The 72,089-nt window shown below is 37.0% G+C and overlaps 2 protein-coding genes across 2 annotated transcripts; one reads left to right on the top strand and one right to left on the bottom strand.

Moving 5' to 3' along the window:
• On the bottom strand, positions 4,036-6,327 carry LOC109711645. Its single transcript, XM_020234790.1, has 5 exons — positions 6,248-6,327; positions 6,054-6,146; positions 4,682-4,783; positions 4,235-4,588; positions 4,036-4,134 (listed from the first exon to the last, which is right to left on the bottom strand). The coding sequence occupies exons 1-5, from the start codon at positions 6,323-6,325 to the stop codon at positions 4,036-4,038; spliced, it is 726 nt and encodes a 241-aa protein (XP_020090379.1). The 5' UTR covers positions 6,326-6,327.
• On the top strand, positions 32,075-70,640 carry LOC109711463 (DNA-directed RNA polymerase V subunit 1). The gene is made up of 19 exons (XM_020234509.1): positions 32,075-32,331; positions 32,454-32,564; positions 33,333-33,459; positions 33,566-33,681; positions 33,865-33,921; positions 39,787-39,951; positions 42,860-43,018; positions 43,101-43,256; positions 43,375-45,108; positions 45,221-45,396; positions 48,047-48,122; positions 48,223-48,350; positions 59,143-59,312; positions 66,297-66,571; positions 67,089-67,262; positions 67,358-67,498; positions 67,665-69,001; positions 69,936-70,044; positions 70,158-70,640. The coding sequence occupies exons 2-19, from the start codon at positions 32,472-32,474 to the stop codon at positions 70,365-70,367; spliced, it is 5,403 nt and encodes a 1,800-aa protein (XP_020090098.1). The 5' UTR covers positions 32,075-32,331; positions 32,454-32,471; the 3' UTR covers positions 70,368-70,640.

The following is a 72,089-nucleotide window of genomic DNA, read 5'->3' as shown; positions in this document are numbered from 1 at the left end:
GACTCCACCTAGTAAACTTCGGCACCCGTTCAATGAAGTCGTCGTTTGACTCCATTCGAGTAAGGCATAACCTAATATCAGGTTAATTAACGATATTTTACCTAATTCAATTCTCGATACAACGACTTTAAAGTCTAAACCCCGATAACTCGTCCTTTGGTCAATTCTCTTTCTTGAGAACTCGTAACCATGTCGATCACTCCATTTAACTACAAATAAGGACTTAGTTCATCACATAATCGATGTAACGCTGACTAACATTCATCGATTTCAACTCCAATCGTAAACTTAATTACGACTTTCGACACTTCAAGTTTACGACTTTAGTCGTAACTTCTGAACTATAATTCCGACTCCTTTGATTGAGTCATCATTTTGTTCTATTTTCCACTAATCAACGAGATCGTCTTAGACTAACGAGTTCTTCTCCACTTAACGACTTTTAAGTCGTACTCTGATCAAAGTCGAACTACGACTTTAGTCGTAACCCGACTAAACATAGGAATTTGTTATTACATATGTATATGTACCTATGAACCTTAACCTTTCCGATTGAACATTTCATACTCATAACTGAGACCAAATTAGGGAGGATCAGAATATACTTACTATTAATTAGCACAAGCTTTCAGATTTAACTGAAAAGCTGTCCAGCCGCTGCACGATTAATGCCATCTCTGGCAAGATCAAGCTAACCGTGACTCAGCGCTCATGATCAACAGCTGCGTGAGGCTCTGTAACTAGAGTCAACTAACTGTGGTGATGTCCACCCACCACGATAGGCTTCAGAAACTTAGTGGAAAGTACAGATACCAAAAGGTAACTCGTATAATGAACATAAGTACGTAGTATCCCATCACTATAATACGTTCACTATCAACTTATACACTTACAAATAGTTACAACTCTTTTACACTTGAATCTTACACCTGTATCTTGGGATACTTACATACCTGATATTGTTATCATTTGAACCACTGTAAGTTGATCTCTAAACCAATCGTAGCTCTTTACCTTAACACTTTGATCATATTTCTTGATCAATCTCATTTCACACTGTCACAAACAGTCAACTTAGGAGATTTCCCCCTAGTCTAGTATGAGTGTAAACAAACCAAGTTCACCCCAGCGAGGGGGAACCTGCTACTCGAGGCCTCATCAGTAGAAATGACCTGGTCCTCCAACGCAGAGGGGATCAACTGTCAGGGCAGCCCACGTCCAACGCAGAGGGGCTATAAACCCTATCATAGTCACTCACTAACAATTGGTTTTCCCAATTGGTTACTTAACCCATTTAAGTCATTTTTCGTACGTACGTATAAATGTCAAAAGGATATAACGAAAGAAAGTCGAACATGTCCGTAACATCATCAATGTACATGTCAACCAATGATAGACACAATGAAAAAAACGGATGTATACGGACTTATCTGGATCACCCACTCAGCCGCTCCAGCCGCCGGCTTGGGTGACCCTTGAAAGAACATCAAGAGTGTGGTGATAGGTATGTCCAAGGTCACGCTCACAACACCGGCTCCTAGCACCGTTCCCGGGACGTCGAATCGATCGACTGTGGTTTCAAAATCGTCAATGGTAAAACTCAAGTACATAGTAGATAAAACTACATGACTCTGTACAATTACTTACATAACATTTCGTACATATATTGATTTACAAAGTCAATATGTCAAGCCCATTTTCAAAATTTAATGACACTTAAAAAGACATATCGATCGAATGATAGTGAACACTAACAACGAACGGGAGCACGTTCGGTACATATAACTTTACAATAGGACCTTTAACAAATAAAGAAATATGTACATAAGCAACAACAACTCGGAACCCGCCTATCTCCTCCAAGACAGNATATGGATGACACTATGCAAATATCAACTTATTGGAGGTTCAATTTTGCCTGGATTACTAAAGGCTATCTACAACAAAAAAATAATGTAACAACCAGGTTCTATTGGTTAACTACTTTAGTCAAATTAAAGAAAAAAGGAAGTAAAACTCAAAAATGGGCATGCATGAATACTCAAAATAATGGCAAGTGCGAATGCCGACAACTTTGTCCTTAAACATAATTATTTATCAGTTATTTCAGAAGTGACAAGCAATTATTTATAAAATAAAATGATTCCATTTTTTTCATAACTACAAGATAAAATGAGGAAATAGATGCTGCACTTCCGAATACAAACAAGGTTAAGGGATGTAAATCTGAATTCTGATTTAACAAGCACTTTCGAATACAAACAAGGTTTTTATTGCAGTAATTGCCTGATTAAATTAATAAATAAAAGCCTCATCCAAACCCTGCAGGCATATATATATCTGCGTAATTAACTACACCTAGGCATCATCATCATCATCATCATCATCATTACAAAGTAAATGTATAATCACATTACATCAGGCTCCACCAATAAATTAATGAATCTTAATTGAATAACAAAGTAGAGAAACTATAGTGCAGCCTAGCTCCGTTCATATTATCCCCTGAATCTCAATTACATTAATTGAACCTAGGATTCTACTTCATAAAAAATTAAGCGGAGAACTAATTACAATGGTACAACCAAACATGCTTCAGTACAAACTCAAGAACTCAAGAACAGTGCATACATATTTGCAAAGTTTGAGCTTTGCTCGTTGATGTATAGATAGTATTTTTTTTTTAAAAAAAAAAAAAACCTGACACGGTCCATATTTATGAGGAAATTAGAAAAAAAAATAAAAATTATATGACTGAAAATTATAAATCTGTTTTTTAATTCTTAAAAATTTATTAATATATATAATTTTGTAGGATAACATATTTTACTTTTGAAGTAATTTATTTTATTTAAAAAAAAAACTTAAAAGGCCGAATATAATTTTCCTTTTAGATATTAGATCATACTCCTTTTCTTTTAAATATTATTTATTTTTAAAATAAATTTTAAAAATAAATTAAATAAGATATTTATACATCCAAATAAAACATAAATAAAAGCATGGAAAAATGTTTATCTACCTATTAAATCATATCTCAATCAAACCGGTGCCATCAAAGCCATGATTATTCCTTACGGGATGAGAAGAAATGGTTTTTAAATCATGCTTCTCAGCTGTTCCCTACCATCACAAAGACTCTTTTCTATATAGTAGCTCAGGAAATCCGAGGTTTGATTCTTTTTAAGCTTCTCATCTCATTTAATTCTCCCTAATTTAATTCAAGTTTAATCAGGTCTAAACGCAGAAATGAGGAGAAACACAATTCTTTTAATGCAAACTACACATCTAGAAGCAGATACATGCAGAAACTGATACAAGTTCTTCCAGAAAAATAAAAGAAGATCAATAGCTCACCTCTCCCACGCGATCGTGGAATCGTGTGTAGATCCGGGTGAGAAATCGCTCGGAGAAGGCGATTGAGCTCGAAATCTCCGAAAATCCCAGCCTCTTGAAGCGGCGGAGATCTCCGATTTGAAAAAAAAAGGAAAGCTCAGAGATGGAGAGCTCGTGGTGGAGATCGTGGAGATCTCCGAAAATCTCTGGGTAGAGCTCAGAGATAGAGATCGAGGGGAGAGAGAGATAGAGAGAGAGAGAGAGAGAGAGAGAGAGAGAGGGGTTATTTGAAATATAAGGAGAGCCCAAGGTTGGCCCATGGCCCAATTGATGGAAAAAATTAATAAAACATAGTCCATTGGTCCAATATTATTTATAAATTTGAGAATTATCAGCATATATACCAGCGGTTTAGTAACTGCTGCAATAAAAATAAAAAGCGCTGGTATAATATACTTTTAGTGGCAGTTAGCCTAATTATTGGTAAAAAAACTGTCGGAAGAAGCTCTATTTGTTGTAGTGATATATAGCAGCTAATCACTTGTGATGCACCAAAATGCATAATGTCAGTCTAAACTTCAACAAAAAATAAGAAAAAAGAAATTCACGAGTACTTTACTAAACAAAATGTGACTCGTCTTTTAATCCATTGAGTTCTTAAGTAAACAAAATATGATTCTTGTCTTTCACTGGTTGCATTTAAACGGTTCGCCCATGAAGATTGGTTTGTGGTTCATAACTTGAATTTGATGACCGATTGTTAGAAGAAGAACAATTTGCACTACCATGATCTACAACCTGAAAGTAAAAAATGCAATAAATTTATATTAGTTCAAACAATAGTAATGAGTTGATAGAAAATACGAAATACAAGAAAAAATATTCTAAAATTTCTTGCCTGCAGGTTAATCGATGGACCGGATGTAGGTGATGGGGATCCTAGATTCTCCTCAGGAAATTTTTTAGATATTAATGCTTGTAGACGTTCCACTTCTTTTTGTAAGCCTTTCATCTCCCCTTTTAGTTTGTCCACCTCTCTTAACCGTTCGTCGCTTGAAGAAGCTTGATTGTTTGAAGGCAATCCCCAACAATTCAGCCGATAGTAGCTAGTTAGCGTAGGTCCCAAGCCTAAGCCCTTCATACGGCCATTGCGCTCGGGCCCTATGTGTTTTGTAAATAGCTCTTCAATCAACTCACTAGTTGGCTCAATACCTTGGGAGACAACTCCATCCAATTCTTTACACGCAGCATTCTGATCAATTTTAAAATTGTTTTCTCATGAAACCATCAAATAACATTAAAAAAATTATTTAAAAATAACAAATAAATAAACTTTTATACTTACTACTTTTCTTTCTGTATCAGAATCAACAAATTCTCCAGTTTTTTTCTTATGCACAACCTCCCAAAACGTTAGTCTATCCGGTTCCTTTCCATATTCCTTTTCCTACAAAATTAACCACAAAAATATTAGATTATCATCCAGCAAAAACTACAAAATATAAATTTCAGTAAAAAGGACCATTAAATAATAGAGTACAACTTTCGTGGCTCATTCATACCAACATCCCATATATACATTTCAATTGAGAGTATGCTTCAAAGAAAGAGCATAGAAAACACAGCTTCTTCATAAAGCTGTGAAAACAGCAAAAGAATATCATCTTCCAAGTATGTTTGCCTGGAAAGCCTACTAACAGCCGCCTGATTTGCACTCCTCAAGGGGAAACGAAATAAAGTGCCCGAAAAAGGGGCTGTCATGTTACACCCAAAAGCACAATACGGTAAAAATTGATCTCTATATAGTGTAATAGCTGAAGAGTTAACAAAGTCGAGGCGTTTCCCCGGATTTGAAGCAGAAACATTGGGAAGGTATGCACCTTGGGGATCAAATAATACAATATATTTGCTGCTTGCAAAAGATGGCAAGTCTGTCAGGTGATACATCGAGTTAAAACCAACCCTATATAACAAATTCAGAAGAAAAGAGAAAACAGTCATGATAGACAGAACAATACTAAACAGTCAAAGACATATATTAGATGCAAGAAATCAAGTGTAGCATATGCAGATTCAACATTCTTACTAAGTCCTCCGAAACAGTACTTGATTATGAGCAAAATCAAACTATTTTTTCATGAATAAAGGAGTCTTTTTAACTGAAAAAAATATATATATCAAAAGAAGAGGAAACATAAGAAAACAACACAATATAGAATCCTTATGAAAGGAGAAGTAACAAAAGCAAAGAATTTCAGATTAGATCACGCTGAGCAAAACCAACAAAATAGTAACAACAGTTTCCGTATGTTGATCAGGTCCAAGCCACTCAAAACCTATAAAATAGCTAAAATAGCATCTGCTTGCTTCTGGAGTAACTAGGGGGGCAATATGTGAACACAATGACCTGAACAGGAACCAATTATTTGTTGTTAACAGGGGTTTAATTGATCAACAGGTTGGAATTTGAATTTCGATCTAGAACTAATAGAAAAATAGCAACCTTATTGTCTAAACTACTAAAATGTACATCTATGGATAAGTGCTTACAATTAATACCTTCACATTCAATTCTGATCCAAACTATGTTAAATGTTCTCTTGAAACATGAGAGTGGGTCAAATTTCTTCTATTTCAAACAGAACGACGAAAAAAATTTCTTCTCTGTCAAGTCACCAAATTATCAAAAGTCGAAAAAAATAATAACGGTAGACAATCATTTCCTTCCTTCGCCTTGCATGGCTTTTTCTACCGGATGTGTGAGCATTCTTTTGTTTCCTTGAATTTGCAGTATTTGCTTCACAAAGTTTCTATTCACCGAAAAAATAATAAGTTAGTTAAACATAACTATAAGTTAAAAATAGAAGTTCTAAAGTAAAGATATCAAGATTAGTAGAAAAAAAATTGCAACATTGCTCTTCTCTGTACACCATTCTGATACCATTCTACACCATTGATCTTCAATGACGTCTTGTGGTACATTAGCCATTATCTCATTTACGGACTTTTCTTTTGGAAGAAAATATTCTTATTTTAATTCACTCTTATAGTCTCTCCATTTCTTGTTCAATGATGCTAGAACCCAATCTCTTGTACCAATCGGATATGAAAATTTTGACTGCTTACCATGTATATAGATATTAGAATAAAAATAAAAAACATAAAAGCAATAATATTCAAGATAGAAGTACAAAGCAAATAGACAACAGTGAGTAAATGAATATATACCTCAATAAGCTTAAGCATTTTATCTTTATATGAATTAAGTGCTTTATTATCCCATCTAGAAATATCTAGAGGTGCATATCGTCCATTCTTTGCAATAACTCCCAAAAATGAGCTAAGCACAGCTCCTTCTTCAGTACATGGACATCCATACTTGTTTACTTCAACTTTTATCCTTTCCTCTTCAGCCAAATTCCATATATCTGCCATTGTAGTTCGTCCTCGCTTTCTACGATGCTGTCCATTGTCACCTAAAAAGCAAATAATATTTTTTAAAAGAAAAGAAAGAAAGAAGAGCATAAACTAAATTGCTATTGTTAAAAAAATTACCGACAATCCAAACGCCTCGCCCTTCTTGTGCATCACTTTGTTGCTCGTTGTTGCTTTGATCCTCATTACCGATATGAGGTTGTGAAGAAGAAGCTGATTGCTGTCCTTGTGATGATCGTTGCTCTTGTTCAAGTGATTGCTCTTGCGTGGTCTCATTTTAAGAGTTAATGCTCACTATTTTGCAATTGCGTAACCTTCTAGATCTTCTAGTCATTGTCTATGCTATACAAGGATAAGAAAACTAACAAAAATAATTAGAAATGAAAGTTCAGCTTACGTATGCATACCGTGTTCCAATTGATAAGTTTAACAAAAATATAAAACAAACTCAAAATATTACTTTCAATATAATATAAAAATATACATTAAAAATAATAAACAAAATCCAAAAAACAAATATAGCATATTACAAAAGTCAAATCAGTTCAGATTACATGAAACATCATATTACATGAAACGATCTAAATACCAATTGTATCATCTTCACTTGCATCAATCCGAATCTATTTCGGATGTTCGTCTTCATTTATATTTTGAGCATTTGGAGGTAGTAAAGAACTAGCCTCATTTATCCCCAACTCTTTACCTATGTCAAAGAAATCCCTTGGTTTAAACTTTACAACCAAAAACCAATTCTGGTGATGTGGATCTTGTACATAAAATACTTGCTCAACTTGAGATGAAAATACATATGGATCATGTTCCAACTTTTCACCTGTGTGTATTAAACGAGAAAAGTTTACAGAGGTGAACCCAAATTCATCTTGCTTGATTCCTGAACTGTGATGGACATCTACCTAATCGCATTTAAATAAGACAACCTTAAAACTACCATAGTAATTTAATTCAATAATATCGCAAAGCCATAGTAATTCACACCATCTATCTCTGATGTGTTAACCACACCACTATTTGTGTCAACATATTCTCCTCACGAGATATCGTATGATATCGAAATCCATTGATGATAAATCCTGAAAATCGCTTAGCTACTTTATTAGGACCCCTACCAAGCGTAGCAACTTTTTCGGAAATAGCTGAATCATCCGTTCTCGTAACCTATATCATTAACAACACAAGTAGGTTAGAAATAGTAAGTATAATATATCATATAGCTATACAATTCAAAATTACCTGCTTTTCAAACCATTCATGAAATTTTTCATTCACTAACTTTTCTATTTCTTGTGCTGTTAAGTGAGTATGTCGGCGACGTTTTCTTTTTTCCATATCAATGAATTGTCTACATGTATAAGAAAAAAAAATTAGGTAATTATTATTTATATACTACTATTATATATATGAATTAGTAATTAAAAATAGTGATAAATATATAATGATAAATACTCACTGACGAAAACTCTGTATTTCATCGCAATGACGTAATACATAACAATGTGCTTGGACCCATAATTTATCATCCAAGACAATATCTTCAACCTTTCCTATAACCCGACCCGCGCTTGAGAACAAGTACAATCGTTGTGCTTCATTTGTAAGTGGGTCAGGATTTCTCACAAGTCTATTGAACCTTGTTTCAACTTCATCTAAATATCTTGAAGAAAACGTTAAACACTCTTCGGCTATATACCCCTCAGCAATCGATCCTTCAGGATGAGCTCTATTGCGAACATATGATTTTAAGCGAACAAAGAATCTACAATAGATAGGAATAGTAAAGTTGACATCGTGGACGAAAAAAGAGAGATTGAAATAAGATAATGGAAAATTGAGTAGAATATACCTCTCTTGAGGATACATCCACCTATATTGTATGGGGCCTCCAAGTTTTATTTCAGCTACCAAATGAACACATAAATGTACCATGATAGTGAAGAATGAGGGAAGAAAAATTCTCTCCATATGACAAAGTATCAATACGATGAGATTTTGAATTTTGTCCAATTCATCAACATCTAACACTTTAAAGCATACTGCCTTAAAAAAGTTCGCCACCTCAGTTACTACAAAAGTAACTTGATTGGAAGGACTACATGCCCGTAATGCAAGTGGAAGAATATCTTCAACTAAAATATGACAATCATGACTTTTAAGTCCGGTAATTTTGCATTCTTTGAGATTTACACATCTAGAAATATTTGAAGCATAACTGTCGGGCATTTTCAAATCTTTGAGAACTTGACAAAGAGTTCTTTTCTCATCCATTGACATCGTAAAGCAAGCTGGAGGTAGTCTTCTCTTACCATTAGCAAGAATTTGAGGGTGGAGCTCAGGTCTAATACCCAAATCTATCAAGTCTAGACGGGCCTGAAGATTATCTTTTGATTTCTTATCAAGATTCAAGAAAGTTCCAATAAAATTATCAAACACATTTTTCTCTATATGCATCACATCCAGATTGTGACGTATCAAGTTATGCTCCCAATAAGGTAAAGTGAAAAATATACTTTTTTTCTTCCACCACTTCATAGCATCACAACGTGCTTCACTCATTGTGCCTAAATCTTGCTCATGTGACTCTCCAATCTCATCCAGTACTTGTCTTTTTCGTTTTCTTTTGCCTTTTTTATTTTTCTTTCGATTGCCTTCTTCATTTGGAAGCTTTCCTAAAGTGAATTTCATAGATTCTAATTGTCCCAGTACATTGCTTCCACTTACTATTTCGGGTGCCATTCTTAGCTCCTCACTATCATCAAAGTAATGTTTTTGATACCTAAAAGTATGACCCTCGGGTAACCATCGACGATGACCCATATAACAATATTTTCTACCATTGTTGTAAGGGAAGTGAATTCTCGAAATCTGAGGATTAGACTTCGTCTGGAATCGACTGATTGTCGAGTGTGCAAGCTTCGGAAAGTCCGAAGGTGATCACAATGCATAAAGTGCATTGAGGAGGTGTCCGCGAGAGCACCAGTGCAAAAGCTGCACTGGAGCAAAAATGCTCTCGGCGACCGGTCCCTGGCAGGGAGGGACCGGTCCCATCGGGCTGGGCTGCGGGGGTCTCTGATGAGACCGGTCCCTGGCAGGCAGGGACCGGTTCCCGAACGTTGGCCCAGCGAGAGAAGCCGAAGTTTGGCTCAGTCCCGAAAGTGTTGCTCTCGGGAACCGGTCTCTCGGACAAGGACCGGTCTCCCGGGGACCGGTCTCTCAGGCAAGGGCCGGTTCCCGAACGCGAAATCCCCTCTGCCCGAAGGTGCAGCTTTCGGGGATCGGTCTCCCCGACCTGGGACCGGTCCCTCACTGCGAAAATGCCCAGTGAGAGGCTGTGTAATAAGTGGAAAGTTGAGGGGTTTATTAGCAAAGTGGCTTATAAGAGAGGCTAGGGGACCCCTCTCCCTCTCAGTTGCTCTCTTCCTCTCTCACACTCCTTCCCTCTCTCTCTCTAGAAAGGAAAAGAAGGAGAAGGAGAAGAAGAAGAAGGAGAGGAAGGAAAAGAAGGAGAAAGAGGAGGAGACTAAGAAGAAGAAGAAGATCATCTTCTTCTCTCCCTCTTCAAGCTTGGAGCTTGGTATTGAGGTAAACCTCAAACCCTATAATGGTGGATTTTGGAAACTAGTGTTTTATAGCTTGAAATTGGTTCAAATGGAACCTATTGAAGCTAGGGAGAAGGTTCGAGCTCGAAATCGAAGCTCGCACCGCGGATTTCCCCAATATCGAGATCTAGGGCTTCGATTAGGGATTTTGGCAAATCTAGGGTTTTGATCTAATTTGAATGGTCGCAAACCTAATTGCTAGGTCCCTGAGCGTGTAGGCGGAGACGGTTCGTCGATCCGTCGAGTAGGTGCGACGTTATCGCCAAGAAGACCTTCGGAGCTTCGTTCTCGCCTAGAAGGCCAACGAGGCGTCGAGACGTCGGCGAATCGCAATCGCAGAGTCACGGCATCACCACGAGGTGGGGGAGTGCCATCCCGAAGCAGTCGGGCTGCTCTTTATGTCTGAGTACTAACCTCGATCATTTACATATTGCGATATAGCATTATAGGGTGTTAAATGTGATTGTGCATATCCCTGCATGCTAGTGATGTTTTAGGTTGTGGATACCATGAATGAAAACCTAGTATGCATGAGTTGAATACTATGAGATAGTTCGCCCTATATATGACGAACATGTTTATGTGATTATGAACCTAGTGTGTTGGAAACTAGTGTATCGAGAACTTGTCAAGAGAACGAGTGGCATCTAGTTAACCTTAAACATTGAACGAGTGGCATTAAGTAGTGCGAGAGTGGCATGAGAACACTAGTATAGTTGAGATACTATGTTGCTATCACCCCTGGTTGGGTAGGGTGTTCCCAGTTCATGAGATTGGATCGAGCTCACTTAGCCTGTCTGCACCTGTGGAGGTAGCTCCTCACAGGTAGTACACTCCGGAGTTTGGCACGCGAGGGGGCCAGTGTAGTGCCCTTGGACCAGTGTAGTGTCCACAGGCGGTCTCGGGGTAGGTGAATAGCTAGCCACCTCTCCTATGAGACTTAGAGACGTGAGACTGTGAGCGAACCTTGCGTTCGCCGAGAGATTGGGTAATCGGATGAGTGACATTGTTGTTGAGCATAATAGTGTAGCAGCCAGCCTTCTTACCATGAGTTCCATGCATGCATCATTCTGGATTGAGGCATTGATAGATCATAGCCGTTCATTACTGTTACTGCTTTCAGTTTTATATATCTATCTATCTGCATATCTATCTGTGCCTGCTTAAGACCTAGTGGGGAGATCGGCGGAGTCGGCGGCCGAACCCACTGGGAACTATTCGTAGTTCTCACTCCACCACATTGCAGGTCCGAGCTCGAGCGTCCCCGGTGAGGATCGCGGCAAGGGCGTAGCGCCCTAGCGACATTGGTAGAGGCTACTTCTTGTATGCATTAGTTACACCCTGTACCTATTTTGAGAGTAGACGATGTATAGGGTGAGGTTTTGAGTGGCTTTTCCTACATTTTGTATAAATGTAAAGAATGAATAATTGTATAAGTTAATGAGTTAATAGTTAAGTACATCTCTCTTTTATCACTTGTATGCTTTACATGTGTTGCTTGCTCTTGTTGACAAGCACTGTTTGTGCTCTCGTAATTGTTATGGTTGGTTGATTGTGTATGTATCCAAGTTGTTTCCTGGGAACTTGTTGTACACAATCTAGTAGTTCGAGCCTTGGGCGGACAGAGGAGGTGCTGTCCGTTCGGCGGTCCGCTCGCCGCGCCCGAATCGTGCCAAATTGGTAACGGGCTCGGGGCGGGGGCGTGACAGTTGTACAACTACTTAGAATGCGTATTTTCAGCACAACACGGACATGCATACTTTCCTTTAGTGCTCCATCCAGATAAATTTTCATAAGCAGAAAAATTATTTATAGTCCACATTAACATAGCCCGCAAATGAAATGTTTGTCTAGTGGAAGCATCATATGTATCTACTCCCCCCACAATTGTTTTAGCTCATCTATTAGGGGTTGTAAGAAAATGTCAATATCGTTTCCTGGATTTTTTTCACCTGGAATAATCATCGATAAGATAAAATTAGACTGCTTCATACAAATCCAAGGTGGTAAGTTATATGGAATAACAACAATAGGCCAAGTATATAAGTAGTATTCATTGTTCTAAATGGATTGAAACCATCGCTAGCGAGACCAAGCCTCACATTGCGAGAATAAGAGAAGAAATCTGGATAACGTTCGTCAAATACCCTCCATGCCTTACCATCTGCAGGGTGCCTTAACAATCCATCTTTTACACGACCCTCCTCATGCCATCTCATATCCTTTGTTGTTTTTTGTGGATACGAAAAGCCTTTGAAGTCGTGGTATCAATGGAAAGTATCGAAGCACTTTTGCTGGCTTTTTTTTTTAATAGGAACATTGTTTGTTTTTTTATCCTGAGTTTTTTTTTCTTTATCTACTTGTTTTTTGATAACCTATCGAGATGAACCACATACATAACACACTTCGTCATTTGCTTTCTCACCCAAAAATAGCATACAATCATTTGGACAACAATGAATCTTTTCATAGCTAAGTCCTAAAGCCTTGATGACCTTTTTTGCCTCATATGTGGACCGCGGCAATGAAGTTCCTTCTGGAAATGCATCAATCAATAGCTCAAGCAACATGCTAAATGATTCTCCTGTCCATCCATTTAAACATTTTAAGTGGAATAAATGAATTATGAATAATAATTTTAAAAATTTCTTGCAACCAGGATAAAGCTCTTCATTTGCATCTTTTAAAAACTTTAAAAACTCGCTTGTTTCCCTAGAAGAGCTTCCTCTATGATGTTCTGCATCATTCCTTTTTGTATGTTGCTGTGCATCAACCTCTTCACTAGCTTGCTCTATAGTAACAAATCCACTAGATTGTTCTCCATTCGTTTCATTTGCAACTAAATTTATCTCATTAGCTCCCTCACTAAATATACCTATAGCTGCATGCAAAAGACCATCAATGTCATCTAATCTACTTGTGTTTGCTTGTGAATAAGAGGTCTGATTAGAGGTGGAAGATGCAGTAGGGTTTGTAGAGGATAATGATGTTATAGGATCTTCTCCGTGACAAATCCAACGAGTATATCCTCTTAAAAATCCATCGCATATCAAGTGTACTTTAGCAACATCATATGTTTAGAAAGAGCAATTAACGCAACGAATACAAGGACACATAATTTTGCCACCATGTGATGCATTTGAAATGCAAAATTAAGAAATTTGTTGACTCCTCCTTTATATTCAGTACTGCTTCGAGGTTTCGTCTTCCAACTCTTGTCTATTTATGTGATTAAACAACTGAAAAAAAAAAGACAAATACCTATATGTTTCATCCATAAGGCAAGAAGTTGAGTTAATCAACTTTGTATTGAGGTCAACATCATGCATTTTTCCAACAAGGCTGATGAAAGAATTATGACAATTGCTTTACTAAAGAAAGTTAATAAATAGAACCTAGCTAGAGGGTCAAACATATATTTTAATAAGTTGGAACATGAGTGATTAATTGAGTTATATATTTCAAGTATCCTCTTAGAAGAAAATATATCAAATTATTTGTCAACTACTAACATCCAAAAAAAGAATCACACGTGTAAACTTCTTACTAAGGTTAAGAAAAGAGTGAGCAATGCTTTTAAGTACCCAAAAAATTTCATAATAGCATATGGAGTGTTATTTTAAGTAGGATATTGATATTGGCATAGTCATATTTATCAAAAACAGATCAAAATCATTAAATCTGGTCAAAAACAGTAACTGAATAGTGATAACTAAGAACAATTGAGTTTCATTAACTGTAAATATCAAATTATGTTTAATAATAAAATCAATCTTTGAAATATGATATTGAAAGTAGATATGAAGTCAAAAAAGTTGTGTTGTTTAATGTGACTTATAAGTTAAGAACTTAACTCTACTTTGCCTAGTTTTGGATTCGGTCTTGTAAGTAGAAGTTACGTAGTCGATAATTTAGTATAACAAGTTTTTTTTTTTCAACTCTTGAAAGTAGAATTAATTCCAAAAAAATAATTTGTTCTATTCCACAAGTAGAAATTAAGCATCAGGCAAAATTTTTTTAAAAAAATATAGAGCTTTTAATTAGTTAGCAAAAAAGTCAAGAAATGATTTTCGAACAACACTTACTGAAGCTACTAAGATCGAAGTTAAAAAGGAATTAACTTAACCAGCAAGGAGCATACAAAGTTCACAGTTTGTGATTAATTTGATGTCACATAACTTAAAGAAATTACTTAAACTAGAATAACACTTTAAGTTTCATGACTTACATAAGTTATCCATTATTATTTCTATTTCTATGTCCTAATTTGTTATTGTGATTTTAAATTTATATGAAAATAGTGGGCATTGCATGAGTTTCCCTTGTAACAAGAGTACAGCATACAAACATTTGGATCTATGTATTTATTTACTAGCTAGTAACAGATTAAAATTATTATATACTCCCGCAACACAACTTTCCCTTCTAATTAGTGACACCTCACTCAAAGCTTGTTCCATCCATGCATGAAAGATTATTTTATTTCAAGAACTGATAGTGCATAATATACTAATATTTCAAGGGATAATAACACACCAATGATTGGCAAAAGTATATGAGAATAATGATCATGGTCATTAATTACATGAAAAATAATATGTATAGCTAGAAGTGGAAGCCCTTAATATATATAGAGTAGAGCTCCTGTGCTTTTAAAAGCACAGGAGCTCTTGTGCTTGGCATTTTTTTACCATCGGATTGGCTTCGTTTCGAGATTCGTGCGTAGTTAGTGGGTGGAACTAAACGGCAAGGCAAAGAACGACGTGAACCCCCCTCTCTTTACACGTGAACCCCCCCTCTCTCTCTTCTCTCTGGCAACCCACTACCTCTCTCTCTCTCTCTCTCTCTCTCTCTCTGGCAACCCACCAGATCCATTCTTTTTCTTTTTTTTTTTTCTTTTTCTCCCTCCATCTCTCTTCCTCTTTTTTCTTCTCTACGGTGGTGGTCCGACGCTCCGACGACGCCACCACGATAGTAAGTCGTGCGCACCTCCGCACAGACGCCTTCCTGGCCGCGCGCTACAGTTTCGATCCCGGACGCGCCCCTCCGCGTCGACGCCTTCCAAGCCGCGCGCTACAGGATCGATCCCGGACGCGGCGGGCTACAAGATCGATCGGAAGGCCGCGCGCTACAGGATCGATCCCTGACGCCGTTCTCGGGAAGATCTCAAAGGTAAGCGTCTCGGATCTGTTTCTTGTTGTTGTCGTTTTGATGTTTTGATCATTTTCTTTGGTGGTGACGGGGTGGAAAATACATGGATAATGGCCCCAAATGTAAAAACTGTAAGATAATACATGGATTGAGCTCCTGTTGTCGTTTTGATGTTTTGATCGTTTTGATGTTTTGATGTTTATGATGGCATTATATGCATTTATTCAGCCATTACTTTGTCATTTTGTTATGTTCCAAATATAAAAACTGTAAAAGCCAAATGAAAATTAAAGGTATCATCATCTCTTGCTTCTCTTTTATGCAGCAGAAAGTGTTCATCTAATAAATGTGAATCTAACTAAAATGTTAGTGCATTAAGAGCTTTTTGTTTTGGTCCTTAATCCTTTTCTCACTATTTTGCTCTACCTATCTGTTAATGGATTGTTAACTTGTTTTCATAAATTATTATCTTTTGAGCCTAACTTAATGGAGGTGATAAAACCTCCATTGTGGTAAAATTTATTATCATCTGATCATCTCCTTTAGATAATATATAATGTGTATTTGCTTCTTGGTACATATCATTTTGCTTTCCAGGACTAGAAGTTGTTCTAGCTAATGGAACTGTCCTTGATATGCTTGGAACTTTACACAAAGACAATGCAGGATATAACTTGAAACACTTATTTATAGCTATGAATTGAACATTACTTATTTGGTTGTGCTTTAATGATGTAGTGCTATTGTCTGATAACAAGGCATTTGTGAATATATAATTGAAAAGTAATTGCATAGAATGATTACTTTAATGGACTTTATAAGGTCACTTTAGTCATTAGAGCTTGTTGCTATCTAATGGTCTAGTGTGATAGTTATCGTTTAGCGTCTCTTGTGTTTGAACTTCACCGTCTCCTGTGTTTGAACTTCACTGCAGCATTATCATTTATTTACATGTTAATTTTAATATTTTGCGCAGAGTGATTGATGGCATCTACTACAACTTTTATTGAAGATAGAACAGTTTGGTGCAAATGTAATAAGATAGCTATAATAAGAACTTCACAGCAAGCTAGAAGTAAAGGAAGACAATTTTATGGATGTCGAAATTATGAAAAGAATAACGATAACTATTGTGATTTTTTCATGTGGTGCGATAAAGTGAAATCCAAAGAGCTTTTAGAACAAGAAAGCTCCACTCTTTTAAATTTGAAGGAAAGTGTAGACCGTGAACTAGCAGCATCTTCTCCAAAAGCTTCAAATGAAGAGATGCTTCAATGCATAAACTATAAGTTATCTAGTTTGGTTGAGCAAATGGAGAATCTGAAAAATAGAGTTGAAGAAGCTTCTACAAGGACAACAGCAATGGTGGAAAGAATTGAAGCCGAAAGAAAAATTTTTATTGTATTCATTTTAGCAATTATATGTATTAAACTTCTATTCGCCTAAATGTAATATGAATCCACTGTGTTCATTTGAGGTGTATGTAGGATAGAGTTCCTCACTTTTATTTCTGAACCAACCTTGATGTTTATGTATGAATCCACTGTGTTAATTTGAGATGTATGAATCCACTGTGTTAATCTATGTTTATAATGTGTCATCTATAAAATAATTAAGGAACATCCGTTGTGATAGATTGAGGTAAGAGGGTTTGACATTGCATACTTATCATCATGCAACTGTTCTCCACAATGTCATCATAGTCAACAACAAGACACCAGCATTAACATTTAAGGCAACTAAATATGGTCTTCAAATAAATTTCAGTACAACACAAATAATACCATCATCTAGTACAACACAAATAATACCATCTCCAAGGATAATGGATTTCATTAGCAAAAGAAACATGACAAGCAAGAAGAATCCTTTTGGGTAACATCTAAGCCTGTAGAATGATAAAACAAGGTTGTTTGTTCGTAAACACAAGCAGCACAACTATAGTCCAAACTATTACAATTCAACTAATACAACAATACTCTACCACAAAAAAAAAGTAAGATACAATACAACCACAGTCCAAACTATCACAATTCAACTAATACAACAATGCTCTAATATAACTATAGTATAATTAATGCAACACTGATTTGTTCTTACTTTCAAGTCTCTTCGTCATCGGTTTCTTCAAGTCTCTCGCTAAAACTTAGATCGTTAGATGGTACTTCATCAACAATCTGCAAATAATATTAATATTAGCATATTGTGAATAATAAGGAATGTAAAAATATTTGAAGAAAATAAAGGAAAAGAAATTTATTATACCTCCTTATAAGTCCTAATATTGTGTCCTTTTTTACCACATTGCTTGCAAGTTCTTGGCACCGTAACCTTTTTTTCAATGGGTGTAAGGACTGAGATTTTTTTACAGTGCTACTAAACTCTCTGTTGATGATGTTTATGTGTGTAATTTAATTACATAAGCACTCGTCAAGTTTCAGGAGAAAATGAAGCTTAAACGGAGAAGTTACGCGATTATTAGTTTTCACTTAAGTGAATAGTAACTCCGATTTTCCGGAGAAGCCACGGAGTAGAGTTGGCTTTCGGTGCGTATCGGACTCCGTTCATAGCGATCCAATAGATCGTTTTGAACGGTTCAGCTATTTTGGAACCAATGGCACTGACGGATTTCAGATCCGATGCACGGTTTTAGAGAAAAAGGAGTTTTAAGAAAAGAGGGTTTCCGCTCTTTGCTATTCGTGCATTTTAAAACTCCTCGTGCTTTGTATAAGTGATCTAGAGATGGGTGAGAGATGTTTCAAGTACCTACTGGTGGTAGGGAATTCAAATACGAGTTTGAATTAATGGATTTCGGGTTTCCACCAAGGCCTATGTGTGATATATGGATTAGTTGGAGAGAGGTCGGATTTTGTCGCAAATCGGCAAGCAAATCGGATGAAACGAAATGGTGGTTTCGATGCCTTCGCCGTGCTGAACGCGATGGTGCAATCCGTTCGGAAATCCGATGAACGGATTGCCGGATATCGCATGATATCCGGAAAGGGGTAGATTATGGCAAATCGGGAATTTCGCAATAGTCCCAATATTTTATGCACCGTTTTGCACAAACTTGAACGTAGAGGAACTTATGCACATAATATACGTGCTGGTGGGGGACCTAACTGAAAATATGTGGCTTTGAGGGGGTTTCTTGCAATTGGCATCTAGTATATATAGGTGGCAACTAGGGTTTCTAAGATCCTTTTGCTGCCCATATCTTCTCATCTAACCCTAGCCGCCCCACCTGCAATCCTGCCCTCCCCGTGCGCATGCTCCGGCCGCCGGCGAGCACCCCCGGCCGCCGGAATTCCCTGCATCACCTCTCTCTCTCTCCCTCTCGGCCAAACTCTTCACCGCATTGGGGTTGCGGACCCAAGAAGCCACCCTAGCTCGAGCACCAGTGTCCCCCGGCCGAGACATATCTCCCCCGTCTCTTTCGCCGGCCCCGGCCATCCCCGTGCGCCGTCGGAGCCACCTTGCTCCCTGCGGCCAACCCGCAATCACCCAGGCCGAGCCCGGGTGATTCCCGCCTCCGCGCGCCGCCGCTGCTCCTCGTTGGCCGCGCCGCCCTCCTGGTACATCCCGGTCGCCGCCCTGTCGTCTCCGCACGCCGCCGGCCGCTGCTACGACTCTCTGCGGCCGCCCAGGGCTTGTGCGGGCCGAGATCTGGTCATCTCGACCACTGCGCGTCGCCACCGCCCGCAGCATGGTGCGCCACCCTTCCTCGGCCTCCGGCGACGTGACGCCGTCGCCCCGACCCTCCTCCGGTCGCCTCAGTGGCCGCCGCCGCCGCTCCCTCTCCCTGCGGCCGCGCAAGGTTTGTGCAGGCCGAGCCGCACCCAGCACCGCCGCCGCCGCCCTCCGCCGCCGGCCGGCGTGAGCATAGGCTCCGCCTGGCCGGCAGCACTCGTCCGCCGCCGGCCTCCCTGTCGCCGGAGTTCCCTGTTGGCCGGATCTGGGCCGTCCTCTCCTCGGGTTAGGTGGCTAGGGCATCAATGCCCGCCGTCGTCGCCGCCTCCCGTCGCCTGATGACGCGAGCCCCGGCCTCCTCTGACCTGGAGCACCTTCCCCTGGCCAGCCTTCCCGCCGGCCGGCGGCGGCCGGCCACCCCGAACCCTGCCTAGCTCTGGTAAGCTTGTATTGCAATTATTGTGCACTGTTTGGAGTTGTGTATACTGTTCCGGCGACCCGAGGCTGTTCCGATGCCTCCGAAAGTGAGCACGGTGATCGTCAGTCAGTGCTAATCACAGTGATCACCTCAATTAGGGTCAGCGAGCCCCTGGTTATCGAGATAAGCATGATTTTCATACTATGCGCGCAGTTTACTGAATTTCGCGTCGCTCGTGCGCTCCCCACAGTGGCCGGAATTGCTCCGAAAGTTGAGCACGGCCTCCGGCACGCCGAGACCTGTTAGTAGGTGTCTCGGTTTGGCTGAATGACTCTTGGTTCGCATGGACAGACCATAAAAGCGCCGAAATCGCATGAAATAATGCGATTTCGGGTAATCGGGAGAGCTTTTATGTATTTTAGGTTGTTGCGGCTGCTGTTGGCAGCATGGATGAATTGTGGGTAACCTCTGGACTGATTGTCCAAGGCCCCGGACCTTTGCGAGGATCGAAAATGTATTTTCGGTGCGTTTGTCGGCAAAATCCGCCGACGGAACGCGATTTTGGTTTGGAATTATTCCGACGGTGCTTTGTGAGCTTTTGTGTAGTCGCTGAGCCTTGTTGGCTGGTCACTCGCGTCATTTCAAGAGTTCAGAAATGACGGGTGAGCGACGGTGGGTTCCGGTGTCGAAATAGACACTTCCAGGAACTCGGATCGGAACGATTATCCGACGATAATCGTTTTGGAGTGAGTTAAGGTCTCTACTGCCAAGTCACACGTAAATTATATTTAGGGGCAGCGGGTGACTCGTGGTACGAGTCGGTGACTTCCGGGATAGTTAGTGGGTCCCGGCGGAGTCCCGGTGCGATTTTCGGGACTTCCGGCGAGTTACGGTAATCGGTATTGGAAAACCGATCTCCGTGGGTTTGTTTGTGGGGTTATACTTTTAGGGTTTCTTAGTTGTGGGTTAGACACTAACCCAGTGGACCCTCCTTAGGTCCGGTTGACGTTCTTTTGTAGTCAGAAGACAGGCGCGACAGTTGTACAGGTGGGTACTTCGATCCGACGTTGGTACAGTGGTGCACGCTTGGTGATGGTTTCTTACCCTTGCTCTTTTGTATTATCCATGCTTATATTATATGTTGAGCTTTGCACCTCTATTGTTTACATTACACCCACGTTGTTTGATTATACTCTACTCAAATGTTTCCATGCTTAGTATCATGTGTAGGAGTATAGTCTATCTGTATGTGATACCATGTTTCCTTGTTGCTCTACTTAGCTATTCTGCATACCCTGTTTCATATTTATAGTAGAGCGATTCTGTATTATCTTGAGAAGTTAGCGATCTAGTCGGTCGATTTAGTATTTCAGTATTTGTGACCTTATTCGGTGAGTTCATCGACCTTTGATTGTCTGCATGACCGTGTGAGCGTCGGTATACCCTGAGGGGGGTTGCGGTTAGCTTGCCGTCCGGATGATTAATACTTTACTTCATAATCCGTATACTTGTGACATGATTGGGTCGAGTTTCATATCCTAGACTGTGTGACGGGTTTTGATTTTCGAAGTTTCATTTATCACTATACTTGTGACATGATGGTCGAGTTTCATATCCTGTACTTGTGACGTGCAATTGGTCGAGGTTTCATATCATGTACGATGTGACGTGATTGTCGAGTTTCATATCTACCTAGTTGGATCTGATTGGTCAGTCCTTATGGTTCATTGAGCAGTATTTGCATATTTGAGAGGGATGTGCGATGATTGTCCCTCCTAGTTGGACCTGACTGGTCGGTTCTTGTGCTTCTTATAAGTTGACGACCTATGCGCGTCGATGGGCCTCGGCGTGCGAGGATTGTCGGATGGTTGCCGACGTGATCAATCGTTGAGCATATTGTATTTGATCGCCCCGATACTCGTCCGCATTCACGAACACTGGCGTCTGATCCACCGCAAGGAGTGTTCTTATTCTGGAAAAGTGCGTTGAGATGCGTGAAACCTGGTGAGCCCTAGAGGGGTTATATGACTGGAGATAGTAGTCGCGCAGTGGCTTTGAGGTCTGCGGTTGCGACCAAGAGAGCATTGGTTTCAGATTTTGGTACTTTTGGATTCTTGGGACCGTGTTGAACCGTATTATGTCTTTCGTAGCAGTCGTTGCATGCATATTTACAGTTCTTTACTTTATATTGTCTTATGCTACTATACAGTAGAATTCATGTATTGCTTTCGTTCCAGTCTACAGTAGCGGTAGCCGTTATTCAGTCTAGTTCTTGCTTCTTCAGTTTTTGTTACTGTATGTCGATTATATCTGACTCATTACCTTACAGATCTCTATCGTTATTAAATGTTGCTACTATATTTCCACTTCACCCGTGTTGTTGTTATAGCTCCTCCTGATCCGGGAAGTAGCTCCTCGCCTTCTTCGGCTTATGCATGACCCACTGGTAGAGGAGAACCATGTTTATAATTTTCTTCACCTCCGTCCACCATTTTTTAGGGGTATTCGCGAGGCATGAGTAGTGGGACGAGACGTGAGGTACGTGTTGTACAGCGGTCGATAGAGCTTCGACCCACGGTATTTCGTTTAGTTATTACCCTTATATCATTTCAGTTGTTATAGTTTAGATAGTTATATGGGGCAGTATTTTATTACACATTTGAAAATAGGCATTTATTCGTGAATGTATAAACGGACATTCCTGATTTTGTTAAAATAAAAAGGTTTTTACCCTCGTAGGATAGCTTTTTTTTAAAGAATAAATTCTTGTGTAGGAACAGTTTTCAAAAGGTTTTCTATGGATTTTGCATCTTAGTATTTCAAAACTTGTTTCTGTGGTTGGAAACATTTTAACTGATAGATGTGGATTTATATTTTAAATATTGAATGTAAAAATGTGAACCTGTGGTGAATGGTGTATGAATATATAACTGTGGTTATTTGTATGTTCATCTGGTTGTGGTTGTATCATGTTTGAACTCTTGTACTTGTGCGACGCCGTGCAAATACAGGGGAGACTCTGTCCGTGTGAACAGTGGATCTTCTGTATTTGTGGCGGATCTGGCATACCCTGGGGTCAGGTTTTCAAAAAAAAAAAAATTTCAGACGCTTTTCCGCTATGCTTTAAACTAAAAAGGGACCCCGGGGCGTGACAATGGGAGGCTTAAACCTTTGTGGTTTTCTCTTTCCATTGTGATTGAGGAGGATCTTTAATCGTGCATTCTAATACAAGCATATTTACTTGGCTTGATTGTGAAATTACGATTCTGTGAAGACCACTTGAAGGCTCCTTGATTGTCGCTTCCTCACTTTCAAACATTTGATTAATTGATGTTAGTGTATCAATTTCTTCTCTAATTATCTGACATGCAGTTTCATATGCCTTAAGACTTTTTGAACCTTCAAAGATAAATTTTTGCATTTCTAATGTAAGGGAATCAAACCTTCGAGATCTTCAAAATGAGGAACCACCACTCATTTCTGCACTATTGCTTGGTATTCTCTTTTTTGCATTCTTAGTCCACCTATTTAATATATAATGAGGTGGGATGTTATAAATCTCAATGTAATGCATTACTTTAAGCGCATGAGCACATAAGAGGCCATAAAATTCAAACAATTTACATGTGCAGGATACTATATTTTTGGACCTTACAACAGTCACTATATATGTGCACATCCATTGTCTTGAACTGGACGAGTGTGATATAGGGCTGATCTTGTATAGTGAATCTTTTTCCAACTCAATCAACTTATAACCCGTCGTCGCCCTCAATTGAGTCTTGAATTCTGAAAAAATATTTCTTGTGTATATGCGGCGTGCATCTTTCTCAATTGGATCATCTGACCATAAACTGGGCTCTCCATCCTTTGTCATAAAATCCTCTAAATCCTCTCTCTCATATTGATTATGTGTCATTTTCTCAAATTGCATGACAAACTTGAATATTGATGTATGCGCATCTAACCATATTTTTGCCACGGCATTTATACTTTCACTACGTTGTGACGTAGACATATTGGCAAAGAAAGTATCTCGAAAATATGCAGGAATCCATTGATGTCGAATATTCCATAGCAACCGAAGATGATTATTTTCATGCAATTCATATTTATCAAGCATTGANAAGGAGCAAATGGCATACTATATTTATTCATCATATAAGTTGTATCGAAAGTGACAACATCGCCAAAATGCTCATATGCCAATCTTGATCTTCCATCTACCCAAAATATGTTCTGAGCCCTCTGTTGGTCATCAACATCAATAACATAGAAGAATAACGAATCTTTAGATTGAAACTCATGAAAATAATTAAGCGCACTTGCTACATCTATTCCAATAAGATTTCTATTTTTCTCAGCAACTTTATTACTTAAATCTTTGCGAGTGAAGTGAATATTTTGTCTTTCTCCCTCTCTTGCTTGCATAAAGGCCATAATTTGTGAAGTGGAAATATTCTGTTCATTCAACATATGAATTAATTCTTTTTGCTCCTTTGTAATAGCACGATGCGATCGAAAAAATCGACTTTTAGAAGGACTAACGATTAATTCATGATTATGTTCGTTCGCCACCACCGTAATCACCCATTTTCCTCGATCATCTATCCTCAATACAATATGAGCTTTACAACCACTTCGTCGATTAGAAAATTGCTTTTTAGGTGTATTGCTACCTTCTGAATTTTGGCAATGACTTTTCTCGTGAGTTTGGGATTTAGAAAGACCTGCTTTGGAGCAACAATAGGTTACAGATGTGATGGCATCATCATATTTCTTTGCCTTATAATGGTATGTTTTTCTTATACTAAACCCTATTTTAAAAGCATGGTCATTGTAGAACTTTTTAGCATCTTCTATAGAGTTGAATTCCAAACCAACACGTTGCTCTTCAATAGGTTGTGTGCTCATACATATTTGTTCAGCAGTAGCAATTTGTTCCAATTCCTCATTCACCTCATTTTCAACATCAATATTGCACAAAGAAACAGAAGAACCAATTGTAGAGCCATATTCCCTCATTTAATTAACCCCTATAAATATAAAAATTAACATTATAAAAATAGCTCAAATAATAGAAAAAAATCGATAACTTACTATATGAAATATGACAAATGAGTAGTAAATAAAATTCATAAGACTTTGGAATATCAATTATGAAGCACTTAAACTGTCATAATAAGCTTTAACTATTTCTGGTTTGAAAATTGAGAGACCTCGATAAAGGTAACAATTAATCTCCAAACGACCACCAAAACAAAGGCATTATGGATACAATCAGAAGAGAAACAAATTTGAATTCAACAATCATAGCAACAGTATAGAATACCAACACTCAGATGATAGTCCTATAGTCATTTATAAGCAAAAGCATTAGGCCTAGCAGAGAGAGTTAACTCAATATAGATAAGCAAAGATAAAATCATCTAAATATGATAGCACTAATTTGGTGTTAGTAGGAGTTTCCAACCTAGTGCTACTTCAAGATAAACAACACAAACATAACTAACAAAATAAAATAATACACCATAACCCATTTTCTACATGACCCTATTATAAGAGTGTTGTATGTATAGATTGTCAGATTGAAACCCATATGTAGCATCTCATCTCTCATGTTAAAAGCATCCACCATATCACCTTTCCTACAATAACCACTGATTAGCGTACCCATTGACATTCCAAGCAACTGGGGCCATTATCCATGTATTTTCCACTCCGTCACCACCAAAGAAAATGATCAAAACATCAAAACGACAACAACAAGAAACAGATCCAAGACGCTTACCTTTGAGATCTTCCCGAGAATGGCGTCAGGGATCGATCCTGTAGCACGCCGCGTCCGGGATCGATCCTTTAGCGCGCGGCCTTCCGATTGATCTTGTAGCCCGCCGCGTCCGGGATCGATCCTGTAGCGCGTGGCTTGGAAGGCGTCGACGCGGAGGGGCGCGTCCGGGATCGAAATTGTAGCGCGCAGCCCGGAAGGCGTTGGCGCGGAGGTGCGCACGACTTACTATCGTGGCGTCGTCGGAGCGTCGGACCACCACCGTAGAGAAGGAAAAAGAGGAAGAGAGATGGAAGGAGAAAAAGAAAAAAAAAAGAAAAAAGAAAAAGAATGGATCTGGTGGGTTGCCAGGGAGAGAGAGAGAGAGAGAGAGAAAGAGGTAGTGGGTTGCCAGAGAGAAGAGAGAGAGGGGGGTTCACGTGTAGAGAGAGGGGGGTTCACGCCATTCTTTGCCTTGCCGTTTAGTTCCACCCACTAACTGCACACGAATCTCGAAGCGAAGCCGATCCGATGGTAAAAAAATGCCAAGCACAAGAGCTCCTGTGCTTTTAAAAGCACAGGAGCTCTACTCTATATATATTAAGGGCTTCCACTTCTAGCTATACATATTATTTTTCATGTAATTAATGACCATGATCATTATTCTCATATACTTTTGCCAATCATTGGTGTGTTATTATCCCTTGAAATATTAGTATATTATGCACTATCAGTTCTTGAAATAAAATAATCTTTCATGCATGGATGGAACAAGCTTTGAGTGAGGTGTCACTAATTAGAANATCATTTTTAATTCAAAAGTGATCAGTTTGTTATAATATGATAGTTTAAACATAAGAGAAATTAGAGAAGTTAAACTTGAAAACATTGCAAGATATATATATATATATATATATATATATATATATATATATATATCCTTTTTAATTCAAAAGTGAAAACATAATATTTGCTTAATTACAACTAAGTATATGTAGTGCTTACCTTTCCAAAAGGTGACACAATTTGCTGTAATGCAGTGATCTTATCTGTTAGCTTTACTTTGGGCACCTGCAACTGTTTCCTCAAGAGAGAGAGGGAGAGAGAATTCCATCAAAGTTGAACACATGTACATAATTTGATTAAAAAATGCACTTAAACTTGGGTTACTAAAATTTTCCAACCTATTTGAAAATAAAAATCTAACTAGCTAGTACTTTTCGAATAACTGGTGAATTAAGCAAGTTAGAAACAAAAGTTAATAGAAGCTATATATAGATATGTATATAGATATGTTCCTATATAGGTTAAACCAATTACCTTGAGAGATGTTGCGGTCAGGCTCTCGCTTTTAATTTTCTTGGCAAGTGTTTCTGAACTATCTTCTGATCGTTTCTTCTTCCCGTCACTCGTTGTCCTGCTGCCCCTATTATTCACCCTTGTCTACGTTCACGAACACAACAATGCTTTATTCATTTAGCCATTACATTATCCTTACTACGAAGAATATAGCGAATGCGGTGTACGAGATAGTATATATGCAAGAGGCACAATTTTCCTTAATTTGGTAAAGTTATATCTGCTCACCGATGAAGTTTCTAATCCTTGTTTCTTCTTCTCAGATGGATCTAATATTTTCCCATAGGGATTACTCGGGACTCTTAGTTCGACCTTCGATTTGCTTAAACACCCACCAAAAGATATAAGATCCGACAAAAAACCAACATTAGAGGAGGAATTACAAAAAACTAAATTTTCATGGCTAGTACTGAGATCCCAAAACCCACATTAGAGGAGAAATTATAAAAAAATAATTTGATGCCCAGAAAAAAATAAACAAAGATCGGAAAAAAAAAATAGAATGAAATACTATTTAATATCCATTTGAACAAAAGTAAAGGGAAAGAATTGGAGAAGAATACCTTAAAGCTTGGATGCTCGGGTTTCAACAAATCTACAGATCTGAAAAAGGGGTTTCAATTAATCACTTCACTTTTAGAGAAAAAGGGATTTTGGAGGGAAAGGGGTTTTGGAGTAGAGGCCCTCACTGTTATCCTCTTAGGAGTTTCAATGTAATTTAAGAAGAGTTCTCTAGCAATTCGCATAAACTTAGTAGGGATATTGAACACTAGAGCAATATATATATATATATATATATATGTACACATTAAACTACCCTCGGTAACTTATTTCTACAGCAAAAATAAAAGCACCAAAGCAAGGCTTTGATTTTTGAGGCTTAAAATCTTATTTTTGCTCTAGAAATTCCTCTTATTTTTATAAAAACCAAAACAAGTTCGAAAAGATTCGGCAATTTTGCATTAAAGGTTTCAAAATTGCTTATTTATACTCCCCTAAATCGTACAAAAAATCCAATTATTTTTTTCTTACTCAACAACATTCCTATCGCGAGACCGAGAGAGAGAGAGAGAGAGAGAGAGAGAGAGAGGGTGAAGGAGCAACAATGCCTTTATTGAGGGAATCGACGATGCTCTCTTTGGAGAAGGTGAGAGCCTTGGCCACGGAGTAGAACGCGGAAGTGGCGAAGAGGGCGACGAGGGAGAGCGCCGCGAGGGAGGTTTCCGTGCGAAGAGGGAAAGAGTGCTGCGAAGGGCTCCAGTACCCTCGAGACCTCGTCGTGTGTGAGAGAGAAAAAGAGTTGCGAAGGACCGCCGACCAACCTCATCGGAGGGAAAGAGAGTGCGGCTGATGCGAAAAGGAGTGGGGTGGCCATGCCAGATCGAAGAGGGCTAGGGTTTTTTTTTGGGTTTGGGAAGGAGATAAAAGGATTAGGATTTTTTTTGGGGAGGGGGGGCTGTGGAGGGAAAATGAAAAAAAAAAAAAAACATATTAGGGGCGGTTTTTAAAACCGCCCCTAATAGTATCTCTGAATTATATGTACCAATTTTGTAGAGGCGGTTGATACAACCGCCTCTAAAATTCTGCCGGGAAATACATGATTTTTTGTAGTGCGCCTACCTGTTGGCGATTCTACGCAGTAGGAAACCCAATCTCATGATCACCCGTCGCCGCTTCGACCTCTCGAGCGTAAACGAAGCTGAAACGCTCTTCGCTTGGCGATACCTACACACAAACTCGACGAATAGTCGAACCGTCACCGCCAACGCGTTTAGATACCTAGCAATTAGGTTTACAACCGACCAACTTAGATCAAAACTCTAAATTTACCAAAACCCCATTTTGGAGCCCTGGGTTTCAACAATAACAAAATCCCTTGGTTCAAGCTCTAGAGTCTAGTATCGAACCTCTAATTAACACCATTAGGTCCCATCTAAATCAATTCTAGGGTATAAAAGATGAATCCAAGAGATATGCCATTAAAGAGTTTGAACCTTCCAAGCCTCCAAGCCTAAGAGGAAGAAGAAGAAGAAGATGATCCTTCTCTTGATCTTAGTCTTCACCAAAGCCCTCTCCTCCTTCACCTTCTAGAGAGAGGGGAAGAGCACTTAGAGAGAGAGAGAGAGCTATTAGGGTTAGGTGTAAGGGAAAATGAGAAAGGAGTAGCCCCCAAGCAACACTTATAATGCACAATTGCTGAAAACCCCCTCAACTTTCCAACTTTGTGACAGCCCATACTTAGGCATTTCGGGCTACGGGGACCGATCCCTCTAAGGGAGGATCGGTCCCCGAGAGCAATTCCGCCAGGTTGAGCTTTAGCTCAACCCTTACACGCGTACAGGGACCGGTCCCTCTTAAGGAGGACCGGTCCCCGAAAGCAACTTGGGCAGGTTGAGCATCAACTCAACCCCCACATGCTTACGAGAACCGGTCCCCTCCCAGAGGGAGGAGGGGACCGGTCCCCGATAGCACAAAACCTGCAACTTGTGCAGATTTTGCACAGCTTGCTCTCGCGGGTCCTCCTCAATGCACTTTATGCATTTTTTGATGTCTTCGCACTTTTCGAAGCATACCCACTCGACAAGTAGCAAATTCTAAATGAAGTATAACTCTCAGATTTCGAGAATTCACTTCCTTACAGGGTCTTTGCTCTTGTTTCACTTGGAGGGTTGCTTTGGAGGTTCGCCCCCAACGTCGACGATTCCCGCATCAGATGACGACATGGTTCCTCGCTCGAACCGGCTCTGATATAAAATGTCACGGACTTAGTGTTTTCATTCGCAAAGCCCGTGCGGCGCCTACCTTTCCTGCTCGACGATGGACAAGCCTTTGTCCCTATTGCTAGCCCGGACTTTCGCGTCCTACAACTAAGTATGCAAAGGAAAAATAACAAGAGAAAGAGACAGATGTTTTCTAAAAAAAAACTAAGTACTACACTATTTAGAAAAAGAGATTACAGCATACAACACAATCTCTCTTGTGTATCTTGGCCTTAGCCAACCCCACTATTTATAGGCCTAATGAGCCCTCATAACTCACCTACTAGCCACATAACTCACATACTATTGCATACATAATGTGCCCTCATAATAGCCAAAAGTTCAAGAGTCACCCATAACTCCCATGAGTTTCATAACCCTTGAGTTTTCCACAGCGGGTTGGGTTTGGGTCTCCTTGACAACCCGATTCAACCCGTTTCCAACCCGAACTCACTAAGCAGATTTGGGCCAGGGACCGGGCTACATAGAAATTTTTCTAAGTCCTCGACAAGTGGCTAGGCCTAAGATGTTAAAAGAGTTAAGCATGCTAGAACGGAAATAGTCCTAAGATGAGTGGCCCCCTAAGAAGTTGGGGCGTCATAGTTGGTATCAGAACCAATTACTAGCCGGAAGTGTGAGATGAGTTTCGGCTGAGTTAGGATTATACAGCGGAGAGCGAGGCTCTTATACTATTGACTGTTGTGGATGGAGCACAACTTACCACAAGGTCGATTTAGGCTAGGACGAGTTTCACATCGCCTAGTACTTGTGAGTTTAAGCTTGACAATAACGTCAGGACTTAAAGAGAGGGAGAATGAGAGACTCCAAGTAATCCAATATATATATGATATAATAGGGCTAATACTTTAAACCCGACTTAAGCATTTTGGGTGGTGGCTAGGCACAAAAGGTTAAGAGAGTTAAGCGTGCTAGGACGGGAGTAGTCCTAGGATGGGTAACTCCTGGGAAGTTGGGGCGTCATAGTAGCGGAGCGTTTTACAAGCGACGAGAGACGAGCTCCTACTGATGAAGAGAGACGAGAGCAAAAGAAAGCTCTGAGAAGGTTGGATGCTAGGATTCCTAGAGTGCATGAGAGAAAGAGCTTAGGAGAAAGCAATAGGAAAAGGTGTGAAACGAAATAAAGGCAGGATGAGAATAAAACGCACTTAAAATTCTATTTAATCTTTTTTTTTGAGAAAAGGTAGCACGCTACCTGCTTCATTCATTGAAAATAAAATTCTATTTAATCTTAATCACCTCTATTTGGAGTGTAAGATATATACCCCAAATAGGAGTGTACAATTAATCATTTTTCAATTAAAAAAAACTGAAATAGAGCATTTTTGTATTACAAGTGGTTTCGATGTACCCATGCATTTGAGATTTTTGAATTAGATTACTACTGATCTTGCATTACTGCATTTGGTTTAATGCAGTAATATAATACTGAATTATAGTGTATATAGAATTACTATATTTGGTGTATTTTATAAAATTCAGTAATTTTGACAATAAAATGGAAATTATTCCTAAATCGCCTTTGGTCATATTCAATATCATTATTAACTAAACTATAACTTAATACAATTTACACTTAAATTAATTCCATTAATAAGCAAATAATAATTTTTTATTAAATTTTATTTTAAAATAATTTAAAATTTGAATTTAAATCAAAATTAAAAATTAAAAATTTTAAATCCAAAAATATAAAATATAATATTTTAATTTAAAATAAAATTTTGAAATTTAAAAATTTAAAAATTTTAGTTTTAAAATTTTAATTTTTAAATAATAAATATAAATTTATTTAAAATTTAAAATTTAAAATCTAAATTTGAAATTTAAAATTTAAAATTTAAAAATTTGACAATTCAAAATTTTAATTAAAAATTTTAAAAATGATGTATTAAAAGAGTTTGGAAGGTTGGAGGGGTAAATTTTAATTTAACATAATATGCACGATTATCCACCTTCAATAATCCGAGATACCTACCTCCCACTCTGTAGTATTTTTCGTGTAAACTTACATCATTTGTAATACCATATTACAGATCTGATTATAAATTAGATAAATTAAATACAGTAATTCTATTAGAATTATTTGTAATTCTATGAAAATAATCCAGACCAGACCAAACCCCCCTTGAAACGCTCATTTCAAGTGTGAGCTCGAAATGTGGGATTTTTAGTGCAATAGTCTTCTTCTAAAATTTTATTCTAAAAATAATTCTGTTAAATTTTTATTTATAAATATGGTCCTACGAAAGTGGTGAATGGTTCATCGCTTTTAAAAGCAAAGCGGTGAACCATTCACCGCTTTCTTTCTTTTTTTCATTTATTTCACACCTAAATAGGAGTTATGAATGCGGTGAATCATTCACCGCATTTAGAAATCTATTTTTATAATTATTTTTTTTAAAAACTATTTTTACAATTATATAGGATTATTTATAAAAAAAATTCTCGGAATGTTGTCATCACCAGCCTGGTGATTGTACCCGCCCCTTCGCAACTTGGAAACTCCTCACCTAAAACTCAACTCTTCCCTTTCCGCCCCCTTCTCCAACACACTCCCTCCTTGCCTCCCTCCCACCGCACACAACGCACACACACTCTCTCTCTCCTTCGCTCCATCCGCTCGTCTCCTTCGTACGACGGCTAGCCTCCCTCTCTGCTTGTCTCTCGAACCCCCGCTCCTCTCTCCCTCACGGAGAGAGAGAGCCAGAGGAGAGAGAGTCGGGTTTTCTCTCCTGCTCTACGGTTGTGTTCGACGATCTCCGAAGAGGGGGAATCTAGGTTAATCCTTCACGCTCTTTCCCCTTGTCGAATCATTTGCATTGTCTCTCTAGGGTTCCTCCATGTGGTCTTTGTTTTAGGTTGAAAACCCTAATTGGATTGCGACGCATTCTTGTTTCTAGGTTTTGGAGTGGTCGAAGATGATGGCAATGGAGGAAGATCGTGCGTCCCCCTTTGTGTCGGACGGGCGCATTCGCAGCATCATGTTTAGTGCCGCCACGGATGAAGAGATTGTAATGTGTTTCATGCGTTTGTGTAGTACATTGTGATCGTTTTCACCGGATAGTCTTATTTTAGGAGCATTTCGGCACCCATTTTACTAAGGTCTTGGCAGGTTTTAGTGGTCCATGCAAGATTTTATGTCTAACTGTGAGAGAGTTGTGAGGGTTTCCCCCTCTTTGATTTTAATTTTGTTGCTAAATAAGATGGGGATTTTGTCACTTTTCCTTAAGAAACTTTTAGTGACTTTTTTAATCCAACTAAGTTTGTGCTGCATGTGATGCTTCGCCTAGCCCCTGTAGTTGGAACAATATATTATCTCTATTTTTTGAATGCTGAAACAACGTATTATCTCAGTTTTCACCTGTTATATGCATCTAAGGATTGCAACTAACAGATTTGCAGTCACATTGAGCGGCCTTCTGTTTAAGTTTTATGAATTGAATTGTTTCAATTTGATTCTCAAGGCATTTTATTTTGCAGGCAAAACTGTAGTCAATTTGACTTGTTCTGATATAGGCCCTTGAAGCTTCATTTTTTTTTAAAAATTTGAATGGCAAATATTTAACTATCATTTCTTTTGATTTCAGTTTTCTCCATCAATTGAATTGGGAATTTCTTAAATTTAATTGGTTCATTAGCAATTGTTAGTTAATTATTCCACACCTTTTTTAGTGGAAAAGCAGTTAGAGCCGTGAAATTTGATGGAACTACTAACTGAGTTAGCTAAATCCCTGATTTAGAAGATGATGATTGACATGTTCACTCTTTCTGTTTTGCAGTGTATATATTCCATTAGTGAATGCCCAATTTCGCACCCAAGCCAGCTTACTAATCCTTTTCTTGGATTACCTTTGGAATCTGGAAAGTGTGAATCTTGTGGAACAGCAGAACATGGGAAATGTGAAGGTTCGCATATACTAGCCGCTACTTCCTGTGTAATTTGTGGTGTTACCAGGAATAAGAGATTTTTGAGTAGTTTGGCATAACATTTTTTTTTCTTTCCATAATTTAGGTCACTTTGGCTACATAGAACTGCCAATACCAATTTATCATCCATCCTACGTAAGTGAGCTCAAGCAAATCTTCAGCTTGGTTTGCTTGAAGTGCCTCAGAATGAAGAAAGGAAAGGTATACGAAAAACAATGAGAAATCTGCCTTGCATGTAGTAGTTACATTTTCTATGCATTATATCAACAATTCGTAGCTATTTTTATGGGATTGATTCTTTCGCCTGGTTGTGGCATCTATTGTTAATCTGAACTGCATACAAGAGATTTATTGATGTGATTATTTCTATGTGGCATCAATCAGGTCAAACATACCAATGGGAAAGACAGCGTCTCAACTACGACATGTTTCTTTTGTCGGGTATCCTATATATCCCATATATTCCTTTTTTTGCACATATTCATTCCTTTTTATACCATTTTTTGTTGGTGAATAAATAAACTCTATGTTGTCTCCACGACTCTTTCTTAATTTATTGTAACAGTTCCTCGTTAATAACTTGTATGTACTTTTTGAGATGCAGCTGAAGGACTTGAATCCTGATTTCTAGATCCCAATAACTCTTCTTTCCGAAGGATTACAAGAGCTACGATTGACTTGAATATTTATCAATTTGTTCTATTTCTATCTTATAAAATTTTGCACAAAAGCAAGAGTCACATGAGAAAGAATAGAAATGGAGTTTGGACTTTTGGCGGTGAAAAAATTGCATTGGAAGATGAACCAGCTAGATATCCTAGAATTTCTTTATAATTAGTCATTCTTTGTGGATTAGTGTAGCAGTAGCTTTGATATAGCACGGAATATGGGTCCTACGTTTTAGAGGGCTCCAAAATATGATTTATAATTTTGAAAGCTTTTTCGAAATTTTGGAACTTTTTGAAACATTTTTTTTTTGATTTTTTAGAAATTTTTGTAATTAAAAAAATTATGAAAGTTAGAGAAAAATAGAAAAATGCAAAAAAAGAAAGATAATCCGGACTTACCCTTGAACTGAACTTGCTTCGGGACTGGATTCACTCTAGGGCGACGTATTTGCGAAGGAAAAGAAGACATCATTGCCAAAGCATTCGTCTTCTTTATAGATTCATAAATTCATATTCATCACCATACAAAGAAGTCTCATGCCTTATTTATACTATCCTTACCCTCACCTATACATAACCAACTTAGGATTTAATCTTGTCCTAAATAACCAACTAAAAATTCCCTATCTAGAGATTAACTGAATAATAAAAATCTAAAAATAAGTACTAACTAAAAGATAAGATCAACTACTCTAATCTGATTTTAAAAAAGTAATGAGTTCAATCAATTTAAACTGATCAACCAAATTTAGTTGGGCTAGTTCTGCGTCATTCACTTTCGTTGCAAAGGATCTCATCCTCAAGATCAGTTGGATTTGTAAGGTGATAAAAAACAATTAGAATGAAGTGATGTAACCACACGTTTGCTTGTCGAACAACCTTTATCATCAGAGTCAGCTTGGTGTTGATGTAGGAATGACTGATAAATTGGTAAGGCTTCATAAGGATTGATATTAAGGAGGAAAGCGGTTTCTATACAATTTTGAAGCTCAGGTATGGAGGACTCATATTGTTGGGTAATGAGGTTAACTCGATTTGTAATCTTATCTCTTCAACACAATCATCTACCTTGGCTTCATGATTTAACTGCGAATGTTCAAATTCTAACTTGATCATATCTAGAACTTCCGTGCAATCGGATGGTATGGATGGAACTAGATCAAAATTGACTCCCAATTGTGCTATAGGTTGTGTACTCTGTTGAGCAATTAGGGTCTCCAGTTGAACTTAGTTGGATCCATCGATACTTATCTCTGATCTTATCCATTCATTGAAAATAATCTTTAGAAATTGCAGCATCATCTTCAATATATTTCAACCTCCTTTTTGTTTTTCCAAAAAAATTTTGTTAAAATCAAGATGAGATATTTGCGTTTGCCTTATTCATCAAACTCGACTCTTGTGGGTATATTTCTTTCAATGACTCTATATGTATCCCTTTTCTTCCATCATACTTCTGAAATGCTTTTTGTACTCTCTCCATTTTTCTTTTCTCCACACGTTTTTCTTTCACTTTTTTTTTCTCACTCCACTCTTTTTTTTCTTTCACAAACCCAAAACTTTTGACGAAATAGAACCGTCAACTAGCCTAAGTTCTGAAACCAAATCTGATGTAGGACGGAATATAGGGTCCTACGTTTTAGAGGGCTCCAAAATATGATTTATAATTTTGAAGCTTTTGCAGAATTTTGGAAATCTTTGAAATAAATTTTTTGATTTTTTTAAAGAAATTTTCGTAATTAAAAAAAATAATGAAAATTAAAGAAAAATAGAAAAATTTACAAAAATAAAAGAAAGAAAAAGAATTTGAAAAGATAATCAGGAGTCACTTCTAAGCTGAACTTGCTTTGGGACTGGACTTTCAGGGCGATGCATTCTTGAAGGGAGAAAAAAGACATCATTGCCAAAGCATTTGCTTTCATTATTGATTCATAAATTCATATTTATCATCATAGAAAGAAGTCTTATGTCTTATTTACACTACCCTTAACCTTACCTATACATAACTAACCTAGGATTTAATCTTATCCTAAATAATCAATTTAAAAATACCTTATCTAGATATTAACTGAATAATAAAAATCTGAAAAGAAATACTAATTGAAAGATAATATCAACTACTCTAAATTTGAATGTAAAAAAAATAATGAATTCAATCGATTTAAACAGATCAACTGAATTGGGTCGGGCCGTGCTGCACCAAGTGTTGCCATCACTACCTTCATGTTGTGATACAAAACAGAAATGCTCTTTCACTTTCTTTTCAGTGCAAAAAATTTCCAAGGAGCAACTGGTGTTTAATTTGTAGAGAGCAAACTGAATTATTCCGACTTGCTTTGACTTGTATGCGCCACAATATTCCTACTGTTAACTAGCGCGTTCACGAGCCTTGTGTAAAATGGTAAGGTTTTTGTGGTAAGCCTTAAAAAAGAAACAAAGCTAAAATGAGATATGGTGAACTAGTGCTCCTTCACTAGTTCTTGGCTAGTGATGTGAAGGAAAGCAAATCCTTCTTTTTGTTTCCAAAACTCCTGAAAACTGTATTGAAAGACTGAAATACAAGAAAAACTAATGAAAGAATTATTCTGGTTGTCTGATTCCGAAGGATTGCAGGAGGCATCAACTTCATGAATCAGCTAGTGTGGCTTTTTGCAAATATGTCTTATTTACAGTATCAAAGTCTATTTTTCTTGTTCAGGATGGTATTGAAGGGTGCATTACCTTTTAAAGGATACGTCAATTTGATACTTAAAAAAGAAAAGAGAAACAAATTAATCAATCTATTGAAATTACTCTGGAGTTCTTCTTGAACAGTAGTCTCAATGTCTCAATTAAATTACGTTGCGTACATTAAATTCCAAAACTATTGTAAGCTGAAGGCCCACTACTAATCAGCTAAAAAACTACTTTTTATCTGTGTTTAACAAAACTTGCAAAGCTAGAGAATATTAAGTATGGAATTGTAAATAATCCATAAACTGTAAGTATTTTCTTGCATGGCATGCGACCATCATAAGACCCTAAAGTTAGAAATGGTATACTTACAGGATGGCTCTAAGACTAATCATGCTTCATTTGTGGAATGTTGGGCAACTTGGAAATGCCATATGTGTAATGAGTCTTGCAGAGATGAGGATGGTAAGATAGGTTTGTGTTGTTACAACTTATGACAAAATATGAGCCTAGCGTCAGTGATGTGTTATGTGTAGCACAAATGATCTATTTTCTGTAGAATTCATTAAAGGTATGATGCACGAAACTTGCTTAAGAACTAAGATGATCAATTCTTTGGGCACGTTTTGGTAAAAACTTGTTTAAGATGATCAATTCTTTGGGCACGTTTTGGTAAAAACTTGTTTAAGATGATCAATTCTTTGGACACATTTTGGCAGATGGAGAAAATAGGCAATTTTTGTGTGAGTATGAAGGATAGGTACAAGAATTTTTTTCAGTGGGGTTGGGATAGGGATCCATGTCAATACAAATAAGATCCAACATGGGTAAGAGGCATGCGTTTCCATTCCAAAGCAGATATAAGAAATAGCTGCCCCATTCCGAGTTCCTTTGCATGGAAGATAATTCCCATAGCTTACCGATTTCTGACTTGAATTCTGGTTTTGGATTCAATATAGCCTATATTGGTGAAAAATAGTCAATATCTTTGCTTCAAGGCTGAAATGGATCCTAATATTGGTGGTTGGTAGCCTTATGAGCGCAAGGATAAGAATGGACTGGTATACCATATACATGAGACAGTGTGAGAGAGAAATTTTGCTTTCATAAAAATACAGAGTGCAAAATGATAATAGTTTAATTTATTGTAGAACTGGAGAGATGGAAGAGAAATGGTAGCTTGATACTTCTAGGAAGAAGAGTTAGTTGCACTCTACTTTATGGTATATGATAGAATGTGTGGATGTGCCATATCTAGTAAGTGCCTAAATGCTCCTCCTGCTCCCTTGATCTGGTTGTACCTACAAAGCTCGTGCATGAAAGGACGTCCTTCCTATCCGGTTGTAGAATGGACAAAAACATTAATAGTAGGAAGTGACAAGGGCAAGTTTTCCCAGCATTTGGGCAAACTTTGTTGGGTTTTCAGACTTCCATGCTAAATTGAAGTAGGATGCTGCATAAAGCTTTCTTAGCTTTTTAACTATGTTGGATGTTTAATCTCTATAGACCACAATGGATAATGCAAGAGCTGACCTTTTCATTATTCCTAATATAGCGTGGCAACTCTACTAGTTTTTTGCTTTCCTGGTCCAGTTTAGTATAAAACTCAATCCTAGTAGTTGGTGATGCTCTACCAACTAGTGTTTCAACCCAGGCACGTCTTGTACTCATATGACAAAAATGGTTAGGTTGAATATCCAACTTCTAGTTTTGTACATGATTAAAGATTGTTGTGTTATCTATCACTGCTAGCAAATATATATAGTCATACTTATAAGTTCTTCTTGAATCCGAAAGCCTTGCAACTTCTAATCTGTATAAAGTTAGTGGCCATTAAAGTGTGTTAGGAAACTAGAATTAAGCTTTTCACACTATATTTATTGAACATCTGTGACCATTAAAAGACACTGGATAGTTCTAGGCATTTATACTATGACATGTGGTAGATTATTAACAAGTGAGTATTTCAGATAGTTGTTCTGATTCAAAATAGCAATATTTTTGCATTGCTATTTACTTTTGACTGTTGAATTTTAGCTTATACTGGTTTTCTATACACTGGGGGAAAAGTTTATGGAACTACATAACAAAACATTCTTTTCAAAGCTCTTCTGTTGCACTTTGTTCTTGTTTTTTCTTTTGTGTTATAATTTAGTGCTGAAAACCACATTTTATGGATTCGCTAACTTACAATTCAACTTTGAACTGAAAATATTTAGCTCCAAGCTTTGCATCAAAAAGATGGCAAAAACTGAAAGCTTTATGATGCTTTGAGTGTGAAATACGGACACTTAATCATACTCCTCACTCTTCAGAATTGAATGATCACTATGATTCAATGCAAGAAGAACAATGGATTTGGACCTATAACAGGGACATTCTTTAGTGTAGATTATTTGGAGCTCAAGTTGCTTCAAATTTCTTTCTTGTTAACTGTTTAAACATTATGAAATCTATATATTGTCTAGCTTGTGAAAGAAAATTTGTCATTGTAACACATGCTATCTGTATATGATTTCTTTTCTTCTTTTGATTTAGCATTCAAAGGTGTGAGGAACTTATAAGCTGATAACTGTCATCAGCTGCCAAAAATTTATCTTTTCTTTGTAATTTCTTGCAGCTCATGTATGCAAACATTATTGACAGCCAGCTGTTGTTTTCTTCTATAAAGAGATTGTATGTTTCCTTAGCAGATTAGCAGATAGCAAATCATGTCTTACAAACAATCTGCATCATTGTTCATGTTTCTGTTTTCTTATATCTTGGACACTGCTTCATCAACTTTGATATAGGGGATCAAATATTGACTTGCAATACCTTTTCTACTTCCTGTGTACTATTGAAGTTACTGCTCTAATCTACAAGATGGCTTATAGTGTCCAATGCTCGAAAATTCATGATTCTGATTTTGAGCTGTATGGTCCTGTCTTTTAATTCATCTTTTCCTGCCATTTTACTTCTCCAGGATTTATCTATATCAGTTAAAGAAGTGAAGACTACAGATGGTGCGCTGTCCTTAGAATTGAGAGTACCATCTAGGAAAAGGTTGCGAGATGGATTTTGGAACTTCTTAGATCGCTTTGGTTTCCATTATGGCGATTCTTTTTGTCGCCCATTGCTTCCATGCGAGGTACTAAACTCTTCTAGATCTCTTGCATAGATGTTATCCTTGATAGTGCTATTGTGGACCACAATTACAAGCTTACAATCCTTGGAGAGTCTAGATATTGAGCTGTTCTACCGTTTTTCTTTATGTAATTCAACAGTTCTCTAGTCCAAAATGTTCTTACTTAGCCTCTATGTTGGACAAAATATGGTGTACAGATATGAAATGATGAGTACCACAAGAAGGCAAATTTGAAAATTTTTGGATACAATATGTATGCAATAAAAAGTTATTCTTAATAATAATAATATTATTATACATTATTTAATATTGAATATTAGTAATGCTAATAGATTTTATGTTAAATATTAATAATACTAATATATTACTAATATTATTATATGATTCTATATTATAACTGAAAGGTAGTTTAGATGATTAGTCTTATAAAATAGAAAAATGAACTCATTTGTCCAAAGATGTAAATATAGTCAAGCCTTATTCATCGAGAAACAAAATTAATCATTCAAACAAATGTGTAAGTGAGATAGCTTCTTTAACAAGTTTTTGGATCCAGGATAGTTAAAATGTTCCGTCTTGAATTTGACCTAAAATACTCCAGTTTGTATCCTACAAGTATCCCCTGAGTATTTGGGTGCTTCAAACTGCTGGGGTTCTATAAAGTATCTGGCTTGTATTTGGCTGACGGAAGGCATGGCTTGAGCGCATCAGTGGCACAAGGGGTTTCGCATGGGTTCTTTTTTCGTTTTTCGTAGAAAATTGGTTTCTTAAGAGTTTTTTAATATCTCTAATGCCTTAAAAAATGGCCTAAGTGTAAATATTTCACAAAGTTTAGTAAGAACAGAATTATAGATTTCTCAATAACTCAAGAGTGATTTAACATATTACAAAAGTACAATAATTGGATGAAAATTTTTATAAAGACATTGCCATCGATAAATTTACTAGATAAAAAATGATAAAAGAATTTGGGAGCAATCTTCAAATTTGTATATTTTCCCTACAACTTGGTGTAATTATGTAATGGGAGTTATTATAATTGGACCAAGGTTTAAAGTGCCGTGGCATGGGGGACTGCCGCTGTCTGCCTGGCATGGTACGGCACCGGCACGCTTCCGTGTTGATACTTGCTACGCTTGCGTGCTGATGGATACGCATGACCTCCTACTGACACGTTTTGGTACGAACTTATTTTAGTCTTTTTGGTTCCAATAAGTTCTTATAATATTATTTTGAAAGATTTAATCAAATAATTATGAATATTTGCTATATATAGCTTACTATACTCATCAATTAACATACTTGTAAGCTTTTTTGTATGTAAGGTACAACTATACCTGATGCAGAATAAAAATTTTATAGGTTAGAATTTTTAATATGCAAAGATTTCTTCTTTTCTTTTTTTCTTTTAACCATATTACAATCTTTCTTTTAAAAAATACAAAAAAATAATTTATAAAAATTATTTGAAAAAAAGTATTTGAAAATTTTTTTTTAATTAAGTTATTCAAAAAATTAGTAAATCTATAAAAAAATTAAACAATAAATTATATGACAAATAAATTAAATAAATTTAAGTATCAATTGAGTTAATTTAGTTTTTAATTTTATCAGTATTTTTAATCTTCTAGCACAAAAATAAAATTTTATGTTTGATGTGCCTCAAAATTTGTTTATTGAGTTCGATTTTGTTCTCTTAATTTGCCAAAAATTTCACAGTTCGACAAATTTTGATAAAATAATTTGTGAAAAAAAAATGGATATCTGTGATGGAAGCGGAGGACTTAGACAAATCTTTTGTCCGTATATTGATAAACAAAAAAATTAAATTATAATTTTTTTGACTTACCTAATAAATAAATTTTCGATTTGCAATGTCTTTGGGGTGGTGTGGGGTACACAGAATACTTCGGATACCCCAAAGAGCGAAACAAAAAGAAAAAAAGCAAAAAGCAAACAAAAAAAAGCAAAAGACCAAAAAAAAAATCGCAAAGTGCTGGCACGGCACTATGCCGCGGCACACTGCGTCGTGCCGCTCTGTCTCGTGCCACGTGCCGCCCCGTGCCGTACGGCACTGGGCGACACTTTAAACCTTGAATCGGGTGAATATCAGTATTCGATATAGCACAGTATCTGTGCAATTGTTCATTATATTATGGTCGTAGCCTACATGCTATTGAGGCCCTGGGTTATTGTGCTCGTGAAGTCAGGTTAAAATTTTTTGGATTGGAAGAAATGATTTTGATCTTGATGTTAGAATTTTCTATTAAAATTTCACCTAATTTGGATTGTTCTATATCGTTGACCTTATAAATGTGCTACATTAGCAATTAAAACAGTCATTTTTGAGACCTTTGATCACTTGGCAAATGGTGTCGAAAAATTATAAAATTTGGTTTCTAGATAGTTCCAATAGCATAGATTATGCCGAACAGAGCTGATCGTCGAATCGGATGTCTCATCATCGAGAACAACTCAAAAGCACGGAGGCCCCTCGTGCTTTCAAAAGCATTGTAGTTTTACTCTCTCTCTCTCTCTCTCTCTACACACACACGCATGCGCACACACACACATGGAATGCTTGGGTTTGGTGAAAATTGAAGCTATTAGTTATTGAGTCTTTCTTGCAATACTGTTGTGGGAGAAAGCTTAATTACCAGTTGATCTTAAGATTTTGTTTCTGGATCATTCAGTGGGTGTTCACTATGAGCATTAGGGGTTTTCTATTAGTAAATTTACAAATTATAGATGTGGGAAAACTGTTGTCAATGTGAAATGTTTGACAAGGGAATAAGTTTAAGTTGGAAAATAAAAATTTACTTTTGAAAATCATCTATTCTAAAATCAAGGTTCTGTACATTTCCATCTTGCGTGCTGGTTGAGCATCACTGTTCATCCTTTTTTCCTTTAGGCCCTTAATATTTTGAAAGAGATCCCAGAAGAGACCAGGAGAAAGCTGGCTACCAAGGGATATTTTCCGCAGACTGGGTATATAATGCAACATCTCCCTGTTCCTCCCAATTGCTTATATGTTCCCGAATTTTCAGATGGGAAAAGCATCATGTCTTTTGTGAGTATTAAGTTATGCCCTTTATATTTTATAGAGTTACTTTCATGAAAGATAATGTTCTGACATTGTTTTGATTTCCTAGGATATTTCAATTGCTTTGCTTAAAAGAGTTCTTAACAAGATTGAGATGATCAAGCGATCAAGGTCTGGCTCTCCGAATTTTGAGTCGCATGAAGTTGAATCCACTGATCTACAGTCTTCTGTTGCCCAGTATATGCATCTAAGAGGCACCACAAAGGTATAGACTATTTCTGCATAAGAGACTACTGTTATCATTTTGTGTTGCTATTTTGTCTTGTGCATTTCTGTTTTTGTTGCCTTTCAAAACCTTATAATTCATCTTTAATTATATGAAGGGACCTCAAGATAGTAAAAGATTTATGATCGGTATGGAGGCTAATGAATGCTCGACAAAACAATGGCTGGAGAAGATGAGGACGTTATTTATTAGGAAGGGCTCTGGTTTTTCTTCACGTAGCGTTATTACGGGAGATGCTTATATAGGAATTAATGTTATTGGTTTACCATCAGAGATAGCAAAAAAAATTACCTTTGAAGAGCGAGTTACGGAGCATAATATGAAGAGATTGCAAGAAGTGGTGGATAACAGACTTTGTGTTACATACAGAGATGGTGCTTCCACATATGCAATTTCTGTGGGCTCCAAAGGGCACACATGTCTTAAGATTGGTCAAATTGTGAATCGTAGGATTGTGGACGGAGACATAGTTTTTATCAATCGACCTCCAAGTACACACAAACATTCGTTACAAGCGTTTTATGTATACGTTCATGATGATCACACCGTGAAGATTAACCCTTTGATTTGTGCTCCTCTTGGAGCAGACTTTGATGGAGATTGTGTTCACATTTTTTATCCACAGTCACTTGCTGCCAAGGCAGAGGTAGTAGAATTATTTAGTGTTGAAAAGCAGCTCCTTAGTTCACATACTGGGAATTTGAACCTGCAGTTGGTTAATGATTCCTTATTGGCCTTGAAGCTTCTGTATCTGAAAACTTTCATCAGAAAGGAAACTGCACAGCAGCTTGCAATGTTTGTCTCGCCAAATCTTCCGCCTCCAGCTATATACAAATCTCACAATTCTGGCCCCTGTTGGACTGCTTCTCAAGTTCTGCAATGTGCTTTGCCAAGTCTTTTCGATTCCTTTGGGGAGAAGCACCAGATAAGTTGTAGTGAAATGATTAAGCTCGATTTTGATGTCGATTTTGTTCAGTCGTGCTTTTCAGAGATTATCTCTTCTATCTTTACCATTAAGGGTCCAAAGGAGGCTCTGAATTTTTTTAATGTTTTACAGCCTCTTCTGATGGAAACACTGTTTTTGGATGGTTTTAGTATTAGCTTAAAAGATTTTCATGTTCCAAAGGCTGTCATACAGGGAGTTCAGAAAAGCATTCAGAGAAACTCATACATCCTTGACAAAACAAGATACACTCAGAACCAGTTTGTGGAAATGCGAGTTGAAAACCATCTCAAAAGCATCAAGCAGCCAATTGTGGAGTTCATCGTGAAGTTCTCTTCTCTGGGTTATTTGATCGATTCAAAAAGTGATTCGGCTATTGCTAAAGTTCTCCAACAGCTTGGCTTTTTGGGCCTTCAACTTTTTCACGAAGGAAAGTTTTATTCAAGTCGATTGGTCGAGGACTGTTTTTCAACCTTTGTCAATAGGTTTTCTACTGGTGGAGATAAGCATCCTTGTGAGGCTTATGGCCTTGTTAAGAGTTCCTTTTATAATGGTCTAAATCCCTATGAAGAGTTAGTGCATGCAATTTCATCTAGAGAAGTCTTAGTTCGGTCGTCAAGAGGGCTTACAGAGCCTGGAACTCTATTTAAAAACTTAATGGCTATCCTGCGTGATGTTGTTATCTGCTATGATGGAAGTGTTAGAAATGTCTGCAGTAATTCAGTTATACAATTTGACTATGGGGATGATGATAGGGTAGACTTAATCGGTCTATCACCTCCTGGTGAACCTGTTGGTGTCTTAGCTGCCACTGCCATATCAAACCCGGCATACAAGGCGGTTTTGGATTCCTCTCAAAGTAACAATTCGTCTTGGGAACTGATGAAGGTATTAATATCCTACTCTAGTATTACATTTTCATATTTAAATTTTGTATTTGCAAATATCGTTGGTATTCTTTGTTCCATAACTGTTTATTTATATTTTTTGTATTCTACAGGAAATACTGCTCACTAAAGTGAGTTACAAAAATGATGTTAATGATCGAAGAGTAATTCTATATTTAAATGATTGCTTCTGTGGAAAGAAGTTTTGCAAGGAAAGGGCGGCACTAGCAGTCCAAAGTTGCTTGAAGAGGGTCACATTGGAAGATTGCGTCACTGATTTCTTGATTGAGTAAGTGAACATGATTTTAATTAATTGAATCATATATTTTTTCTATTTCTTTATTTAATGTTCTCTCTATTATTCATGCCTTATAATTTATTCATTTTCCTATCTAATTCTTTGTTGTTTTCCATTTACAAAGAAACAAAATTCGTATATCATCATGATGATGGTTTGATGTGGGTGTGGAGCAAGCAGTTTGAGCTCCAAGCTACAGCTGCAGACAGCCAAATAGCTACTCCTATTTGCCTCTATGATTTCTCCTGATTGAGTTACCTACATTAGATATGTTGATTGCCTCTACTGAAGCAAAACACTGAAGCTCAAATTTTTTTAATAGACTAGAGTTTACTTGATAATTTCAACTGATATATATCTGCTGGACATCAGTGAGTTATCTACATTTTTCCATTTAAATTGAGAATCTGCTACATGAACCCCTAAGTGCATGAATGATTGTCCCCCATTTAAATTCATGTATGAGGGTAAATTAATCCCAAACAGACTTGCCCACCCATCATGATTGATAAGAGAACACCCTTACCAAAAGGTCTAGTTTGAGCTTCAGTTCTGTTAGACTTGAGGCTTTTCTTGGTCTATCAATCGATTTTGTATCCTTCTTATAATATGATTTGGCATCAACCTTACAGTAATATTCAGATCTGTTATGGCTGTTATGATCATACAGAAATCTAGCTCTATTCAGATTAAATATGGTCATATATAGGGCTGTAAACGAGCCGAACTCGAGCGAGCTGGAGCCCGCTCGAGCTCGGCTCGTCGTCTTCAAGGTCGGCTCGTGTTCGGCTCGAGCTCGTGCCGAGCTCGAAAACTCTGGCTCGTGATAGGCTCGAAACTTAATCGAGCCGGCTCGTGTTCGGCTCGTTAGGTCGATTATATCGCCGAAGTTCGCTGCTTCGCTGCCGCCGAAGTGTCGCCGCTGAAGTTTGTTGCTGGGGCTTTGCAAACGGCGAAGAATCGCTGCGGTGCTTGTGCCTTTTGTTACATCTGCCAGGTACAGATCGCGGATTAGGAGCAGAAGTAGAGGTCTAATAATAAAGTAGTAAGGCAAATAAACAGAGGAAGTGGGGGGCTTAGCTTTTCCATGTTGATGCCGCGGACTTAGGAGCCTTCGAAACCTTCATTCAGAGCAGAGATCAGGCGAGAGAAGCATGCGAGGGAGAGAGGGAGGAAGACCTAGGTGAAGCACAGTGAATTTGGTGAAGCACAGGACATTTGGGGAGTTCTTTGCGGATTCGGGTTGCCGAGTAATTATCCAATCCATTATGTCATTGAAGAAGGCCCAGATCCAAAGGGCCCAAAAGAAGGACGGACGGACCTCAGCTGCTCAGAATTGGAAGTTGGGCTAAAAATTTAAAACTAATAATCTGTATTATATATTTATAATATAAATATAATTATATATATATAATATATAAAATTATATTAATATAAAATAAATATAATTGAGCTGTTATCGAGCCGAACACGAGCTAGCTCGCGAACAGCGAGCTGGATTGCCACCCCTAGTCATATATGATTGATTTGTTTCCTACTTTATTCTAGGATGTAAGACAGGGAGTCTGGTCTACTTCCGAAAGTCACTATCTCTTTAATATGCAGGGAATTAGTGGAGATTTGTGAAGGATTCAACGGACATTCAATGAACAAATACTTTCTTTTAGTCTTACAGGCCTTTGTTCATCTTTTTGTCTACCTCCTGACTATTTTTCCATCATGGTTTCTGTCTGCATTCTTCACCTTTTAGTACCTGCTTTCTCTACTTAGTCTCCATTATCACCAACCATTATTGGTCGTGTTATAATTGTGCGGTTGTATCAGGATGGCCTACTGTGCTATCTTGATCTACCCACTTATGAAATTTGATTGCAAGGGCACACTTAGTGGTGCATTGATAACAGTTCTCTATTTTATGTAGTACAACTGGTTACGAAACATTAAACAATTTGGTACTATCCCAGGAAAATTTCTTTTACCATTTTAGAATAATAAAAGATTTTCTTTGTACTTATTAATCTAAATGTTGTGATATCTCCCGTACCATCTATTTCCCATTCAATTCTTTAAGGTCCCTAAGTTTAATAACTTTTTTTTCTTTTAATTTGTTGAATTATCTTGGCTTTTGAATCTTTGGGTACATGTTAAAGATAATAATCTGAAGCATATAATTCAGATCCTGGTGATGAATACTTTGACATTATGTCTGATGCACCATTCTCATTTCATCACTCCTTTCGGACAAGTAAAAATGTTCAAACCTTCATTATCAAATACTCATTATCAACTAACGATACCCTGTAAAATTATTTCCTTTGGGAAGTTTTCTTTTTATATTTTTTAATCATTTAGTACTCCATTCATTTTTTTTAATTTACTTCAATTTGTTATGAAATTCTTGATGTCTTTTCTCTCTGGTTCGTCACACATGATTACTGTGCTAATTGGTGCTGAAGATTTGGATTTGCCTCTGTCATAAGCAGTTCACTTCGAAGAGTTGACTTTTTGTGATTGACAACAATCATTTGTTTGCTATGCATTCCTGATGGGAGTTGTTTTGTTTTAAAAATAAAAAAACCTGCAATTATCAATATGCAATATAGTACACTCTTACAGACTTAGAACTTCCATTACCTATCAGATATCAAAAGGAAATTATACTACCTGGAAATCCAGAACCAACTTCAGGACTAGTTGGCCATATACACCTTGACAAGGTCCGTTGTTCTATTTTCAGTTCTGAATTCTATTGAATTCCTGCTCATTTAGTGTGATTGTGTAGCGTGATGAGGATGTTTGTTTGGTTTTCATGGACAGATGCAACTAGAATCTTTAAACAGAAGTATTGATGAGGTTCTTCACACATGTGAAGAAGTGATTTTGAAAAATGCAAAAAAGAAAGGACAGTTCAGCCACCTCTTCAAAAAGATTACTCTGATGGCTAGGTAATTTTCATTTCTGTTTTATTTTTGGACATCACTTCATGCCTTTACAGCTATCTCATCTGAAGTGTATCGTTTATAAATAGTGGGAACTTCGAAATTCTGGTAGTGACTTTTATAAAACTTATCTTGAAGCTTGAATTTGTTCTAATCACAAGCGACTAGTGGACTACACCAGATTAAAGAGATGATTTGATTGAACTTAGGCTGCTTTGATTCTTTGCATGTTTTTGGTGTTTATTTATGGTCTAATTTGATACTTTTGTCCTTGTAAGAAGAGTTTTAGTAGAGGATAAGGTGGACGGTTAGCCTTTAGCACCATAGCTTTTTATTGCCACACTCAGCCTAATTCTTGTCTTGATGTTCTCTCCTCTTTCTTTACAATAATACTTAGTTTTCATCAACTAGCTTTTTAAAGGCGTTGAGAAGGGGCCATTGCTCTCCGTCTGTTCCTCTCTTTGGCATTAACATCTTCTCTCTCTCTCTCTCTCTCTCTCTTACACACACTGAGAGAGGATGAAGTATAAAAAGACATGAATGGGATAATATCCATCAAATTCCATCCACAATCAAGTCCGTTGTGGTCTACCTCTTTTACGCCCCACGCCTGCAGCGGAAGCATCAGCGGGCACGCGCATAGACCCACCGAACGGACAGAGTTTTTTCTACATTCCAACAAAGAAACAATACACAATACACATGGATTGCATAAGGAAGATATTATTTAAACATAAATGCAACTAACTATTATTTCATTCATTTCATTTACATTTTCAAAATACAATCCAAGAATTTTATTTACATGTTGCATTACACTACATTTTTTCAATATGGTACTCTAATGCGGGTACATCAAAAGGTTGGTAGATCCTCTATGTACAGAATCACATCCTTTCCTCGCTCGGCCGCATCTACCGCGGAAGGACTTGCAAAAATGGAGGTGAGAACTATAAACATAGTTTCCAGTGTATACGGTCGACCAAGGGAGAAGATCGACTCACCAGGTTTAAAGGATGCACGATAAGCATGAAATATAATCAAATAATCAACTAAAGTGTGTATGTGTTTATGTTTATATATACACACACATTACTATATGCAAAAAAAAAAGCAACTGTTCTTATGTCTCAACCAATAGGATAATAAAATCTATACTTGATGATTCAACTCTTCAGTATATCCATTATCCGGTTCTCGTTATATGTTTTCATTTAACCATTGGCGATGAAATCGTTGCACACGCCCTTACCAATCCACAGGTGGCGAAATCACCGTACGCACCTTGGCACATAAGTCAATGGGTAGCAGAATCGTTGCTTTCACTTTGGTTCCACTAAATCGTGGGTGGTGACATCGTTGTACACGCCCTTGCCCTTCAATAGGCGGTGGAATCGTCACACACACCTTGGCATACAAGTCGATAGGTAGTGTAATCGCCGGTTTTACCTTTTATAGGGTCTACTTGTTTTCAACCTATGTTGTCAACCTTTCAAGGTAACATGACATTTTGTTCAAGTGATGACCAAATCTACTTTCTTCTTGACTTATATTAGATGGCACCATGTTTCATCATCATACACGTCAAGTTCTCTATCTTTTCTTAAAGAAAGTTATAATGTCTTTATAGTCCAATCATAGGTGTGCATGTATCAATATATGAAGTACCCATACCTTGGTAGTAACTATCTCAAGTAGAAATATATCTCATATATGCCCATTTACTAGATATGCTACCTAATTACATGCATAGGATCCAAATGAATCTACTCTCTAGACATGAGAGGTGACCAATTCACTTTGACGAATCACAATCCACCTCAATTCGTTACTAATTACAAGTGGGCACGAGCAATTAGAGCTTCACGGACGAATTGCTCTTCTTTCGAGCCAATTCGCAAAAATCGTCAATCGGTCGTCGAAACCTTTTCGTTCCCTAAATCGTTGTTGTCCTATGAGTTACTCTAACCTTCAATTAGAGTTTCCAAGTATTAGATAACTTTTAAATCTTTTAGGTACAAAAATTTCAATTTTGACCTAGGGTTTTCAAATCCTACAACAAAAGTCCTTTTTCACAAGGCAATCTCTACAATTTGTAGCCTAAATTAGCCTAGGGTTTATTAGAAACTCATTTGCTAGGGTTAATTCCAAAATCCTTACTCAACCCTAAAAACTCACCTTATCTCTTTGCCTTTCCATTTTTTTGCTCAAGAAGCTCCGCTCAAAAATCTTCTCTATGCTTGATTCCTCCAAGCTTCAAGTGTAGGAAAGGGTTTCCTAAAGAGGAGGGAGAGGGAGAGTGAGAAAGAGAGTGGGATTTTCTCTATTGTGAGAGAGAAGTGGGGGTGGAAATGGCTGTTGATCCCTTATATAGAGTTGCAACAATTGCAACTAAGTCCTCTACAAGAATAAATTACATACCTTATGCAATACTCCGAAATGCGCAGGATCTGGATCCTCCATTCATGGTCCGGATCCCGAAGGTTTTACTTGAGCTGCGCGGCTAAGGTCTGAATCCTCCAGTCAGGATCTGGATCCTGAACGTTTAGACTGGATTTTTGAGCCGAAGGTTCGGATCTTCTCCCCAAGGTCCGAACATTGATGTTTGGAACCCTCATAGTAACATCAGGATCCGAATCCCCTAGTCAAGGTTTCGAATCTCAAAGGTCTAATGGCCCAACATTACTTTGTCCCAAAATTTCGGTTTTCGCTTCAAGGAGCTCCAATTCACTTCCAAGCATTTCGAAACCCTTGGAACTCTTCTCAGACACGTTCACAGTCACTCCTTGACTGTACTTTGCCCAATTTCGCCAAAGCTCGGTGCGATACACTGAAGTTCAGTATATTATAACCTTGAATTCTGGTTTGCATGCAAAATGGGACCAACTAATCCAATACTTAGAAAACTTCTCTGTAGTTTTTGATGATGGCTTGCTAGTGTGCTTTGATGGCATATCTGCGAGTAGTTGAAGCAGCTTCTCTAAGGGCCTGTTTGGTGCTGGAATAGTATTAAGGGGATTAAATATTTTTATTTTGGAATTGAGGATGTATTCTTGAATACGAAGGAATAAAATGAAATTTTTGTTTGGTTTGCAATTTTCTTATTCCAAGAATAACCAATTTTTTGTTTGGTGAATTTTATGAGAATTCTTGAGAATAGTTGAAAAAGTGAATGATACTTTATAAATACCAATATTGCCCTTCTGTTTGTCTATTTTATATGTAATATTTATTACTATAAACATGGGTTCTACAAGTAGATAATATATTATATATGAAATATTTGGTTATAATAAAGGATATATAAATTTGTAATTTCAGTAATATTACATAAAGTACTTTAATAATCATTTGTACAATAAATTGCCTTTTGTTCAATTAATAATATGGAATATTTTATGAACAAATTATAAAATTTGCATAACCTTTTAGCAAGCATTATGTATTATACCAGTGGATGAATACTTGCACTATGTATTATACCATCAAAACAAGTACAGTACAACAACATAAAACAAATAACAAATATCCAACCAAACAACATTGAAGCAAACCAGAAATCAACATCAACCATATTTAAAAAATTAGTGATAAGACAACATATGAGAAGAAAAATTGGATGATTAAAAATACCAAGATCAACATCGGTGTAACAAATTTAAAAGGCATATAATTCATACATAATAGTAGTCTCCTAAGTTGTCCAAGTCGAATACATAATTTGCAAAGTCAAATGCGCCGTCGAGAAAACATAATTTAAATGGTACATACTACTATCTATTATTCCATAACTGTTTCCTTATCATAGTGCGAAACATGGCACCCTGTCGTGAATCGTCTACCCCAACCAAGGGCGTTAGATCCACGTCTTGCTTATCTTGAGAAAATGGTTCCATTGGCATGTTGAAATACATATTATTTCCTTGGTGCCTCTTGATAAAGTTATGAATCACACAACATGTTGGGGTGATGCGACACTGCATTTTGTAAGGAAAAGGAGTCACTTGCCGAAGAACCTTGAAACGCCTCTTCAAAATGCCGAAGGCATTTTCAACTACATTTCTTAGTTGAGCATGCCTATGATTGAATAGATCTTTTGGTCCTCGATGGCTATGCACCCGTGTGTTGCCATCAAATTGGCTCAAGTGGTATTGCTCTCCTCTGTAAGGCGCTAGGAATCGATCAGTGTTAGCATATCCTGAATCAACCAAATAGAATGAATTTTCCTACATAAAAGTAACAAAAAGCAATGATAAGTAAACAAATAAGAAAGCACGCATAACTCAACAATTTGGAAAAAAAATTAAATACAATTTAACCTTCTAGCTTCAGGAACTGTGCACACCCTGCTTTCACAATACCAATGCAGCACCTTCATATCTGCTGTACTCCCACCCAGTACAAACAAATAAGAATTGGTGGTCAAATGAGCATGCGGCCATCATATTATGCAATGTGAAGCCTTTGCGACACCGATATCACAATTGTTTACTCTTTCTTACAACTACTAGTATATGTGTTCCATCAATAGTGTCAATTGCATTTTGCAATTAAAAAAAGGAAAGCTAATATGTATAGTAAGAAAATAGTAAATAACCATCATAGTTTACTATTAACATCACCTTGAAGGGGTGAAATATTGGGTTGTCCCTAATTTTTTGATGCATCCTAACATTACCGGTAGGCATTTTGTATGTACTCATGCTGAAGTTCCACTATACCTTGCAACACACTATTAAAATAGCTACTTATCGTCTCTCCCTAGTGATGAAATGTCTCGGCTAAAACTCTATTTGTTACCCTATGGTCTACAACAAATAGAAAAATCCCAAACTGTTTGTCGGTAGTCAAATGTCAATTACCTTGTATCAATCTCTGCTCAACCAATTCATCGTGAAGTCTTAGAAATGTGGTGTTGGACATTCCAAAATGTTGGTACCCTCTATTTGGATGTTACTGTAAAATATCCATAATTACTTGATAACCGGTGAATGGTCTTGTGCGATAAGGTCGCTTGTAAAGGGTATTGTGAAATTAAATCACACCTTCATTGATTATAATAGCAAGTACTTCATCTCAATACTCATCTTCCTCATCTAGAAATGTCATTAGTTCGGCTACACTTGGAGATGAAAAAAATTGACGATCGATTGGAGCAGCCATCACTGCAACATGTAAAGAGATCAAGATTAATTCACCAGCAAAATACACCTGCTTAGTATGTATGGATTATGATACAATATTGGCTGAGGTTAAAAAGGGCTGAGGAACAAATGATGGCTGCAGTGGGGTATATCACTGCTACCCTACCATTTACACTTGTAACCCTATTATGCATCATCGCCACAATTACAATGCTATATGTCCATTCAATTCTAACATGCATCATCGCCACAAACATCATGACCAGATGGTAAATCATTTATTTGAACTAGGATACGTAATCATTTATTTTAGCTACTGCGGGGCTTAGAAGATTAGAAAACCTACTAAAAGCCGTACCAAGAAATGTAGCATAAACGTATCAGTGTAGAATAGTATGATCAGAAAGGAATAAGACTAAACGGTACAATCATAAAAGCAGCAGAAAATTAGAACCTGTGATAATAGTAGGAAAGTCACAATGTTGAAGTGTAGCAATGGGAACATAAGTAGACTGAACTATCAGGATATCAGCATAAAACTAATAACCACCATCACAAAAATGAACGTTTTACTGGATAATAGCCTACCATGAGAAGCAAATGCAATACAATTGAAAGGTGGCATACAACCCCGTTAGTTAAGAAGCACACATAAACTGGATCCATCCAAAAAGCTTGCAGGAAATGAGCAAATCAATAGAGGGAATTGTAAACAGAACCAGCATGAACAAGCAATAAAGTGCATAAAAGCAGCAAAGGATTTGGCTAAGGTTTGAAGTACTTTGATTTGAATAGAATGACGGCTGCAAGGTAATCATAAAACCTTGCCTCCCTACCATTCAATCCTGACATGCATCATCGCCACAAACATCACAACCAAACCAGCAAGCAATAGCAACAAGCAGCAAAGGGTTGGCTTAGGTATGTTATATTTAGTATTGAATAGAATGCAGGCTGCAAGGTGAGTCTGAAACCCACGACTCCCTTCGATTCAGTTATAACATACATCATCACCACATACATCACAACCATATAAACATCTTTTATTTGGAGCACATGACAACAACACTTGAGAGGCATGTGTAGGATAGTATTAGGAAAATAGCATGAATAAACAATAGTTGACCGAACAACCAGGAAACCAGCAGAAAACTAGAACCAATGAAAGTAGCAAGACAGTCCGCTTGATGTAGAAAAGTATCACGAAGCAACCAGACAACACTAAACGATCAGGAAAGCATCTGAAAACTAGCAAGAAACACTAACAAAGCAGCTAGGCTAGTCTGAGGCAAGAAATATTTAGGATTGGAGTGAATGGTGGCTGCAAAGTGATCCCAACCCTTCCTCCCTACCATTCAGTTGTACCATACATCATCACCAAAAAAAAATCAGCAGAAAAGAAAGCACACAAACAAGAAGCAAAGCAGCATAATGCTGGGCTCAGGTCTGAAATGTTGAGGTTGGAATGGAATGGTGGCTGCAAAGTTTTTAAATAATTCCTGCCTCCCTACCATTCACACCTAACATGCTCATCGCCATAAAAAATTATGAGTGTAAACCAATTGCCAAAGAATCCAGCTAAAAATTGCTTAAAAAACCAGCATGGAACCAAGCCGAGATTGCATAAAAAATGCATAAAACCAGCATAAAAAACCAGCTAAAAAAATGCATAAAAATTGCATAAAACCAGCTAAATAATGCATAAAAAAATGCATTAAAAAACCATAAAAACTAGGCCGAGATTGCATAAAACCAGCAATGCAGCGTTAAAACCACATTAAACCAGCAAAACATAGTTACAATGACTGCTACTGCATAAAAACCAGCAACTGCATAAATACCACATTAACACACAAAGTAGAAAAGTAGTAGAACAGTAGACCAAAAGTTCTACATAATTACAACATACCTGATAGCAGTAGAGTAGATGGTAGGAAGTTCTGATAGATTGAAAAGAAAAATAACATAAATGCGGGTAGCATTTGACCTTGCTAATCGTCGGCAAAACCCCAAAAAAGTATAGTTTGTAAGCAAGACCACAAAAAATAAAAGATTGAGGCGAGAAAGAGTTATCTAGATAGGAGGGAAGGAAGGTGGATCAAGCTTCTGTCCAGCGGCAATGGGTTGCATGCTTACTTGACACTCAATCCACATATATAGGATGTCGCCGCTTAATGACATGAAGATGGACCTGTTGCACTTATCTTTGTACTATTCTACTCCAAGCGAGTGTGGCAAAACTTTCATAACATGTTCCTCGGTCATCAAGTTCAACATTGCTGAATCCATGATCTCGGTCCAATTTCCACAGCATACTCTGGTTTTTGAGGATTCCTGCCCAGAACTTGCAATGCTTTGGGTGTCGGTCGAGACGACATCAATGGTGTTAGGATATGTTCTCTCAACACGTTGTGCGGGCTTATTTTGAGGGGCCATCAGAAGTTAAATTTTTTTTCAAGTCAAGATGAAAATTAGCATGTAAGTTTGGAGGAAGTATAGGTTAAAGTACAATTTTATGGCTCGGGAAGAAGTCCATGATAAATCCATGGTGGCTGCGTGTAATTAAACTTATCACCCAACCATAGATATCTAACTTCATTCCTATGCATCATCACGGAATTATGGCCCCATGTTACAAAGGCAACTAGCTGGTTTTCATCTCAACCAACTCCATTTCACAAAAACTTTTATAATTGCGCCAAGAGTCAAGTTAAAAAGGAATTTTGAAGCAACAAACTGAAAGACTTAGCAAGAAAGCAGCTTTATCACTACTTTCCTGCTACTATCACTCGTTCTAGTTTTCTGCAGGTAACCTGATTGTTCAGACAAATTGTTTCTTCCTGATACTTGTTGATCTGTTTGTGATGTTTGTGTCGATGATGCATGTAGAAGTAAATGGCACCAGATTATATAATAATTTAATAACAGATTATGACTACTAAACTAGAAAATTGTCTCAATTATATAGAATATAAAATAGAGAGCATGAAGCAGGGACCTTGCCTCTAAAATTTGTTCATTATCACTTGTCTACTAGTAGAGTGGCAAAATAAATGAAAGCATAAAACTAGAATATCAAGCACTGGGTCATATATAAACTTTTAGTCTATCAGGCAAAAACTAATAAAGAGTCATAGTAAAAAGATGTGCATGTAAAATATATTTTAAATGGATCAGAACAGAGCCATGGCACAAAACTAGTAGATCATGAACAAATGAATCAGCATTGAGAGAATCCCACAATTTAATATGTGCCATGCTTACGACTGTCATCCTAGCAAAAGAAAAAAAAGATGAGCTATTATATAAAGTCTTCAACATACATAATAGTGACGCCACAAGCAAACCCAATAACATGATAGGAATGGCGTTTTGATTAAATTGCGAGATACAAGATATATAGATCAGCATATATGGAAAGAAGCATTAGGTTATATAGAATTGCAAGTATGCAACCATTTTCCATGTATTAACAATTTCTTCCAATTAGTCTCTTTGTGGGGCAGAAAGACAGCGACACAAATGTCTAAAGGGCACATGGCTTAGCATGAATGAGTCGTCATATGTTTCACTATGGCAGCTGCATAGAATAACGTCCATGCCTCCAAGCCAGTAATACATCTGACTTGCAGCATACATCATAGCTAAAAAATCCCAATCCACGAAACACCAACATTGTAGTGTTGCTATTATATAAGAGAACCTCACCTTTGCAAGATCGAAAAGGGAAAAAATTTTTCGCGAATAGGGTCTGCGTATACAGCTAGCAATTTCCCTTCGATGCGACATTTCCCTGAAGGGGTTGCTATAGACCATACTATACGTTATTTAAAGGGAAGAGAAGATGTCTTACCAGTGCCGGTAGGAGGAGATAACCGGAGTAAATGGATGTGACTAGACAAGTCGAGGTGACAGGAAAATTGAAAAAGAGAGGCAAAAATGGAGAATAATACTCTCCCGTCGAGGGAGATCATGTTGATTAATGTAAGATCTGTACCACGAATTCTACAAGGGTAGGTGAGAAGGAGATGCAACAATATCTCTAATTAGCACACCTCCCAATTAATGGAGGTTTTATGCTAGAGACGACATCGAAGCTACCGTAGTAGGTAAGATACGGAGTAAAGAGGAAATATGATGAAGATACCCCGTAGGGAAGGCACGAAGACGGCACAGAGAGGTGGAGTAAAGAGGGGTGAGAGAGCACCGCCTTCCTGCCAAGAGGTAGGGAGATTTCAACTCTGGAGTAAATATGACAGAGGGCGAGTGAGAGGGAGATATAGGACGGGTGTTTAGTGAGGGTAGGGTTAGGTGAGAAGAGGCAGTAGAGTGGCGGGAGAGGGAGCGGCACAACTTTTCGGGAGGTGAAAAAGTCGAGGGCGAACACGTGGAACCAGGCGACATTTCCACCTCCTTCCCTTGGAATAACTTGTGGAATACGCCAATTCTAGGGGTTGTGGGGAATTGTTTTTAACGGGTAATTCTAGGATAAGCTAGAAATACCCGGTTTGACCGGGATTGATTATTCTTGGTATTTTGAACATTGTTTGGCAAAATTTGAAGAATAACTTGCTTCGTTCCAAAGTTGTACTGTTACCAAACAGGGCCTAAGTGTTGTGTCAAGAAAACAGCATTTCGGATAATGGACATATGATTGTGTAACTGAGTGGGAGCCTCATGCACTTTGGATGCCATATTCTTTTAGAAATTAGTTAACATGCTGATGTTTGCTGACTGTGCCTTTTTATTATTGTTATTCACTGCTTTCAAGTGAATATTAGTGCTTGGATATTTCTCTGTAAAAGACATTCAAAACTTTGCTCAATATTCTTCTCCAGTGCTTTTTCTATTAATGTATTTCCTAAGGAAGCTTTTATCGTTATGGAGAAAGGTTGCCTTAGTGGTCCAGCAGTATGACTTTTCATTTGTTGGGAAGTTATTTTTCTCTTTTTACCTTTTTTTATTTCATGCTAGAGACTTGCTTTTTTGCTTGGTCCATTCTTGCTTAGAAAAGCTCTATTTTAGCCAAAATGTAAGGCTTCTAGTTTAGCCAAAATTTAAGAAATGGTAGATGCTTGAAAAGGTTGACAACTTTCATTGATCAACATTATATAGATATGTGATGGACGTCCACACAGTAAATTGGTGCTGTTTTGTAGGAATGTAGTATGCGGCCTTTTACTGTATGCAATTATTGTTCTTTTTCGGTATGTTATAGTGATTCTTAATTTGTTACACGAGCATTTCACCCATGTTTTATCTATTTGAGCTTGTATAGGCAAAATATTTTATGAAAAAATTATTTTAGGTTGCCTGAAATATATTAGTCTACCTTGCCTCTATTGAATAAATCAGTTCGTATTGATGCTGAAATTTAACCTCAAATTTGTATTACTTACCAGCGAAATCTTCATGAAACCTATGCAAGATTCAAGGAAAAAGCAATCTCCTGTAATGGTTAGACATATATATAATGTAACCCAGTATGAAATCAAATTAGCTTTTTGAGATGGATATATAGATGACTTACATGGCTACAGGAGGAGGAACTCGTTGCTCTTGTTCATGTTTTATTCTAAAGCTGAAATGGTTTGTTTAGCTCCTTTATCATATTTGGTTATAGATTCTTAATATTGTTTTCTGTCCTTCTATAGTGAATGTTGCAGCATCCAAAAGGCCAAAGATTCGAATCTCTCTCGGACTCCATGCCTGCAGTTCTCCTACTGTGATGAGAATGTGGCTCCTTCTTGTGAATATTTTGAGGGCATAGTACAAGTTTTGGCCAATACTGTCTATCCGACTCTTTTGGATACAATTGTTAAAGGTACAAACAATTCGTCGTTGAAATTTTTTATATAAAACATAGTTTGGCTGTTTTATGAAGCATAGGTTAATATCAATATATTGAACAAAATATATTATATGTTAGCTTATGTATATATTCGGACACAAGACATGGTATCAAATTTCAGTTTTCCAATTGGTTTATTTTAGTTTGCCAATTGGTTTCGCTAGTACTTAACTAAAAATCAGCCATGGGTTAGTTTAGTAGTTCCAACCAGTTTCTGTCAGTTTTGGCTGACTCTGGTTGTTTGATCTATTTTGATAACTTAGGATCATGCTTACACAATAGTAATTTGCAATATTGGTAGCTGGTGTATGATAATTTGCAGTATTATCTCCTGAATTCTTGCTACTCCGATATGTTTTTATGATTATGATTAACATTTCTATATACTTGGATTAACATCCTGATGATTACATTGACTTTCTTTTATTGTGTATATCAAGTAGTCCTATATTATAGCATAATAATCCCTGCCAAATCAACTTTCTAATGTTGTGTAATATTATATCTACTGTCTTATATTCCCAAAATTTTCTTTGTTACTATCACTAAAATATCTTCTTGTTCACTGTAACCATAAGCTTTCAAGTTTTCTTAGTAAGCTGGGAACCCATAGCTAAATAGATCTCAGGGATATATATGGAACCATGAGTAGAGTTACTATGCTTTCGGAAGCATAATGGAGTTGGTGCCAAAAATTAAAGTGCCCATTGGTACGGGCCGTATTCACCGTGCCGTGTCGTGCCAGCAACATATCGGCACGATACAGCTTCCGTGCCGATGGCACAATTCAAAACCCTCTATTCTTAAAATTAGTAAGTAATTTTCTCAATAAAGTTCAAAAGATTTGATAAAAATACATAAAAAATAATTGGCGTAATTTGTTGCTAAAGAAAATAAATATTTTATGCCATTACATGTCGGCACATATATTTTTTGTGACCGGCGCGCATCGGCACGGCTCGGCACGGCACGGCTCGGCACGCATCTTGCCGTACTATGCCAGCAAGCAAGGATTTAAGTGCCGTGGCACGGGGTCGTGCCGAAAACTTGTCGGCACGGTACGGTACGGTGCGTGCCGAGCCGTGCCAATGCGTGCCGGTTAAAAAAATTCTTGTGTGCCGACACATAATAGTATGAAATATTTATTTTTTTTAGCAACAAAATATTCTAACTATTTATTATCTCTTTTTATCGCATCTTTTGAACTTTATTGAGGAAATTACTTACTAATTTAAAGAATAGAGGGTTTTGAGCTGTGCCATCGGCACGGGATTTGTATCGTGCCGGTATCTTGTTGGCACGGTATGGCACGGTGGATGCGGCCCGTGCTGACGGGCACTTAAAACCTTGCCGACGGCAAGTTTTCGGCACAACCTCGTGCCACGGCACTTAAATCATTGGTTGGTGCTTCTAAAGTCCAGTGATATATATATATATATATATATATATATATATATATATATATATATATATATATATATATATATAGGTTAATTTCATACAACTCTCTGTAAATATATCGAATAGTAAATATATTCCTATCAAGTTTAACTTTTCATATTTATCCCTGCAAAAGTCCAGTGATATTCATATTTGTCCTTCTGGTTTGTTACCGTTAGAGCACTATTTATGTTTTAACAGAAGATAAGTGAAATGACATTTTTACCATTACAAATATGTCCCTTCAAAAGCCCCAACTATTAGAATTATGCAGAAATGACCTCTCAAAAATCTTCAACGGTCATCTTCTTTCTTTCTTCCGTCACAAATAATATAAGAGGGGTAAAAGGGCAACTTACGTCATTCACTAACGTTTTAATATATATAGTAGGGCTACTATACTCTTATGAGTATAGAGAGCTTCGTATTCATAAGTTGTTTTTGATAATGGAGCTTCCGAATCGACGATCCACTCCGTTAAATATGATCTAGAGTATTTGAAACTAATAGAAAATAAATTTTGTAATTTTTTGAAATTATAATAAAGTCCATCAAGCAGGCATAAAATGAACGATCGAAATCGAACGACGTCTTAAAAATGGATGATTAGATCCTTCAATTTAAGATCGGAGTTATTGATCTTTATCTAGATATTGAATAGAATTTTCTATTAAAAATTCAACTGATTTCGATTCTTTTACACCGTTAAACTAGCAAGTATCCCATACTGGGCGTTAAAAATTGCCAATTTTGTGAGCTTTTTGATCATAAACTAAATGATGTCGAAAAATTATAAAATTTTATTTATAAAAGTTTTAAATTCTCTAGATAACGTTTGACAGTGTGGATTATCGATTCGGAAGCTCTATCATCGAAAACAACTTATGAGTACGAGGGCGATCGTACTCATAAGAGTATAGTAGCCGGACTATATATATATATATATATATATATATATAGTCCGGATTATATATATATATATCTCGTACTCATAAGTTGTTTTCGATGATAGAGCTTCCGAATCGACGATCCATACCGTCAAACGTTATCTAGAGTATTTGAAACTTCTAGAAAATAAATTTCGTAACTTTCTGAAATCATTATAAAGTCCATCAAATGGATATAAAATGAACGGTCAAAATCGAATGACATCCTAAAAATGGAATAAATGATCGAATCTTCAATTTAAGATCGAGGTAATTGAATTTATCTAGGTAGATAATAGAATTTTCTATCAAAAATTCAAGTTATTCCGATTTTTTACACCGTTAAACTAGCAAGTGTTACATATCGACGCCTGTTAAAAATTGTACATTTTTGTGAGCTTATTGATCGTAAGGTAAATGATATCGAAAATTATAAAATTTAATTTCTAGAAGTTTTAAATGCTCTAGAAAATGTTTAACGGTATGGATCGTCGATTCGGAAGCTCTATCATCGAAAACGATCTTATGAGTACGGAAGGCGGATCGTATCATAAGAGATATACTAGCCGGACTATAATATATACTTATATATATATATATAAGCGAGGCTACTGTGCTATTAGGAGCACAGCAGCCTTTGTCTCCTAACTTTCTAACCACCATCAAGTTTGATGGGTGGTTAGAATAAAGAGGGAGGAGATATTGGGAGAATTGGGGTGGTTTCAATTTTCTCCGTCCTTGAATTTCTCTCAATCTCCTCTCTTCTCATTTACCCATCAAACTTGATGGGTGGTTAGAAAGTTAGGAGCACAATTGCTGCTGTGCTCCTAATAGCACAGTAGCCCTACTCTCTCTCTCTCTCTTCTCTCTCTCTCTCTCTATATATATATATATAATATATACTATTATTATATATATTATTAGAGAGAGCGCTAGGCTTTTGTAATATCTATAGTATTGGGACTTCGGTACTATAGTCTCGTTTTCGATCTTAGAGTGTTCAAATCAATGATCTACACTATTAAAATTGATCTAGGGTATTTGATGTTTTTAGGAATAAAATTTTATACTTTTTTGACGTAGTTTACTTTACGATCAAACCATTTCAAAATTGTTAATTTTCAATGGCTACTATAGCGAGTTTGTAGTTTAGCGGTATAGAAGAATCTAAATTTATTCAAATTTTTATAGAAAATACTTTATGCTATTTAGATCAAGGTCAGCATCTTTGATCTTGCATTCAAAAGTTCATTTTTTGCCCGCTTGATAGACTTTATTATGATTTCGAAAAATTATGAAATTTATTATTTAGAAGTTTCAAATACTCTAGATCATATTTAACAGAGTGGATCGTCGATTCGGAAGCCCCATTATTGAAAACAACTTATGAGTATGAAGGGCTCTATACTCATAAGAGTATAGCAGCCCTATATATATATATATATATATAGTACGTCTCCAGTGCTTTCGAAAGTACGGAGGCCTCCGTACTTGTAAGTTGTTTTTGATGATAAGACATCCAATTCAACGATCGGCTCCGTTAGGCATAATCTATGCTATTGTAACAATCTAGAAACCAAATTTTATAATTTTTCGACATCATTTATCAAGCGATCACAAGGTCGCAAAAAATGACTATTTTAACGGCCGATGTGGCACGTTTTTAAGTTCAACGGTGTAGAAGTATCCAAATTACATAAAACTTTAATAGAAAATTCTACTTAACATCAAGAGCAAAAACAATACTTCCGATTTGAAATTTGAGTTATTTATCACTGTTTTTTATGAGATTTTTTACTTTCAGCCGTTCATTTTGAGGCTACTCGTTCACTAGGTAAACGAAATCAAAAAATTATAAAATTTTGTTTCTAGATAGTTCCAATAGCGTAGATTATGTTTAACGGAACCGATCGCCGAATCGGACGTTCCATCATTGAAAACAACTTACAAGCACGGAGGTCTCCGTACTTTCGAAAGCATGCGCTCTATCTCTCTCTCTCTCTCTCTCTCTCTCTCTATATATATATATATATATATATATGTATATATATATATATATATATATGTATGTATATATATATATATATATGTATGTATATATATATATATATATGTATGTATATATATATATGGAGTTGAGCTGGAATACTATTAATAGTATTTGGGCTCTTTTGCTATTGATTTTTTTACCGCTAGATCTGCACTTTAATTAATTCCATCCTTTAGATCATACTATTCAACCAACCACCACTAAACCCTAGGGGACCATTATCATCCTAACCTTACAATTTTTCATCCAAGTGTTAAAAACTCGATAACAAACGAGTCTAAATACTATTAATAGTATTTCAGCCCAATTCTATATATATATATATATATATATATATATTAGTCCGGCTATTATACTCTTATGAGTATGATCACCCTCGTACTCATAAGTTATTTTCGATAATAGAGCTTCCGAATCGACGATCCACACCGTTAAATATTATCTAGAGCATTTAAAACTTCTAGAAATCAAATTCTATAATTTTTCGATATCATTTACTTTACGACAAAAGCTCACAAAATTGACAATTTTTAACGGCCGGTATGAGATATTTGCTAGTTTAACGGTGAAAAAGAATCGGAATAGGTTGAAGTTTTGATAGAAAATTCTATTCACTACCTAAATAAAGATCAATAACTCCGATCTTAAATTGAAGGATTCGATCATCCATTTTTAGGATGTCATTCGATTTTAACCGTTCATTTTATACCCGCTTGATGGACTTTATAATGATTTTAAAAAATTCCGAAATTTATTTTCTAGAAGTTTCAAATACTCTAGATCATATTTAACGGTGTGGATCGTCGATTCGAAAAGCCCAACATCGAAAACAACTTATGAGTACGAAGGGCTCTATACTTATAAGAGTATAGTAGCCCTACTTATATATATATATTATTATTATTAATAATATTATTTATTATATAGTAGAGAGGCTAGAATACTTACACATATCACCAAGTGATACTTGTGTGTTTTTTAGCCTTGGATGGAGAAGAGATGTGAGGTTTGAGATGATGGTGGTAGGTGTGTAGGTGGAATGTGTTTGATCCAAGGCTATTTGTAATCAAAAAGTAGATCCAATGGCTAAAACGTGATAGTAACATGGGATGATACTGTAAAGTATCCTAGAATCAACTCATATTATATATTATAGTATATTATACTATTATATTATATATATATAGTCCGGCTACTATACTCTTATGAGTACGATCGCCCTCGTACTCATAAGTTGTTTTCGATGATAGAGCTTCCGAATCGACGATCCACACCGTTAAACATTATCTAGAGCATTTAAAACTTCTAGAAATCAAAGTTCATAATTTTTCGACATCATTTACCTTACGATCGAAAGCTCACAAAATTGACAATTTTTAATGGCCGATATGGGATGCTTGCTAGTTTAACGGTGTAAAAGAATTGGAATAAGTTGAATTTTTGATAAAAAATTCTATTCACTACCTAGATAAAGATCAATAACTCCGATCTTAAATTGAAGGATCCGATCATCCATTTTTAGGACGTCATTCGATTTTGACAGTTTATTTTATGCCCGTTTGATGGACTTTATTATGATTTCAAAAAATTACGAAATTTATTTTTTAGAAGTTTCAAATACACTAGATCATATTTAACGGAGTGGATTGTCGATTCGGAAGCCCCATCATCGAAAACAACTTATGAGTACAAAGGGCCCATTACTCATAAGAGTATTGTCATAAGAGTATAGTAGCCCTACTCTCCTCAAGGCAGTTGAGGCGTAGCGCCCTATCGGAGGCGCACGCCTCAGCTGTGTCTTGTGATACTTAAGTTTAATGGGTCTAGGGTTTGGGTTTTTGGGTCTTGAGTTTTTTCAATATATTCTAAAATGTTAAGAGATTGAAGAAAAATCCCTAATTTGAACTTTTTCTTCCCCTTTTTTCTTGGTAGTTCTCTCTTCTTCTGACGGCAACAAGGCAGCAAGCATTTTTAACTAGAAAGTTAAACGATAATTTTTTTTTTCATTTAAGAACATTTATGTGTGCGATTTCTTTGCTTTGTTTTTTGTTCATTTTGTTTTTATATTGATATTTTGGAAATTTTTTATGTAAAATATCAATTTAAAATAGGCTTGTTACAAGTGTTTTATTTTTATTAGAAAAACGCCTCACCTTCTTGAGGCGCTCGCCTTGCGTTGCACGCCTTGCGCTTAGGCTCTAGAAGGCCTTTGCGTTTTTTTGCACCTCGCGCCTTCTAAAACCCACCCACCCACACACACACATATAGCCATCAGTAGAACAAGAGTAAATTATGCGCAGTAACGGTTGATGATTTGTTCATTTCTGTACATCCTTTGTTTTCTGCTAAACTAGTTGTGTTGTGAAATCACAAGTAATGATTGTGTTTCATATTATAACTGCTACATTCTTGTTCTCTCAAAAGGCGGAGAGACATAATGCTTCTAATCAGTTGACTATTAGGAACATTGCTATGTAGCGCTGAATGTTCTCATCTCTAGATGGACATCTCTAGATATTTATCTCTCTTTTGGATGCATAGGTGATCCAAGAGTTCATGAGGCTAAAGTTGTTTGGGTCGGACCAGATGCAACCTCTTGGGTGAGAAACTCTTCCAACACATTGAAGGGTGAGTTAGCTGTTGAAATGGTGATTGAAAAGAGTGCAGCACCACATAATGGTGATGCCTGGAGAACCGCAATGGATGCTTGCTTACCTGTGATGCGTCTAATCGATGCTAGGAGATCTATTCCTTATGGTGTTCAACAAATTCGAGAACTTTTTGGCATCTCTTGCGCCTTTGATCAAGCTGTTGAGGTTTGTCTCTTATTTGCATTCCTAAGTTTTTTTAAAAAATATATCACTGTTACTATGGTTGTAGTTCTCTTGAGAATATTAATTGATATGACTAAGAGGAAAACTGGATCCCGTTTGTTCTGTATCAGAAACTTCAATATCAATTCTACTGTTTGTGTCCATAGTAATATTCCATGTCAGGTATTCGTTCAGAATAGAACTTCCGCTTCTGAGCACTGTCACCCTTTTTAACTTCATTAGTTCTATAAATGACTGAAGTTGAGGACTCTTCTTGCACCGTGGAATAGTGATGTTTTAAATGTTATTCCAAGGCTAAATACTCTTCATTTTCATAATTATGGAAAGATTGACAATACAGATGATATTTGACATTTTTCCCTTTGTTCGATCTGATCTTTAATTGTTAACTTTTTAATTTATGGAGCTGTTACCGTGGTCTTTTCTCTTGATTCAGATAAGAAAATTTGTGATGCTTTTAGTGTCACAATGAATATAATATACTCAACCACTCTTGCAGCGCATGTCAACATCAATAAGAAAGGTAGCGAAAGGAGTTCTTAAGGATCACCTAATTCTTGTCGCAAGTAGCATGACATGCACTGGGAAACTAAATGGGTTCAATACTGGTGGTTATAAGGCAACTTTTCGCTCTTTGAAAGTTCAAGTGCCTTTTACGGAGGCGACATTATTTGTAAGTTAACATGTCTGTCTTTTGCTATTGTTTAAAATGTCTTGTTGTTTAAATTTATGTGATAATTTGCACTGAGATGAGTTGTTTCTGGGCAGACACCTATGAAATGTTTTGAGAGAGCTGCTGAGAAATGCCATTCTGATTCACTCGACAGTGGAGTTTCATCGTGCTCATGGGGTAAACATGTCGCCCTTGGTACGGGCTCATCTTTCCAGATTATTTGGGACAAAAAGCAGGTTTGCTACCACTTCACTTCCCGTCAAATGTGCTCGTCGAATAATATAACCTAAACAGTCTGATCTTATAGGTCGCATGCTTTTCGTATGCTTTTCTTAAACTGATCATTGGTCGTACTTCTCTTCATTTTTCCTGTAACAAAATAACACTTTTTTTCTTGCATAGATGGCAAATGACAAGGATATTGGAAAGGGTTTGTATGACTTTTTGGTTATGGTGAGAACATCTGGTGATCAACGAGAGGCAAATGGTGCATGTTTGGAAGATGTCGATGACCTGGAAGAAGAAAATGATGAGGCATTGTGCTTGTCTCCTCAATTTGATGATGGCTTTACAAACCCTACCTTTGAGGAAACCTTTGAGGGTGAGGTTAGTTTCTGGAAAGGTAGTATCCATGAGAATGGGAAAATCAATAACTCGAGTTGGGACAAACCAAGAGAATGCAACTTTGAGTTTGAAAAAGAAGCACCGCCTGAATCTTGGGAGAAATGGAAGAGTACAAATACAAGTAGAAATGCAAGTGCCTGGGAGTCAGGGGTTCGAAAGGAAAATATAGTCGAGGAGGATTGGAGCTGTGTGACAGATTCACCATCCAAGAATTCGTGGTGTAAGAAGTTAGCGAGTAACACACAAGAATCAGATGATCGGTGGAATGCCAATGTTACTTTGAAATCAAACATTTGGAATAGTCAGAAATCGGAAGGAAATCAACTTGAAAATTCCGCCAATGCAAAGAGATGGGATGACAAGAAAGCATCTGATCACGCAAATGAGACTTGGAAATCTGATGGATGGGGTTCTTCAAACCCTACAAAGTGGGGAACACAGACGAATCATTCTGATAGTAGCGACAAAAAAGAAGTGGATGATCAGTGGATTTCACTTGCTTCAAAATCAAATGTATGGGCTAGTCAGAAATCTGAGGAGAAATTGTCACATGAAAATAGATGGAATGACAACGTGGTATCTGATCATGCAAATGAAACATGGAAATCTGATGGATGGTGTTCTTCAAACCCTACAAATTGGGGAATACAGAAGAATCATCCTGAAAGTTGTGACATAAGAGAAATAGATGATCAGTGGAATTCAAATGTTACCTCAAAACCAAATGTATGGGATAGTCAAAAATCCGAGGAGAAATTGTTGGATGCAAACAGATGGAATGACAACAAAACATCGGACAATGATAGTCAAACAATGAAATCTGATGGATGGGGTCCTAATAAATCTGACGGATGGGGTTCTTCAAATAAATCCGACGGATGGGGTTCTTCAAACAAGTCTGATGGATGGGGATCTTCTTTGAATCCTCAAAACCGGAAAGGACAGAAGAACCAATCTAAAAGGCCACCAAGGAAGCCTGATGAGGCGAAAGGAGGCACGATTGGGTTCACTTCCACGGGACGAAGATTAGATTCGTTTACAGCTGAAGAAGAAAAGATACTTGTAGAAGTTGAACCAACCATGCACAATATAAAAAGAATACTCCGTGATTCAAGGTAAACCTTCAGTTTAGTAGAATTGGAGAAATAAATGCCTAAACATTGTAATAATGAGTTGGAATACTTATTCTTTGCTCAATATTATGGTGGTAGAACATTTGCAAGGATAACTGTTTATATACTAATTTTCCTGTCAGTCAGACAAATTATCAAACACTTGCGGCCATCAACTTATTAAGATGGGTAAATTTTAGCCCGAAGTACCAAGGAGTTAAGTGTTGTGCTGAAAACCTATTGGCACGGTACGACATGGTGCGTACCATGTTGTGCCGATGCGTACTAGTTACAAAAAAATGCTTGTATGCCGAGACTCAATGGCATAAATTATCTAATTTTCTTTTGGAACTAATATATTGTAATTGCTTATTATATATCCTTATTACATCTTTAGCACTTTATTGAGATAGTTACTTGCTAATTTCAAAGAAAAGGTGGTTTTGAGTTGTGCTATCGGCACGGTGGCTTTATTTTGTTGATATTTTATTGGCACGGTATGGCACGGTGGATCGTGCTGTACTGTGCCGATGGGCACTTTATCCTTGTGAAGTACCCTCTTCCTTTGGTTCCCTTTGAGGGGCGCCTTCCTTGACCTACTATTAAATGATAGTATTTTGAAGCTTATAGACCTACATGTAGTTTTATGTCTGCACATGCTGGTTGTCTCTGTTTCATAAGATTTTTTTTTTTTTTTTTTTTTTTTTTTTTCTTTATCTATTTGGAGATACTAACAATGTGCTGCGACCTTAAACAATTTTCGAGCAAAATAACGAGTGTCTTCGGGAAACCCTAAAACTCAACTGTTTCCTTTGCTCAGATTTCCATATTATTCTAGCCAGCGAAGATTTAGATTGGATTGGAAGTCAGTATGTTAGTTGATCATACCTTTCATGCTGTTTAATACAAATACCTTGTTTGCCTTGAATGTTTGCAGTGATGGTGAGAAGCTGTCAGAGGATGATGGGAAGTTCATCACGGAAAAAGTTTTTGAGTACCATCCGGATAAACTAGCAAAGGTGTCTGACAAGATTGACTACATAATGGTAAAACCTCAATGAAATTTATGCCTTTTTCAGATAGTTGTTCATTTCCTCTTTTAGTTACTTTTCATGGTTTAAGTCAACAATTATGTGGGCGTTGATTTCTTTTGTGGCAGGTTGACAAGCACCAACAATTTCAGGAAAGTCGGTGCTTTTACGTGGTCTCTTGTGATGGATCTCGTGCTGATTTCTCCTATCTGAAGTGCATGGAGAATTTTGTGAGGAGCAACTTCGCAGAGAATGCCGACTCCTTTACCCGCAAGTATTTTAGAAAGCACCATTCCGAGCAAGTAAATGCTGATCGCGCAATCGCAGAGAGTAGCTAAACTGACTGCAATCCTCTTGCTGCTTAGATTAGGATTGACCTTTAGGCAGCTGTAAATTTGTTGTATATACTTTTTCCATGTCGTTTTCTCAGCACAGTTTGATCTGTCTGACACATGTCTTAAGCTTGCCCAAATTTTGAGTGGCTCAGTGGTCATTCTAATGGTGCCCTGTCTGTCTTAACCGATATATACTTGGTGTTGTCTTAACCAATTCACTGTGTAAATCATCTCAGAAACAAGCTTATGGGAATTAAGCTTTTCATTTCCATTTTATATTTGTTGTATTCTTGACTTAGGTTTGTTTTTGTGCTCATCGAGTTAGTTCTCCATTGCGTTTCAAATTCGAAGGATTGAATTAATTCTCCGTTGCGTTTCAAATGCAAAGAACCGGAACGCTCCTATTTGGTGTATTATCATACCTTATTCAAGTCAATGATGATGCTTTCCTCACATGGTTTTCTTACGTTCCTACCTAGCTCTGAACTTCTCCTCAAAGAGTCAAAGAGTCATCGACTCCATGTGCGAAATGTGATGGCGTTTTGTGCTTTGACTTGTGCTGAACCCTACGTGAGCTTGGCCTTCTTCATGAATTTTTAGGCGTGGCTCATCAAGTATCTGTGTATCTTTATCTATTTCTATATAATATATGGAAGCAGCAGTTGAAGCTTTTGTTTTTTCCGAGTGGCAAGCATTTTATGTATTCCCTATTATTAATTTGGCAATCTTATTTAAAGTAATTAATATTATTAATAATTAAAAATTAAAATTATTATAAAGAGAAAATACGAAACAGATTAGCGCATGCTGGTATATATTTATGTATAGCGCTATTTGATATATAATATATTTATGCTCGGTACAGTGTTATCTAATATTAGTCCGAAAGAGAAAAGATAGGAGTCCAATCAGTATCCTTATCTATAGCTGTACCTGTATCTTTATCTTATCTTTTTTTTTTAAAAAAAAAAATTATCTCTGCAAATATATATATATATATATATATAGAACTAGACTACTATGCTATTAATAGCACCAAGTCACTGGTGCTACCAAGTTTTTGGCCATTGGATTAAGAGATGTGCGGTTAGGATGATGTGGCCTAGGTTGGCGGTGGTTTCGGTGCTATAGTATATTAACGGGATAAAAAATGAATCACAAGGGATAGAGCTAACGGCGAAAACTTTGTGCGTTATCACTAATGCTGTGCTCACTTTAATAGCATAGTACCCTGATATCTACTATATATTATATATATTATATTATATATATTAATATATATATATAGAATGAGCTAGAATACTATCAGATAGCAACGGGATCTCCGTCGCCACCCATGTTTTTCGAGGATGAAGATTCCAAATGACGGATTGGCACGTACATGATCTTATACCACTTAAGTGTTTACGAAATCAAATTCTTGTTGGTTATGTAAATCTTTTCGACTATATTTTGCCTAATGATCAATGCCGTTCAAAATTGTAATTATTAATAGTCATATGAGCGTTCTTTCTCGTTAACGTTTGTAAAGATATACAAATCAATTAAATTTTGTTTGAGAAAATTCTTTAAACTATTTAAAACAATAAACTATATACTCTTGATCTTGTTGTACCGTCCGGCCAAGCGGGTCCCTCTGCGCCTATTAACAGATCCTTCATCATTTTTTTAAAGAATATGATTTTTAAGCGGTGTTTTTTGTGTCCACTCGATGGATACGTGCAA

The sequence above is a fragment of the Ananas comosus genome, linkage group 6 (genome assembly GCF_001540865.1).
Source record: "Ananas comosus cultivar F153 linkage group 6, ASM154086v1, whole genome shotgun sequence".
Classification (NCBI taxonomy): Eukaryota; Viridiplantae; Streptophyta; class Magnoliopsida; order Poales; family Bromeliaceae; genus Ananas; species Ananas comosus.
The sequence above is the reverse complement of the archived record's forward strand: the minus strand, read 5'-3'. Positions and strand labels throughout refer to the sequence as shown.

Coding starts and splice junctions, on each gene's coding strand:
- LOC109711645 (XM_020234790.1), bottom strand. CDS start 6,325: ATGGCTAATGTACCACAAGACGTCATTGAAGATCAATGGTGTAGAATG. Junction 6,147..6,247: donor GGTGTACAGAGAAGAGCAAT/GTTGCAATTTTT, acceptor TTCGGTGAATAG/AAACTTTGTGAAGCAAATAC. Junction 4,589..4,681: donor CTGATACAGAAAGAAAAGTA/GTAAGTATAAAA, acceptor AAAATTGATCAG/AATGCTGCGTGTAAAGAATT.
- LOC109711463 (XM_020234509.1), top strand. CDS start 32,472: ATGATGGCAATGGAGGAAGATCGTGCGTCCCCCTTTGTGTCGGACGGG. Junction 43,019..43,100: donor GGAAAAGCATCATGTCTTTT/GTGAGTATTAAG, acceptor TTGATTTCCTAG/GATATTTCAATTGCTTTGCT. Junction 45,109..45,220: donor CGTCTTGGGAACTGATGAAG/GTATTAATATCC, acceptor TGTATTCTACAG/GAAATACTGCTCACTAAAGT.